We start from the raw sequence: 70,650 nt of genomic DNA, 5'->3' as shown, positions 1-70,650 counted from the left end.
TTAACCTCTGTTGTACCTACAACATGGACTGAGCATGTAGTCTAACATTATTGAGTGGGACAGATTATTCATTATGTTGGCGAGGCATAAATGTCTGAAAGTTTTCCCAGTGTTGAAGTCAGTATATTTTCCTCCCTCCTCCTCTCCCTCTGCTGAGGACAGCTGCCCCTGAGCCAGCACATGATTACTGCAGCCTTGCGCTGGAATACAACGCTCTCCCATGACGCCGGGCCTGTAACAGGCCTTACCGTTGTGTCTCTCAATTCCATGTCTTTCTGAGGAAAGGGGTCTGCACCATGTTTGCAAGCAAAAGCCCTGAGACTCTCTGTGCAGATCAAGGGGCTGATGAAGCAGACCTCCCATGCTCTGGAGAATGGCAACAGGTTGGTGCCAGGACCCTCACAAAGTGCTTCCAATCCGCTGAGTCTATTTGGGCAGAGATGTGTCTGCAAACGAGATACTCCGTCTAGCTCGTTATACCGAGGGTGTGGACTATGTGGGGAAATGGACACATCTGGCGTGAGGAGTGGGAACAGATTTCAGAGTTTACATCTTACTAAGACATGCTACACATTAACTTAGCTGGCTGGCTGGCAGCAAGATGAAATGTGGGATTTCCAGCACACATTTGAGATGACAGGGGTGGAAAATACCATTTGTTTTCAAGGCTTCCCCAACCAATATCTTAACTTGATTAAAACAGATGGGTTATGGTCTTTTCTTCACCATCTATTGCTTGGTTTTGTGGTAAGACAATCTGCTGTATACTGAAGGGCATCTTCAAAAGAAATGATACTGTTAATTTACTACTTTGATTGTTAGATGTGTCTCACTGAGAATAAACTAATTAAAGAGTTGAGTGTAAAGTTTTACTGCACATTGTAAAGTGCTCTTCTTCATGCAGACCTCAGCTCTGTGAGAGACAATAAATCAGTCTGCTAGTTACATTAGTCCTGATAGACATCACCAAGATTCATTACAGGCATGGATATCAAGTCCACCTATTTTCACCGTCTTTCTTCCAAGGTGACATGGAAGCACTCAAAGTGCCCTAATTCCTGTCCCTCTCATTGAACCGCTGCTAAAGTCCCACCGTTAACTTGGATTTCTCCGACTCAGCAGGTGTAAGGGAACGAGTCCCAGCTATAATCAGCCACAGCCATCCAGTGTTTGATGCAGCCTGCTAGGAAACTGACTAAACAAACTGTATTAATAGCTCGCGCTGCAGCCATGACTCTGGAATCTGAGGCTTGAATTGCCAGAGGGTAGGGGAGACCCCACAAACAGAAAAAAAGAAGTAAAGGAGGAGGCGGGAGAGAATGAAATGGTGAAATAGCAAAAGAAAGAAAGGATAACACGGTCAGCAATTGGTCAATTGAGGGATCATGGCTATTTGCTGGATCATAGGTGAGGCCCTGTAAATGTGAGTTCTTGGCTGTAGCTGGGTGTGTGCAAGAGCCAATACGTATTTATGTAAGCAAAGTCAACCCGAGATTCGGTAAATGGAACAAATGAAATCCTATATCCATGTCTGCATAACTAACAAGGCCTAAAAGCTAAATCCATGCAGAGCTAGCAGACAATGCGGGACAATACAGGATAGACCCAGGGCAGTTTTCTAAAATTAAATCAGAAACACTGTGGCGATTTCATTCGTGGTTGGCAACTTTTACAAGCACTTGCTGTGAGGTTTCCTTTCTGTTCTCAAAAGTAGAGCTGATAATAACCTTCTAAAGCATTAATGCTTAATGCTCTATGGCATTAAATATAGAATTAACACACCAATAATAAAATGGACAGCCTTCAAATCACTGACATCTAAGCCAAAGAGACAAATACGACCCTGATTCCAGAAAAAGTTGTGTAAAATGCTGTGCAAAACATAGTCAACAAACAAAGTCATTCACAAGAAGGATAATTTGCAAATCCTTTTTGGCATATACTCAGTTGTAAGCAGTACAAAGATAGTATATTTAATGTTTAACCTTATCAACAGGTTCATTGGTAACAGGTGATAATATCATGATTGAGTATGAAAGAGGCATCCTCAAAAGGCTCAGTCATTCACAAGAAGGATGGAGTGAGGTTCACCACTTTGTGAGACACTGGACTGTATACAGGAAATTACTATATGGGCTCAGGAACACTTTATAAAACCATTGTTGGTAAACACAGCTTGTTTGCAAATGATTGCATTTTGTTATATTTATAATAAATGCCTTTTACACAGCATTCCAACTTTTTTTGAATCAGGGTTGTAAAATCATACTTGCTTAACACATATTTTTCAAACGTTGTATTAAAAATTCTAATTTATTTAATTACTCAGAGTGGGTCAAGATGTTTGATTGGACAAAACAAGCTGCAGTTTTCTCTGGTGTAACTCTATGTGATGGAATGAGGCACAACTCTGCCAAAAACATGACCTACATTCCTAATGAAGGTGTTGACATGCATGGGGATGCGAATCCTGGGGCGTTCAACAGCTCAAATTGCAATACTATGGATATCATTATTACTTGAGACTTGAAGTTCTTTAGAGGATCTTCGTGCAGACCCAGATTATCATTGCAGCATATTCTACCGCCAAAAAACATTCAGGCAAATACTTTTCGTGGGCTTTCAGGCATGTAAAAGAGATCGATGTCAAACTAAAATCTCCTCTTGCACACTTTAGTTCCTTCTTCCAGACACCGATGACTGGCTTGAAAAAAAAGTTTGTCTTTTTCAGCCTTCATTACGGTCTGGCGACGTTCGGGCATACTTAGCCCTGCCTTTTCCCGTAACAAGACCGCCTATTCTTTTCAGCAATTGGCTATAAGCACGTCAGTCAACAGCATCTGATACATGCGAAGCTTTGGACCCTGTCAATAACATCGGCTAGCTGAATCTTATTGGTTTAAAACCCGAAATTAACTTTTTGTATCCACGAAAAACTAATGGCTAGCTGGTGTGGCTAGCGTTAACAACAGGCCGAACGCACATTTAAACTGTGTTATAACAGCGCTACTACCAGCTTCAGCGATGACAACAAACACACATCAACACTAATTTAGTTATATCCGGCGTGAACGGGCATGTTTTAGATGCATTACGAACAGTCTAAATCACAAAAGCAGAAAAGAGTTAGCAGTCAGTTGGTTAGCGGACTGACACTTGAGTGCAAAGCGAGACAGTTGGTCCGAATGAAACGTTGTAGCTGCCACAACAGTTCTGACAATTTGATAGACGTGTCGTTTTAACAAAAAGAAACACTGGAAACTGGCGCAACGAGCGCTACTTTGTCATAGTTTCGTGTAGTCGACATATCTATGGTGAATTTAAAGGGTAATAAAGTGTTTACAAACTCACCCTTGCGCCCCTCTCTCTGGCTCCCCTCTCCTCTCCTCTCTCTTGGAATTTGACACTCCCCTTGACGTCGAGGCATCGCGAGATTTCACAGCAGTTATCGTAGCCAAACGTTAGGAGCCCAGATGTGTCCATACATCATGCAAGGTCTTTTGGTTTCAGGTATAAAAAACATTCTAGACTGTTCTGAACTAAATATTATACGAAAAAAAATTAAATATTGTCATTTTTAACAATCAGAATTTGACAGCAGATGAAATTTACATAATTAACTTGAATAATATCATAGCAAAATACTACATCCATAAAATAATACGGCTTTAAAAATTACCCTTCTTTCATATTTTTAAAGATACCGATTTTAAAACGTATTTAACAACTATTGAAATAGTAATGTTAAAAAATTGTAAATTGGCAAAAAGTTTGTTGGAAAATTGAACTTACTTTTGTTTACAACATGTATACCTTATACTGAATGAATTGAACTGAATCTTTCTCAATAATATTATATTAAAAGGAGACACTCCTGATTTTAATGAGTTACTTTTATCCCCTAACATTCCTAACAATGCAGAGGTTGGGTCTATGGGTACACACAGGAAGACATTACTTCTATCAACCTTCACATTGGATAAAAATACGCTGGTTGTGGCCTGAGTGTGTCAAAATGACTCCTTGCTCTTTCACTATCAAAAATTGTACCCCTATCTCAACACTACGGAGGTACAATATTTGGTAACAGCCATCAAATATAGTATGAGATACAGTACCATGAGAATGATAAATGAATCGTTACAGTCTACATCATGTAGGCAATGCAAAAAACTTCAGTACTAAGAAACAGAGCTTTCTAGCAGAATGCCCTTTCACACTTTTTGGTAAAAACGTTTCTTCTTTTTAAGACTGTGATTAAAGGTTATTATTTGTACATTTGGTGTTATGATATTAGAATTCCCCTTAAAAGGGTTAATTGTTCAAGATAATGGCTTTTACTGTTCATTAAAGACAACAGCGATGGCATTGTCTTTACTGACTGGATGGGTGGGTGATAGTTTAGACTGTGACCAAGCAAACGTGTCTCTAATAGGGAATCGTGGGCATCTGACACATTTCTGTTATATCATAGCATCTAACAAGCCATTAAAGATCAGTATCCGTTCCTCAATTTCCATTTGTTTCCATAATTCTATAATATCTGTAACTTTGTCATATTGAGTTTCCTCCGCTATAGCGTTTTTAAAGTTTCTCATATTTTCTTCCTTTTAAAAAAAGTTGTGAGGAGTTTCCCCTTATTCAAATCAACGGTCTACAGATAAGACTATGTTGTATGCTGTTGTATGCTTTGCCACATACACGGAGGAAGAATAAGATTAGTTAATTGTGCTGCTGACTTGGTTTAAATTGTACTTATCTACATGTTACATAAAGTCCCTGTTTGATTTACTGGTTCATGATGTGTCACAATACACATGATAAAAATAAAATTGTTGAAACTATTGTATGAGCATACAAACATTGAAAATGAGGGGGGTCTTTTCCCCTCTAGCTTTGGTTTCCTTCCTGATATTCTCACCCTATTCTCTCTCCTTGGACGTGGACGTCCTGACTGTGGCAGAACAAGGCATCATGATGTACAAACCTAAAACAACAGGCCAAAATATTAGAATATTAGAAATAAGCTACATTGGCTTAACTTGAGACTCTGTTAAGTATTACAGATGAGGCAGATGGTGTAATCCACAGCAATTATTACGTAACATCACAATTTCCCTCCCGTACACAAATTCACACGAATCATCTCATTCAGAGGCTGTTTTAAATGTGGATTCAGAGACAAGGCTATAGAGACCCCTTGTGGATAATTTGAGAACTGAATGTGCTAAAATTCACTTGAGAAAGTAAAAATACAGCTATTTCTTGACCGTCTCAATGTTTTGTCAAAGTTCTCTCCTGGAAGATGAAGTTCAATCCTGTTTTTACAAAATAAATATTTTTTGAGTGTCAAAATACATCTAAAAATCCGGTTATTATTCACTTTAACAGAATCTTTGCCCAAGTGTTTGAAATTGGTTAGAAACAGCTCAAAGTCGCACCCCATGACTCCAAATATATGATGTGGTTTCTCATTTTTGAGCTCCTCCAGCCCTCTCACTGTCAAGATGCGATTTGGCCTAATGAGTGACCAAATCGCATCTTAAGGCATTAAGTGATCACAGCTGTGTTCAATCTTAATCACTCACAAAGACGCAATCTTACACAGTTCAATGGGTAATCCATCTATTTCTTCACTCAGTTCATATTAATGCTGTTGTTTATATTTATGTCTCAGCGGAAAATTTTGAATATTACTGTAGATTTTAAATTTGATATGTTTTCAGCGACGAAGCAGCACATGCTCCTGTCATGTCGCTGACATGACGTTCCTTCCAGGCGTATGTAAACTTGAAATGTCAAAAGCATTGAACCTTGATAATTGATTTGGTTTGGCAAAGGTGTAAATAATACAATGAACAAGGGCTGAATTCCATTTTGCTGCTATGTATTCAGGTTCTTGGTATTGTATATGCTGGCTCAATGTGACTTACTGGGACACCTGAATGGAACAGAGCCATTGTTTATGTTATTAGTGGCACATGTGCTTTTCCTACTGTGACAAGTCAAAATGTCTGCTGTGGAAAAGACTGACGCTAATAAATCATCAATCTGAAGCAGGCCAATCATTTGACTGCGACTCAGCCGAGTGTTTCAGTGGGTGTCATAGCCAACTACAGCGGCGCTTTTGAAGTAACAGTGCTTAAATGTATTTTAGCAGTCAGTTTAAACTTAATGAACAATGGAGAGAAAAAAAATGAATGGAATATAAAGGCATTTACTTCCATGTTGACAAAGAAAAAAAAGCACTTTTGCAGGCGTACACATGACATGATCTAAGGGGTTAATTTTTATACAACAGCAGAACAAGCAAACAATATCAAACACTGGTCAGATTTTACTTCAGACAGATGCCATAACAAACATAAATACATTTCGCAAGCTTATGTAGTGAGTCTTTCAAGGACAAAAACTTAGTAATCATGCCATTTCTTGCTTCTAATATTTTAACATTTAATTCAAAGTAAATGGAAACAAATGGTGCAAAATTCTGGATGAGGGAGCACCACTGAAAATCAACTTTTTCAAGTTAAGACTGAAAACATCCATTGTAAAAAAAGGAAAAAAAAAAAGGAAAGAACATTTTACTCCTCCTTGGCAACTGCACCCTTTATCCTTTATTCAAATAAAACCCAAGAAACAGTAAATGACAGCAGGCATGTTCACTTTTATCAGCGTTGAACATTTTCAGAGGACTAGAAGGAGGCAAGATTAGTGCTTTTGCCGAAGTTTGTGAATCAATCTGTCAAACCAATGATAACATTCTGCAAACTTTTGTTGCTTCTACAATACAAATAAAACTTCCCAACAAGTGCAATTTTATTGTACTATTTGTTTTTCCCTTGGTTTTTCAAAATCGACCGGATTGCAAGTTCACTGGGATGTCACTGGGAGAGAGAGGGCCACTCCAACTATTAAAGTAACTACATAACATTCATTCCTGAGCTCTACTTCAGGAACTGCATCCTCTGACAGAACTACTGGACAGCCTGCACCATTAGACATTAGCCCTCATTCATAAACCTAACTTACATTTAAATATTATTTTTACACTGCGCAAATACCAATTTTACTACCAAACTCAACAAATAAGATTTTTCTCATGCTCCGTGACAACTTATAATAGCATTTTTTTATACTTAAGTTTAAAATGTAATACTCAATACAAAAATGTCAATTTTTCATACAAAAAAAATAATAATAAGCCTAATTAAATTTTAAAAGATGCACTGGCTCTTTGTAAAAGATCAATTTGAAGATTCTCAGTCATGGTTATCCGAGGAGGGCTCAATTAAAGGCAACTGGACTTGTAGAACTTGAAAATGTGTCCATTTTGTTGGCCTTATGTGACAACCTTAACAGGTGTCATTCACACAGCCAGCCACACCCAAGTGGTTTCTACGACCATGATAATTACCCCACAGAGGTTAGATATCTGGGACTGCCAACCAGGCAGTTAAAACCGTAGAAGCCCCTTGAACGAGATGCGAAACTTTTTCGTTTCTACAACTAAGTCCTGCTGCCTCTGATCCAACCCTCCCTGGAGGACACAACTTGCTTCATGTAGATCAATTCTTATGATGCAGCTCAAAAAGTGCATAATTTTCAGATGTTCATTTGACACAATGTGAACATGAACTTGGTGCAGCTTTTGTCCCACAACTGAAATTGATCAAACTTACCAATCTGCGCTGCTCATTTAGATGTTGTGCAACCACTAGATAATTAAAAAAAAGAAAGGTCTGTGTCTCCCACTACACAAATCTGTATTCATTTGCAAGGTTTGATTAATGAGGGCCACTGTCAGAAAATATTCTCAAACTCAATGGAGAAACTTCCTTGCCAGTAAAAGCTGCTTAATGAGCAAATCAGCAAATGAGGTCTGAGAGCCCCTCAAATGGCTTCATATCCTCAGTCTCTCAGCAGTAGATAGTCTTTGATAGTCTCTGGTAAAGGAAGCTCTTTTACAGCAGTGGGGAGGAACTGGACTCCCAGACTCTGCCGGACAGCACAGCGTGCCAGAGAGCGAAGTGAGGGAGCCTGAGCCACCATGTTGGTCAGCCTCGCCAGCAGCTGAGGATCCTTACTCAGCTCCCTGGGAGGGGTGCCGTCAGCCCGTCGGATCTCAAAGCGCCCTGCTGCCCGGCACAGCAGCTCCAGGCACTCCTCCTCCTGTTCAGTGCCCAGGCCCCGGGCCAACAGCGCCACCAGTCGTGAGATAGGGGTCTGGCCCTTCAGGTTGGTCACATGGACCTGGGCTCCGTAGTCTAATAGCACTTTAACACTCTCCAGGTTGCCCTTCATTGCTGCCCAACTCAAAGGCGTGTCATTGTTGTAGTCCCGAGCATTGGGACAGGCCCCGCTCTCCAGCAGGGCCCTCACACACTCCGGGTTATCTTTGAAGGCAGCCCAATGAAGTGGGGTGTCCCTGTTGCCGTCCAGGGCGTTAGGCTGGGCCCCATACTCCAACAGCAGCTCCACGCAGCTCTCATCCTTCTCTGCTGCATAGTGCAGTGCTGTGCGGTTATATCCATCCAAAGCATTCACCTGATAAGGAAATGTAATGTCTTGAGCAATATTAAGAAGCTAAAAACAGTTAGGGCCATATTTTAATCATGAAAGTGCAATGACCAGCACAAGGTGGTAGGTCTTGGGCACGTGGACTGTGCACCTGTTGTTTTGATTCATGTGTGAGAAGCTGAACCAAGTGCTTTTTCTGGGCTTGCAGAATTGGAATGTAGATTGGAGGATGTAGTAATTGGGAACCAAAATACCACACAGCAAAGCGAGTTTCAAGATCAGGAAAATACCAAATGTTGTAGCGCTGCTTACACCACCAAAAAACATAGAGGCCTACAGTTAAAGGCCTGGCTCAACCAAATTATGAAAAACATTTTCAGTAGGAGTATTTTCTACCAAATCAATAGTCGCAGCAAAATTTACTCAGGTGGAGGCAGAAATAGCAAATTATGGACATCTCTATACCTGGACAAATGTAACCCAATCTGTAAGGCTAGTTATCTCCAGCGGTAAATGAGAACATCATCTATCATCAAATACAATTGGTATTACTGGATTAACAAATGCAATTTCCTTCCTTTCAGGCAGCCACTGGTTCCAATTCATGCTAGCATAGTATGACACTCGAAACTCCAAAAAAACGATTTTGTTTGTGTGCTTAACTAATAGAAAATTCACTGCCAAATGGAAACCTTTATATAGTATATATAATAATTTCATCTTCATGTTTGTTTGCTGCATGTCTTCCATGTTTGAGTTGTGAGTCAATGTTTTTGTCAACCCACTATTTTTTCCCCTTTAGTGAACATACTGACTGGGAAGAGTTTGACAAACTCGTCCTGCTCACATCTGCATCACCCCACAAAGATCTCGACAAAAACAAACCCATGTACCATGTTCACTGATGGATTACCACAAACACACTTCAACTCTCACTCACAGTTCACTTTCATATCATACAGTGGCTGTCTGGTAGGGAGTCAATTAACATAAAATCCTGTGGTATGCTATGGGAAATAGTTCAGTGTGTAGAAGTGATGTATGACATACCTCTGCACCTTTCTCCAGCAGCAGCTCCACACAGTCAGCATCAGCGACCATGCAGGCACAGTGCAGGGGCTTAAGTGTGCCATGCATCCGGTTCACATCAGCTCCCTGAGGCAAACAGGAGATAATGACGTCAATATAACAGATGACACTAAGACATTGTATTTATTTAAAGCCGGAGTGGAAGATGAGCAGGCCTACCTTACGAATGAGATCCTCCACATTGTCGTGTGGGAATGAGCGGATGGCTGCGATGGTGCGGATGAGCCGCTCAGACAAGGAGTATTTACTTTGAATGCTTTGCATGATGTACCACATAGTAGAGCTCATGTGTAACTGAGGACCATGGCACCCGGGCACGGGTGACACAACGGCACACTGAAATACATTTTTCAAAAGGTTGGGAGTTTAACACTGTAAGACGCAACAATAGAGATCCCTGAGCCTTAAAGAAAGTAGAACAAATAGGTCCAACAAGTCCCCCAGGGGCTTCTAGTTGATTTGGGTGATTAGACCTCTTATAGATAGTGGCTAATGTGATTATTTCATTATAACATGTTTTAATATAGAAATGCACTCATTCCACCACCACCATTTTATCAGCATGGCAGTTTGCATAATGTGGTGCTGCAAAGTTAGTGCTGCCTACGGAGATACCTGTAGCAGAGTTTCGCTTCATTGAGCCAAACAAAGTTGCACATACTGTATATACCTGCTTAATTTCATGCATAATAACAGTGGCAGTACGTAATCGCGTGTGCTAAGACGAGTTCTCAGCAATATCTCCTTTTACTTGGGAATTTATTAATGCAGCCTATTTAAATTGCCGAAATGAAACCTTGATTTCGAGATTAAAGTTTAACTTAATTAACTGAATTTTCAATTGAATGAACAAAATTAACATTTAACAAATTAACATTTCCCCCTTTCTTTGATCGCAATAATTTTAGCATGATGACATCTACACAGTTCAGCCTTGTACAGCTGGCAATTACGCTAACTACACGTAAACACTGACAGCTAACGTTAGCTCACTTGGCAATGACATGCCACAACAAAAGAAAGCAAAAGACACTCTGTAACAGTGATGCACATTCGACACCAAGTGACAACTTATAAAAACAACACATTCATATATAAATTACAACAGCTACTGCTAGAAGACAGAAGCTAACGGGCTAGTATACAGGAAAAAAAGGCTAACTAGCGAGCTAAGCTAGCGTCGAGATGTGATGGAAAATCGACAGTCCTAAGAAAAAAAAACAAAAACAAATGACACGTATTCCAAATGCGTGTGAACGCGCTTTGAACGCATCGATAAAATAGCAATGCAATGAGACGACGTACCGTTTCTGGTCCACGGTTTGAAGATCTGAGAGGATACCGTACTGACTGTTTACTGCTAGCTAGGAATATAAACAGAACGTCACGGCTCGGCCACGCCCTCTCGAGCAGACGTTTCCCGTATATAAACCCAACCGGCGATGGTCGGGTCACTCCTGTGATGACTTCTAATCACTTGCTGTTTCCTTTGCACATCGGCTTTTACGATGTCAGACTGGACGCCACGACTTTGCAAAGTGCACTTACTTTCCCAATATAGACATGTATGGCGTCCGCCCGCATGCTCTGAATGCCTTCAGCTCATGACCATGTTAAGGTACAGCTGGCAAGCAGACAGTGACACTGAACAAGTGGCTTCGCAAGTCACTGAAGACTGACAGCTGAGGCGGTCCCTGGTGGACAGCCATGCCAACAGGCCACAAAGGAACATGAACACTGATGTTGTCACTTCTTCATAGTCCATATATCCTCCAGGACTGTGGACACTTCACTCCCCGTTTCAGACAGTAAAATACCCACAAGGAAAAGAGGCCGCAGTCGAGTGAGTTTTACATTATTACATTACATTACTATTATTTTACAAATAATGATTATTTTCATGATCAACTATTATTTCATTATTTTTAACAGATGAATAAATTCATCGTCCAGTCTGCAAGAGACCAAAGTTCACCAACAGTCCAAAACCCAAAGATATTCAATTAACATAGACATACATACATACATACAAAGAAAAGCAGCAAATCGTCACATTTGAGAAGCAACAGATGGAATATGTGCATGTTTTTTCTTTGATTAAATATTACTCGATTATGTTTAGTATACATTTTCTGTCAGCTGGCTGATTCATTCAGTCCACATCTAGACCATTGTTATCAATCTGCATCATGATTACTCTTCTTTACAATCATTATTACTCCCAATAAGCCCTCAAACCACCTTTGTATAGCAACTGCACAGGCCTAAAACTGAGACCCAAGCCAAGCTTGTATCCACGTCTTTTATGCCCGACTGAATCAAACTTTCAGTGCCAAATTTTACATGCAAAACTACATTTTTGTTTATTTCCGCCAATACAGACCTTATGACCTTTACTTTATTCTGCAGATGTCCTGCAGGTCTTTTTACCTTGCAACACACATGGATACAGGCAAATGGTAAACAGAGATATTTCTCCATTACATTTGAAAAAGATCCTGCTATAATCCAGGGCCAGTGCTAAACCCCACCCGAAACCTGACACTGTGACGGGACCTGTCGGGGGTGGAGGCCTGGATCGGTTTATCGAACGCCTTCAAATAGTTAAAACAGACGTCACTGCTGATTGATTTGTATAAAACACTGGAACCCGGTCATCTGTCCATATGTGTGTAGCGTAGCAAAACACAAGAAAGCAGAAAGAAATGTGACACTGGAAAGCCAAATCAAAATAATTTATTTTTGGTGACATTTCATACAGTTCTAGGATTGTGTCTCAAACACTTGGTTGATCCATTACTATATTTCCTTTTGCCACCCCAACCCAAATTAACAGAAAATAACCCAAACATATGGAGGGGGGAGGGGCAATTCCTGTAGGTATTTGCAAGCCTGTCAACATCAACCATATGCTTCTAAAATGATTTCACATTACTCATGAGTAAGATTCTTTTTAAAAACAAGTTAGTGCATTTATTTAATCATACTAAACCACTAGCTGCTCATACTCATTAATGAAAAAGAAATAACAGCCCCAGTGATTGGTTACTCGTTTACTGCATTACTAAACCCAAAGTCAATGCATCAAGTATCTTCGCTCAGCTGACATCTGGAACAGTATATAAATGTCATATGCGTGATTTTATTTTGCCAATGCGATTTCACACAACTTTGGGGAAACCAGCCTACCAAGATTGGGAGAAAAGCGTTGTGCATCAGAATTAAAATAAATAAATTTTAAAAAGCAATACATACAGTGAGTCAAACTTCAAATTCTAAGTCAACCTGTTTGTTTTTCAAAAAATTAAAAAAAGGAGAGAAAAGAAAAAAAAAAACAAAGGAAAAAAACAACAACAAAAAAACCCGGCAAACTCACCCTAAAAGCACAAAACAATCTGGTGATACCTGCTGTCAAAAGCCTCCCTCTGTAAATTCAGTACTACAACAATTACATTCTCCCACACACATTTCTAGTGAAGGGTTATTACAATATAGCATAGGCAACTACACCTCTACAGCTTCTTCAAAATCCAGTTTCACTGGGCCAAAAGATTCCCCCGACACTACATTATTTACCGGACCTCGTGAGTAAAAATCAAAACTTTATCCGAGCACACTATGATCGTAGGCAGCTGGCACATAGCACGTGAAAATGCTCCGATTCTCTTTGTACCCACGACTTGGCTGCCCAATATTATGTAGCTATCACCCTTAGCTAACAGCACTCCTCAAGTCTATTTTTGACACTATGCCATTGTTGAGAACAATTCACAGATATAAGCTTAACCTGGATATCCTGTGATGATGTAGAAAAGCCAAACCTCACCTAAACCATCAGGCGCACCGAACAGTCAAATCTTACCATGAACCTATTCTGCTTTTTTTTCTTTCTTGGAAAACATCAACCCACTACCCAAACAAACATGTAAACAGAGAACCTGACTGATTATCAACATGACAATGTTCTGAATCCATCAGAGTGGGCACGCCCCAGAATTGGTTCAGATAGACAGAGATAAAACTTAACATGAAAAACTTTGGACCAGGCTAGCAGGTTCACCATGGCCAAGGGGCCAGCGGGCGCCCCGAAGTGGATTTCGGCTTCAAACAAAACCACACATCTGACTGCGGCGTACATCGACAGCTTCTGATATCTGACTGATTACGATTTAAGCCAATTATGAACCAGGATCAAAATACCACCATAGAACATCTTTCATTAATATACATTAGAAGACTGCATTGTCCAGTTTCAGGGCAATGATTCTGAATCTCTGATGTAAAAATCGAAAAAAAAAAAAAAAAACTCATCCATTTCATTACATCAGTGCAACAGCACACTGTAGCACTTCAATCATTTTGCTTAACAATCAATGCATACACAGACATCAGTCAACCCTTCAGTCACACTTGCAAACCTAAGCACACAAGGAAAACAAACAAACAAACTGATGTCTCATTGCGTGTTAGTGATATTTTTGTACATGTACATGACATATATGCATGTTCTTTTCTTCTTAGTGCATATTGTTCTTGCAGACATCTATTCGTTAAAATAAAACAAGAAGGTAGAGGGCCATTTACGAGGCCCGTCCTCCCACCTTTCCCTAGCAGAGCATAAATGAGATGTCCTCCAGATAAATCGCACTTAAAATTCTTTTAAGCATAATGCCGGAGGCCAAAACAAGCTTTTTGTTTCCTTTTGAAAAACACTCATCCAAGTTCTTCAGGTGTCATTTTGCCCATTAGTCCTGGATGTCCCGGTCTTATTGTCATTTTAAAAGCTTTTCTTTGGACAAGTTCCAGGGGGGAAGGTGGCTACCATAATGTTGCTTTTATGTTATTCATTTTTATATAATTATATATATCCATGTATATATTCATACATCTTTTTTCTATTCATATCAAGTTTTTACTTTGGCGATACTGGTGGGATATTCTGCTCTTTGCCAGTGTGCCTGTAGCCTCCCTGGGGGGAGCCGCGTCGGGCCGGAGGCGGGCGCCTCTGGTCCCGAAATTTGAGGCCCCCGGTGCCTCTGGGGCCATTGCTGCGGTAGTAGCCTTGAGAGTCACGTTCACGTGGTGGCCGGCTCTCCTTGCATTCCCATCCACCCTCCCTGTCGTGGCCTTTCTCTTGCTTGTCTCCGGGACCGCTGCTGGAGCCCGGCTCCTCTGCCTTGTTCACACGCAGCTCGCGCAACGGCTGGCCCGATGCGGTGCCCGAGGAAGCTGGGGCAGGGGCCGCAGGGGGAGGGTCCTTGGGCGGCCGTTGGCACACCTCGGCGTAGCTGAGCTTACGGGGCTCCTGAACCAAGGCAGGGAAAAAAGCACAATTTTAAAACATGCAAGACAGAATAAGATTTATACGTTCAGTCTCGTGGTTCCTCTTGTCAATCCCTCAGATCTCATAATCTCAACGCTCATTGGGGTAGGAGTGAACTTTCTGAACTTTTGGTGGGAAAAGGCAGAGAGAGTTAAAAGACAGAAATTCTGAAGGAGAGAGGAAGATAGAGGAGGTGGGAGGGAACCAAAGCCAGTCGGTCCACTACCTCACTTCCCTCTATGCGCAAAAGATCTCATCATCGGGAGGACAGCTGTGCTCCAGTGGGGGCTGTTACGACAGATTCTCACCTGTGCAGGGCTGGGAATAGTGGCTGTAGCAGGGGCCGGCGTGCTGGGTGTCGCTGGCGTGGAGGCAGCAGAGGGCTGAGGCCTGGAGCTAGGCACGGGCTGCGTGGAGGAGGGCGGGTTTACGGTAGTTAGAGCCGGTGTGCGTGGAGTCACTTTTGGAGCTGGAGCTGGGGGCTCTGCCCGGTCAACCCTCTTCTCCTGACGAGCAATACTGTCAGAACAAGGAGTACCCAACATTAGTTACGACATGAAGTTTAATGCAGGCCTTTGTGTTTAAATTTTGATGTTTGATGTCTTACCCAGGGGCTGAGGGTCCGAGTGGTTGTGTAGCAGATTTTGCTGCTGCCAGGGCAGGACTTGAGACAGCCACAGCCTCCTCTGCGACTTGGGCTGGGGCTGGGGCTTGGCCTGAACCTGGACTCACAGTGGCTTCTTTATTGGCTTGTTCGGTCTATAAACAGCAAGGTGGCACGCACGTTACACCTCAAAAGCTCCCTCTCTCAACAATCATCTCACTGCAGTTTAATCCAAGTTAGCCAGGTTTAATTTCTTCTTACCTTGTCCCGGTACAAGCCGCGTACAACATCTGACATTCGGTTTTCTAGCACTGGCTCTCCCTGTGTACTGACCACGCAGCCAGGAAGAGGTGGGAAATTGGTAGCCGCCAAGTCAAACTTGGGTGGAGAAACCTTTACCTCTGCGAGCGGTACCGGCCTCTGAGAAAGGAAATTGAAATGGAGCCAATAAACGGAAAGATCACGAGATGCTTCATGCTTTTAAAATGACAAACGCCTGAAGGCAACATGAAAACTGCCATTTACCGCAATCCGTTCATCTTCTCGCCTCCTCCGTGTTCCTCTGTAGGTTGTGCCCCGTCTGAAATGCAAATAAATGATCAGTCACAGGCCACCAGCAGCAGGCCAAGCACAAATCAGACATGAACAGACGGGTAGAACAGGTTTACCTTCCACGTCCGGCCATGCCGCTGTCATCGCTGGGGTCCAAAGATGAGGAAGAGGAGGAGAGATGTGAGAACGCTGAGCTCAGGTCAGAGGCTGTCTGGACTGGGTTAGTGGTGGTGGCCCCTGCGGCACTAGGAGCGGGGGGCTGCGGGCTGCACAGTCCAGTCAGACTCTCCAACGGGACAGGAGTTATAGACGCAGTGGTCACCTCGCTTGTCCTCGCCTGGGGCTTCACATGGTTTCTGTTGCGGAGGGGAAAAGGTGAAAATGAGCAGGGTCAATATTATCTTGAGAATACTCTTAAAACATACTAACCAGTGTTTCCTGTAGAGCTTTTTTACTTGTGGGGATAAGTTTGGACTTCAGTAGGTGTCACACTGACTATACTGCTGGTATTTACAGCAAATACAAAAAATTGTAAAGACAGAATTGATGAATGATTGATGATTGAATGAAATCCATCCCAGTGAACACAAAGTCATCTTTATGTTTTGTCAGTTATTATCAGGTGATGATACATTTGCAAGCAATTGTTTCAATGTCCAGCAGCTGTTACAGATACGCAAATCCGATTTAACAGGCTATCACCTGTCTGGTGAGTGGAGCTTGTATTTGGATATGAATGCAATTACATCCCCGATTCTAAGCAATTCGGGACGCTGTGTTAAATAGAATGATCATTTGCTAATACGTTTTGACAGTACAACGACTGAAAACAGTACAAAGACAATATATTTAATATTTTACCTCCTAAACTTCATTGATTTTGTAAATATATCCTTATTCTGAATTTGATGATTTGCTTGCAAATGACTGCGTGTTGTTTTTATTTATGTTTTACACAGCGTCATGATGGAGGCTGAAGCATCTAAATGAACTTCAAAGGAAACACTGGTGTCGTCAGTTTGCTGGAGGAGCAAGACGGCATGCTGTGTCCTCAGGATAAACGTGGAGACATGCAGGACTACATCTGTGCTCATGATTGGCTGAAGCAGGGACACCTTGATGTCAACATACTCCATGTTTGGCAATCTGCAACCAACTATAAACTCACTTAGAAGAGCTGACAACGCCCGTGTAAGACCCAGGCGGGCTGCTAATATTTTAATGCACCACAAATGGCACTTTGAGAGATACTGTTTGTCAAGCAGATGAATTCACATTGATTGATCTTCCCATGAGCCTTTGACCCTCAGATCTCATAATCTGAACGCTCATCGGGATGAGAGCGAAGCACCTAGCTTAGGAAGGGAAGAATAGAGAGAGAAAAGAAAAAGAAGTTAAAGATGAGGAGGCGAAAGAGAGAACCGAAGCTAGTTACTTCACTCCCTGGTTTCCCTCTATGCGCATCTTGATCTCATCACTGGGTCTGACTTTGGAAGAGTCCAGTTAGATAATTCTTTTGTGAAGTGGATTTTTCAGTGTATAAAAAAAACAAACTTGCAAAGTTGTCATCTCTTTGCAAAAGTTTTGAAGCGTACGGATTAAAGGTGGAAAGCCGGCTGACCAGGGCTCAACTCCACAGTGCCAGCATTTCTTTGTTATAGCATATAATAACACATGGACTATGGTAATACAATCACTGACGAAGAAAGCAGCAGTAAAACAAAGAAAAACAATGACCAAACACAATGGGTGGTTAGTTGTGATGGGGAGAAATTGTTATATGTAATAATGTTGAAGCAAAGAGGATATTTTGGAGCCAAGGTGGCTAGAACTGGAAAAAGCCAGCACAGAATCAGATAACAGCAGCTGCTGCAGCTGCTGCCATGTCGTAGGTAAGCCTACATTTATCAAACGACACAACAAAACCAGGATGTCCATTACCTGGCAACAAACATTTATCACACCGATGAAAAGGATTATGGCTATTCAAATCTGACTGGCAGAAGGCATGGGGCCCCGTTACGGATTAAGTCATTTGGCTGCTGCAGTATGGTAAGAGATGAGGGTAGCAATGAAGCTTATCATACAGTATAATAGTGGTACCTGAAGGCATTTATTACATTCTTTCTTGAATAGAGGGGGACACTGTGGGGACAGTAAGAAGACAGGGAGTGAAGAACAATTCCCTGCTGAGGTTACATCATCTTTAGACAAAATTTAACAGCAGATGATCTGAAGTGCATGGTTTAACATCAAGGAGTTAAACATTTAAATTAGATTATGCAAATACCACAATTAGATAGGTCAAAACTTTAAAAAAAAAGAAAAGAAAAACAAGAAAGACACATGAATTAACAATCAGCATGTGGAAGAAGAAGTCTTTACCGGTTTCTGTTGAATGGGCGCGTGATGTTCAGAGAATTGGAACCAGTTTTGTAGTGTCCGGCTGAGCCAAATCCATTCACAAAGCTACTGTTGGGAAACGGTGCCTGCACAAGGGAAAAAAAAAAAAAAAAAAGAAAGTGTTTACAAATCCTGTTTCTTGAAACAGTTTATTCAGTTATTTGCTTAGCAGCCACCACAAGGGCCTGGATTTAAATTTCCTATATTATTATACCTTTGTATTATTTTGTGTGTTCACTCAGAGTGTAGAATTGTTAAAAAAAAAATAAAATAAAATGAAAATTTTGGCTAACTTGTTTTGCAAAATAATGTGTGAACTAAATGAACTTCAAAGGAAACACTGGTGTCGTCAGTTTGCTGGAGGAGCAAGACGGCATGCTGTGTCCTCAGGATAAACGTGGAGACATGCAGGACTACATCTGTGCTCATGATTGGCTGAAGCAGGGACACCTTGATGTCAACATACTCCATGTTTGGCAATCTGCAACCAACTATAAACTCACTTAGAAGAGCTGACAACGCCCGTGTAAGACCCAGGTGGGCTGCTAATATTTTAATGCACCACAAATGGCACTTTGAGAGATACTGTTTGTCAAGCAGATGAATTCACATTGATTGATCTTCCCATGAGCCTTTGACCCTCAGATCTCATAATCTGAACGCTCATCGGGATGAGAGCGAAGCACCTAGCTTAGGAAGGGAAGAATAGAGAGAGAAAAGAAAAAGAAGTTAAAGATGAGGAGGCGAAAGAGAGAACCGAAGCTAGTTACTTCACTCCCTGGTTTCCCTCTATGCGCATCTTGATCTCATCACTGGGTCTGACTTTGGAAGAGTCCAGTTAGATATGTCTTTTGAAGTGGATTTTTCAGTGTATAAAAAAAACAAACTTGCAAAGTTGTCATCTCTTTGCAAAAGTTTTGAAGCGTACGGATTAAAGCTGGAAAGCCGGCTGACCCGGGCTTAACTTGCGTGCAAAATAATGTTTGTTTATGTCTACTGATAAGTCCAATTGCAAGAAGGGAGAAAGACTGATGTCAATTCACAATTCACTCTTCAGATGTCACAACAAACAAGGCGGCGATGACTAACAGGCAATCGTGCAGGCTTTTTGGACGCAGGGGGACAACAACTACTGCTGGTGCACAACTTGTGGCTTTCAAGCTTAATTGCTTGCATCATATTTTATGCATTGAATGCTGATGGCACACGGACACACAATCAGCAGCAACTGGAAGTGAATGTTTTCAACGAAGGTGCGTGAGGGACGGATTCCAGAGCAGGTCTGAGTTAGTGCGACTTGTCTCACAGCAGTGTAGGTGCAGTGCGTCTCACCAGAGGAGTTTCAAAATACGGTGTGGGCGAAGGCGTCCAGGTGGGAGGTACGATGCCGTAGACTGGGTACTGCTGCTGGGGGTAGACGTGCTGCATGTAGAGTGGAGAGCTGTACTGGGACTGGCTCTGGGACTGCTGAGCGTACAGGCTGCTGTCCATGCTACGGTAGCCATTCTTTGCAAAGAATGTGTTGATGGCCTTTATCCTGGCCTGTCAGCATGGGGGGAAAAAAAACAAATCAGGAAAAGAGCAAGGAGTTAAATGACTCAAAACAAATTCACAAATGGGCTTTTCAAAATGACAAGAGTTTATCGTGAACTCACCATAATGGGGTTTCCCTGAAATGTTTTTACTTCCTCTCTCAAGTACTTGTATGCCTGGAGGAGCAAAAGAAGGAATCGTAAAGCAAGTCGTGGTTCAGCATTTCAACTGAATGTTCAGAAAAGTGCCGTATGACTTGCATTACCTGCTGAGCGTCTGTGTCTGATTGGAATGTGATGTACCAGTTGTTGTTGTGCGCGAACTCGACACTTATCACCTTTGGACAGTTGTCATTTTTGAACAGTGACTCCACTTCCTGTGATTTAGATACAAAGAATGGTCTCACACATCAGGTGAACATTAACTGCAATCTCATGCTTCCACAGACGTGCAGTGTTCGTTAACGTAGGCACAAGGAAACGTTACCTCGACAGGTGTGGTTTCAGGGACCTCCCTCAGGATGATAATGCACCGCTTGTGATTTGGACGCACTTTCTCCCCTTTCTCGTCCACTTGTACCATCGGCGAGGCTGAGGGAAAATCAGGGAGTCTAAACACATCACACATGTATGCACATCATTTTAACTTACACCATATCTAAATCTTTGCACTTACATCTTAACACATCCAGGATGAGGTCCATGTCAGTGGTGAGGACCTTGATGCCCTCCATGCTGGCTATAGTCCAAATAGGGACAAACTGGTCACTGTCCATCTGGGACATGAGGTACAAATCCTTCGAGAGGTTTTCTCTGAATCACAGAAGGACAAGATTCTTGTAGATTAGCCTTCACTTGACTTGGGAAATAAGTCCGCTTTCCACATTCTGCAGTATAAAAGGTGGTTTGCGTGCTTGGCTCTTACCGAGAGAAATAAAACTCCAGCTCTTTCTTCAGAGACTCTCGTAGATTCTCAGAGGAGATCGGCTGTTCTTCAGTTTTGGAATCAGCTGAGAACCAAAAACAAAATGTCAGCGGTAAGGAAAGTGACAGTATAATCTATATCAAATTCATCTGCAACATTGACACCTTTCAGAGAGACTCTGCGATTGGGTGGGGGGCCAACCCACATTTGGTCTTGGTAACAGTATTTGTCATGTGACCTGTGTCATCAACCCCCTGCCATAAAGGGTGAACATACACTCAGTGGCCACTTTGTTAGCTACACCTGTAAAGTCTTAATGCAATCCATTACAACTCTGCTCGTCTAACTTTTATGAGCCCATAATGTTGAGTCTTTGTGGGCGCCGTCAGAGGACTTCATTCAGTTATATGTTTTAGCAGTAATAGGGTCATCCCCTAAATCAGGATTGTCAGAGGCACCTGCTTGTCATGCGCCTGTTGTGGTTTATTGTTTCATGCTCTTTGTGTTTGTTTTCACTGACACTCAACATGGAGCGCCTTGGTAGCCAAATGGTTACAGCACATGGCCGCATTTGTCACTGGTTTGATTCCGCCACCTGCGACCTTTGTTGCATGTCATACCTCCTCTCTCTCTCTCCCTCCCTCTCCCCGTGTCTGCCTCTGCACCCGTCACAATCAACAAAGGTACGAAATGCCACAAAAAAATCTCCATCCTCGTTATAACTGATGTCTTTTCTTGAATGAACCTTACAGACAATACAACCTTGATTCCAAAAAAGTTGAGACACAAAGTGCAATCATTTGCAAACAAATTGTGTTTACAGACAACCATTTTATGAAGTGTTCCAAACAAGTGTTTTATGTTATATACAGCATCCCAACCTTTTTGGAATCTGGCCTCCAAGAAAAATATATATTTCACTCCCCTGCCCGGTTACTGTCAGTTCAGCGCACCCCACACTAAACTCCTGTGATCAGCCTACATGCGTCTGAAGCTGTACCCATGAGACCCACACTTCAATGAATCATCTGTGATGTGAGAAGACCAGACTTCTGCACATTGGAGGTCATACTGGACAGCAGTGGAGGAGGCTGGACCAGCATCTGGTTAAAAAGGAGTTTGGGCGACTTCACTGGCACTCAGCACTGGAAGTGAGAGCATCGGAGCAGCCGACAGACACACGTTGCGCTGCCCTGGCCTTGGTTTGCAAAGCTTATAGCCAGCCATGCCTTTGCTCCTTTTAATGGACATCTCTAATCACTGAGGTCATCATTAGCAATGATGTTGTACTGGATTACATTATATTCAGAGGTGTCACTAATGATTTGTCCCCCTCAAAATGTTTTTTTTGGTCTAAATCTGACAAAAAGAGCAAAAACTCAACAGTATAAATTTTGTAAAGATAAATGTAATGGCAGGACTGTTGTATTGGGCTGAGGTGGATATTACAGGTGAACATAAAAGTGGCTACTAAGTTACTACAGTACTCATTGGAAAGGCTTCTCACACAATTATTAGGTTTAACTGACAGTAACATCAAGCCATCTCAATCAAAAATTGTGTTTCACTCAGTTTCAATAGGCACGCTGAGCATAACATATACATATATATATATATATCCTTTCAATAAGTACTAATATAAAACTCATGTGACTATTATTCAATAATGAGTACTTCTGAGCCTGTGAAAACAGATATGTAGTGTATTTTGTGGTTCCAGAAAGTTCAAGAAAATAAGCCTGATGTCATCACCAGGGGACAATAAAGTTGAGTAAAATCATGAGAGCCAGCAGTCTGAAGGTTTTCATTCCACTCAACCCAAGACTTTACTGTTTCAATCCTGTGCAAACTTTAGCATTTAGATAATAAAAAATGAACAAATGCGTGGTTGCTGTGTGCACACAAGGTGACGTAACTGACCTGAGGTCCCTGTGGTGGACTCAGCGGGAGTAAATCCCAGCTCTGGAGGGTCCATTCCATTTACTGCTATCTCAGCTGTTGCTGTGGAGCTGCTGTCATCCAGGGCCGTGAATCCCACAGTGTACTGCTTGCACCCAGCAGACGAAGGCTCAGAATAACCTGTGGACAAGGTAAAGAGTTTTATTGAGAAACAACAGCAGATCATTTTCAAAGTTGCGTCCCAGTGTTTGGCTAAATACTGCATGTGTACATTAATAAAAGCATAGATGTATGCAGGTGTCAAGAAAAATGGCTTTAAAAAAGCCTAAACAGTGAAACCTTAAGGCAAAATTTAGTTTAAACAAAGATATAAGTGTTATAGCTGGTGCTAACTAGGAAAAAGTAAATATATCAAAAGACATAAAAACCAATGACCACTTTTCCAATGACATGCTATTTTTTTTATCCACACTTTAAAGCTCTGTCAATTGTAATAAAATCAGTTCGGAGTTTTCTGATGGACATTTAATTGGGCTGATGTTCGTGTATCTCACCTTCACTGATGTCTGAGGGGGGCCAATGAGGACTGTTGGTAACAGCCTCGCTGGAGGCCACAGGCATCTCCTGCCACACCTTGGCATTTGGGTTCAAACCGGCGCCCTTAGAGGTGACCTTCAAAGCGGAAACAGCAGGATCAGCCGAGTTCAATTCATAGCAACATTAAAAGCGGAATGATGTTTGTTCCTAAACCAAGTCAAACATTTTACACAGGTTTAAAACAAAGTGGACAACAGTTTGCATGTAACTCCGCCAATTATTAAAATTAGGCCGCAATCTGACAGTTTACTTACGCTCACCCAGATCTGAATGTGACTGATGCGCTTTATCTGCAATTGTGACCGACACTACGCTATCATGCACTTAATATTCTTGCTGATTCACCTCAGACTTGCCATCTCATCTTTGCTTGGCATCATATTCATTCCGAGACTATTAAAGATTTTGAGAAATCTGAGCAACTGAAAAACAAATTTGTTGACCACTGAACAGATTTGAACACACAACAGACCAACGCTTGTGTTGTAACTATCCAGTCGACCCATTAACACTCAACAACACACACATAACACAGCGAGTTACTTTTTATATCGAACACTGAGCAGGGAGCAGCACCAGGCATCTTCAATGCATTAAACCAAATAGATCCAACAGCTGTATGAGTATCTATGACCATCAAGTAGAATCTTAGGGGAACATGATAACTTGATGTAATTATGGCAATGGACTTTGAAAATCTAAAAGTAACAAACACTAGTTGACTAACAGGCAACAAAACACTCCAGAAAAATAAAATCCATATAATTCAAACAATTCTGACTAACAAATCAATCATGTAACCATTTAGTTTTGCAGGCTGATGCAAATGTACCTCCTTCAGCTACTGAGTGTTAGTCGGAAATTAAAATAAATTTGTACCTTGTGTTGTTTGGGTAAACATTACATCTGTTTTGAGTGTGTGAACTCACATACCACCATCACAAAAGCATCAACACACAAAAACCAGGCAGTAACAACAAGCAACAAAAAATTGAAGACTGACAGACTGAACAAGGAATCAAACTGTGCTGTTGAGCAATGTCCCATGGAGGACTGATAACATGCAGGTAACCATCACTACACCTGCTGATTTTAATTACTTTGAGCTTATATTTGGGGGGCACAAACCAAAATCACCTGGTGCAATCTTAGGATGGCGGGAACACCTGCATACCATTGGGCCTCCATGGCATCTAATTGGAAACCAGAGAAGTACAATGAAATGTGCCACATTGAGGCCCATGATGACAAAAGAAGCCATTACCTTGTTAACTTGGGGAGGAGAATGATTATTAAAGCTTTGCACAACTACAATGTCTTTTTCACAATAAATGCTGACAAAACTGGGTAAAACAACACACTAACACAATACTAGGAGTACTTTGTGTAACTTTCACCTACATATTTTTGATGCACATGAATCAAGGACTGGATCTGACTCTCCATGTCAAAAGGGCTATGAACTGGCAGCAGAACGCCTTACCCTGCAAAGATCCATGGCCAAGAATAGACCACATACTGTACATATTAAGGCATACAGATACTGATGTGAACTTCATGTGAACCAACTGTGGATTGTGCTTTAATTCAAGCTGATGACAACTGTACATTAACTTCGAGGCGCGTGTATCTGGAACATTTACCAGCTTCTTCTTCTGACACTGTCACCTGCTAATAGGTGCACCCCCTGTTTGCAAAAGCGACCGGGCTGACAAGTACAGATGCCAGTGAACAATATGCCTCAAGGCACTTCTCTCCACCAATTAGACAAGCATGGATGTGGTGACGGTTAGGCCTGGGTGTCACTCAGAAGAAAGCCTAAACATTTATGTGGCGAGCAACATGACACATGGTTACAATGCATGCTTCTGTGTTACAGGCCGTTGCAAGCCAAGTAATGTCAGCTGACTGCGCTGCGCAGCACAGGCCAGGTATTTGCAACGCATGTCACTGCGCTAGCTGAGTTAGCTAGCAGCGCGATTAGCTAACAGACAACGTTACTGAAGGAGCGTTTATCCTTCGGCCAATAATCGAAGCATCGATCACTTACAGATAGAAAACAATTCAGTCAGCACTTCTGTGGTCCAAATAGCACTGACATTCTACAGCTGTGTCATAACTTAACTTAAAGGCTAATGATTACTCAGCAAACTACTTAATGAGCTTGCTTGTTACGGTGGCTAAGCTAGCGTTAGCTTGCTATCTGAAGGTGCTGCAGTGGAGATCTGGGTAACGATAAGTGTGTAAAATGACCTGCCTGTACTGGTTGCAAGTTGGTAGTCGTGCAAACACTGCCATATGTTCGGTGCCCGAGGCTGTTTTCGCTTTATAATTAATACCGCTTTGGCATTAAACAATATGAGTGGATAATTTACGCGAATGGCTACAAGCTCAAAGCCAAGCCTAAACTTAGTGGCTTATTAAATGTCTTGTTTGGGTTAATTTTAGCTGTTGCCTAATGAATATCGCCCATCACGCAGAGGGGGGCGTACTGTGCTAACAGGTCTCCAATGAGCAGCAGTCGCTTAGCCAGCCAGCTAGCTCGCCAGCTAAAGAAGGCCTCACTCACCATGCCGCCTGACCCTCCCTCGCTCCCCAGCGGAGCCTCGTCCTTCCCACCGGTCTTCGGTCCGGGATCAGTCTCCTCCTGCAGCAGCGGCAGCTCTCCGCTCTGATCTGAACTCATCAGCCGCTCCTGACTCACTTCCACCCCGTCGCGTTCTCCCGGCCCCCGCCTGCCACCACCTCCTCTTTCAGAAATAGCGGTTGGGTTCAGCAGTCAGTCTGGTTCTCTCCTGTTCGACTGGATTGGCCGGCAGCACACAGAAACTAGCTTACTAGCTAGCTAGCCGACTAGCAGGTGTGCTACAGACTGAGGCTAACGACCTAGCGTGCTATGAATCAACGAAGCGGGCTAACGCCAGCTAGCTCAATGAATCAAACTTGCACGCTACGATACTAATCGTATAAGCGATGCCAAACCATGACTCTTCTTAGACCACAGTCCCCGCTGGCGTTTCATCAAATAATACACTACACACCGGGTTCGTGAGGCGCATTCCTAACCGGGCGACCGGAGCGGACACTGGGGACACGCACCCTTCCTCAGCGCAGGCACACCGTCCGCCGACGTCCCAGCTGCCACCGCGAGTTCTCGATGACCTTTGCAGAAAGCATTTCCTTTTCCTTTTCCGGATCCATATTGTAGTTTTATGTAGTAGTTTTTTCAGTGCATTAAAGTCCTTTTATTCCAGTATTTACGTGCCGAGGAGTACCACGATCAGGCTCATGCAGACTTCTTGTTTGTTATCGTGTTTTCAGAATGATAAAAAGTCAATTCCATCTACTTTTATGCTAAAGGTGAATTGCACAAAGAGGGATTCAAACCAACCTGAAACGTTAAATGAATAAAAAACACTTAGTTTTTAGTTTAGAACTGTCTGAAATCTGACGCATTCAAGAAGGTAGTGAATTAAAAAAAAGTCTAATAATGCATGACTATTAATTTGAAATACATGTAATTACAAAGCAGCAACGAAAGACTGGGAAAGTTGTGGAATGCGAAATAAACACCTGTCTGGAGCTGTTTGGATTACCAAACCCAGAGGGTTAAATAATATCTGCTACTGGCCAGTCATGTTGTCCACCTGTATGGCTGCTCTGTGCTACAGTTACACATACTGTCCAACGTAGTAATACAAATATACTACGCAATAAAAGACATTTGTTTGTCTTCCTTAATGTTCAATTTGAAAACTGCCAACTTTACCAAACCAAAAATTAGCTGCTGCAGCTCCCTCTACCAACCAACCTCCTCCTTATGTATTGATGCTTTTGGCATTGTTGACTTTGCCAAGATCATATGTTTGTATATGTCTTGCTGCTCACATTGTTTGAGAGCTCCCTCAAATAGCAGAACTAAAGGTCAAAGGTTTCACCTGTTGATGGGGGTGCATGAAATACATTGCAAGCAGTCTCATTGAGTGTGAGAATGTATGTACGATGGCGTTGGCTCAAAGGTGCTATTAACACGGTTCTTACACCAAGTCGTGTTTTCTCTTTTCTCTCTTTTGTCAGCGAACACAGCAGGTTACACTGAATCAGCCTACTGTACTTTCAGTCAGAGCAGTGAGGCTGTGTGGACCCATTAAAAAGAAGTACTTCATCCACTTTTTGTTGCAGAATATAGGTTTTGCTAATGAAACACGACAGCTGGACCAAAACAGAGATTCCAAAAGCTTCGTCTGACTCACATATCTGCAAATTTTCATGAAGGTCTTTCAAATACCACAGAGCCAGATTGCCATGGGTATTATTGTTCATTGTAAACATCTTCATCAAGGGCAGTCAAAGGGTTTAAACTTGAAAAGATGTCAGGATTATCGTTGTTCCACTTCCACGTATGCGTATTGTATTTAGCCAATATTGCAATGAACTTCACCACATGTGAAATCATTGTTGCTAGGCCGTCCACATAAACTAAAACCTACCTACTAGATGCATCAAATGAAGGATTGTCAGTGACATCCTGCCAGAACTGCAGTGGAACTGAAGGAGAAAAATAAATGTTCAGTGGTTTCAGCTTCTTTTGTACAAAAAGCACAAGGATCGACTTCAAAATTAAATCTTTTCCCTAAATTCTCAGCAGCTGCATAAACATTGTTTGTAATTCTAAATTGATATGCATTATAAATATAATATAAATTGGCCATTTCAGATCACTATGATGTTTATTAATCAATACTCATCCAATTCTTATTATTTTTGACAGAGTTTCAAAATCAGCAAATGCATTTTTTATGAATTTGGTTTATTTTTCTTGATGTATAACATTTTTCCTCTGAATTTCTGTTTGCACTGTGTGCACCCTCCACAGTTGGTGAGGCGATTTTCTGTAAGTTGGTGCGTTTGCCGCATGGAGGAGAGAAGTTGGCTTACAGCGTGAACCGTGACTGAGCTCAACCTCAGCAGCTAGCTCATCCCCACGAATGAAACTGACCAGCAACATTTTTGTGTTCATGTTATTTTATTTTGAAATAAAGTCTGAATAAATTACAGTGGTCCCTGGCTGTTTTATTAGAAGAAGGCTGCAAGTCTGACATACAGCACCCGCATGCTCCATGTGAATAAAAAAATGAAAAGGACAATGAAAGAGGGCTTAGAGGGAAAAGCCAGTTTTGAGTTTTTGTCACTTCACTGCTCTTGTTGAAATGTGATCTTCTTGTTAAATGTAATAGTTCTAGTATTCCACAAGGTGGAGCCATGCGGTCTGAAATAATAGGTAAATCTCATTTTCCAGTAATACGTTATTGATGGAAATCTGACAGCTTGATAGGCAGTTTAGAAATCTCCAAATCATATTTCAGTAAACAATAATAATAATAATAATTGAACCAGGCTGAGCCACATCAACTTTTATCCAATTCAGCTGAAATCCTCTGATCATGCTTTTAAATTCAAGAGCTTTCAGGCCACCATTGCTGTAGTCTTTCATTACCTGAGATCTGTTTAGGTAATGATTTTTTTATTTTCCAGATAAAACTGAAAATGACAGAATTGACTTTCTTAATTATTTGAGGAGAAACATAAAGAGACTGACATGGATAAATGATTTTAGAAACAGAAAAATAGATCTCTTAAGAACCAATGATTAACAATAATTTACTAATTTTGTGTTCATAATCAATATGCAGATTCCCTTATTTGAGGATATACAATTAAGTAAGCGAGCACTTGGCTGCGTAATATAAATCATTTTGGCGTAATAGAAAGAGATACAGCTATAAATATCATGCCAAATGTTTGAATAACCTTGCAGAAACCTTCTCCAAAACCAAGAGTCCTTAGTGTTGTGAACACAAAATCATGTTGAACGATGTCAAATGCTTTGAATAGTCTTTGAATAACACATGGCTATCTAACTGAATGAATGATTGATAGTCAACCATGTCCAGAATCAATCAAACATGGTTATGAATATATGTTCCTTTTAATAAAGGCCGATTGATGTTCCTCTACTTGTTTTCCAAGAGCATGTTAAAGATGATTGGCAATTACTAAGGCGTGTAACTTGTAATGATCACATAGTAAAGCTTTGGTCTCCAACGGTCTAGCAACAACAAGTCTGTTGTGCTCGTTCAGCCCACTTTAAAGCCGTCCAAATGGAGACAGCCATGTGTGCACTGTAGAGGTTTGATGTCCCTTTGCATATTTAAAGTCATTGCTTAGGAACTGCAGAGCTAGTGTTGTCTGTTATTGGACTTTTGACAGAAGTCAAAGTGAAACCTGATAAAAACCAAGATTTTTGTTGACTTCAAAAAATCTTCACTAAATGTTTGTCATTAATTAAATTATTCAGGAAAAATTAATTACAGAACAAACATCAGATTTTTAATCCTCTGTATATGCAGAGCTGAAGCATCAGAGCTTTCTCCTGTGCTTCTCTCATATATCTTTTTTTTTTTTTACAAATCAGATCGTGAGAAGGGTTGGGACATTCAGAAGAGTGTTTATTATGTAATGAATGCAGTAATGAACACAGTCTCCACTGCAATCAATCAATAAGTTATATTTACAAAATTTAAAGAGCAGTTAAAATGACTACACAGTTAATAAGAAATGAGAAAAAAGAGAACAAATGAAAATCAGAAAAATGAATATATACAATAATCTGTCCTTCACAATGGGACGGAAGCAGCAACAAATGAAGGCTGCGACTTGACTGAAGAATCTTTGAATCCTCTTCCTGATGGCTGGAGGATCATCAATGGCAGCAGAGGGAACACTGACACGAGACCCTGCAGGGTCCTCTTGGTCAGGTCTGCAAGCTGCAGAGGAGTTCTCTTTCTGATCCCTGTCAATGGCCTCGGTTAAAGGCAGGCCGAGGCCAACTTCAGGAGCCCTGAGGGGGAGGACGAGAGCTAGAGATGAAAAATATTCACCTGTATCCAAGTGGCTGAAGCTCCATCCCAGGTTCGTCTTCGGAGGCTGGAATGGCAAGGCCAAAGTCAATCATTTTCTCCCTGAGGGGTCCTGACTGTTGACAAGCATGATGTTGACAGGTGTGACCCATATATTCAAAGTGCTCGAAGAGCTTGATGATGTTAGTTTGGTCTGGATTCAGGACACTCATGACCTCCAACGTGGCCACCTGGGGAGACAAGAGGAGACATGAAAACAGTTCATGGAGCAGGAAGGCAATGTACTACATGTCATAAGAAGATCAAGTTTATTAATCCCCACCTGGGGAAATTCATTGTTACAGCCGGCAAGAACCGGAAGGGCTCAAAAAAATCTACCTCTCTCTCTATGTCCTCGGTGAAATCTGTGTCCTTGAGGATCTTAACAGCCACTGTCTCGTTTGTTGCCAGATTTTGGCACTTGGCTACTTTGCCAAAGCAGCATTCACCAATAAACTTCACAACAGAGCTGCTGAACAACTTTGGCCGGCCTGAACCTCAGGTGCTGTCAGTGTGACTGTGAGGAGAGATGGTGATCATGGAGAGAAAACATGTGAAGTCCCTGTATTCAGTCTGTGAGGGTCAGCACCACATGAACAAACACACATCTGAACTGTCAATCATGTCCTTGTGTTTCAGTGTTTGCTTGATATTTTAAGACCACGTGAAGAAGAAAAGTTGATCAAATAATGATGATTTTCTGACCTTTTCAATTAATTTCTTTATTCAGGAGAACAGATTTGAAAAGAGATTTAAGACGGTGGGATAAAATAATTGCCCAAGCCAATGCTGTGTATTTCAAGTGGGTCAAATATATATCTTCTTGACACAGAGCTGCTCTGACCTGTGTTACATTTACTGACCAGTTTGAGGCCTGCTGCTTGGGAACAAGTTGGTGTCTCCAGTGAGTTTTCAAGGCACTTACATTCAGCATCATGTACAGTTTTGTGTGTTGAGTCTTCTTACCTGATGCACCAGAGGCATCTGAGCTTGGCCATGAAGAGATTTTTTAAACTCAGTTCTTCTCAGTTTAGTGTTTACAAGGTTGAGAATGAACCTTTGAAATCTTTCAAGATGGTAAGCGAACAGTTGTCTAATACAAATGACTCTTGTCTTAAATGTGTGTCTCTCACTCTCTGCTAATGCTGAAATGAACACAGTTCAACCTCCACAGGCTAACTTCTCCTCCTGTGACATCACTAGCATCATTCCATTTGGAACTCACTGCCATGTTGTGTTCTATTGCCAATGCAACTCACTCACACACAAATCAAAATACAGCAGTGACATGCTAATGCTTAAAACATATTTTAAATCTTTTTTGAAATGGAAATAGTGGGAAAAAAACTGTTGATTTTTTAAATCTTTGTGTACAGATTAAACAAATGAGCTGCTAGCAGTTTCCCCATGCTTTCAGTCTTCATGCTAAGCTAAGCTAACATGTCCTTTCTTAACACACATGATGTTGATATCCATCTTCTTCACTGTCAGAAAGAAAGCAAATAAGCTTATTTCCCCACATGCTGAATTCTCAAATTAAAAATGGGTCAGACCACAGTCATCTTCAAACTCGGCCTTCATCTTAATCTCAACTACACACCTGTAATGTTTCGTGACTGCATCTTGCACTGTTGTGACCATGCTGACTATCATGTTGATAAAAATCTGTCCACAGACGGACAGGCAGACAGACAGCCTAACAGACATACGCTCATGTTCTTTCCAAAAAACTGATCATTCATCAGTTGCCAACAATGACACATCCTACGTTCACAGCAAATCATGTTTAATGTTGTACCTTCCCTGTATCAAATGAGGGAATATTTCAGTAAAGCACATATATCCAGTATATGTCAAAGCTGACAGGTGAAAAGTTGACCATGGGAGGATGGTTAGACACACTGAATCAATCTGGCACTGTTTACATGTCTTGTCACACACACACACACACACACACACTCTCTCTCTTGCTTTGCGAAGATCCTATGTTTATACATGTCTTGCTGCTCACATTGTTTGAGAGCTCCCTCAAATAGCAGAACCTTGTCCACCAAATCTAACTGTTGAACTATTTCTTCTGAATTCCCTCTCAAATGTCTGACTGCTGTTAATATGGCCTTAACAGTGATATAGTTACATGGCAGTTAGAGCATCTTTCGTGTGTACTTGTTGGATTGTAATTTGATTATACTTATCAGCTCAAGAAATGCAACAGGTAAGCACAGAACTGTGTCTTTGAGTCTTAAAAGTATGTTGTTGACACATGGAGTCTCTGCAGGACACGGCGTTTCAGTCACAATACGGGGCCCACAAACTTGCATTTGTGTTACTGTGACCCAAGAGGTTACACATTACAGAAATATAATTGGACAGTATTGATTATTGAACTCTGACAGACGTGTCATGATACAAGTTAATTTTTTCTAACTCCACAGGGACCCAATTCAGTTTGTCAAAAGAGAACAGGTGGGATACAGAAGTTATAACGTAAAATGAGATTCCTGTACATACTTAAAAGATAAATTAAACTAAAGACCTTCCCTGAAATTCAAACTGTGGCACTTATGTTTTTGGGTAGAACAATATCTGTTTGAAATTATTTTGGAAAAATGCTCAAAATTCTGACTTCAATGTCAGTATTCTGATTTATATCTCAAAAATCAATATGAAAAGATTTTAATTCTGAGAAGTCACTCTATTAACAGTGTCCACAATATTTTGATTTTTTGCGCAGTATTCTGGCGTTACTGATACAAATTTGACCATCCCTTGAAATTATATCCATCTTAGAACTCACCTAAATCTAAAAACAAGGGTTTTATCCATCAAATCTGCGCTCGGTTATACTCAAACCGGAAACGGGGGATGCTAGCAGAACTAACCTGGCAACCCCCGCTGCCGGTCTGTTCAGTAGTTACTGAGAGGAAGATGGTGGACTTGGCGACTGCAGCGTGCTCAAAACTCCGTCCCAAACACTTTGGAAAATACTTACTGTCGCAACCCGGTTTTAGATATAAATTACCTGGGGACAACCATAGATAATACATTGTGAAAAACCTTGAGGAAAGTGACTTTTTCGTCACCGGACAACTGTTTATTCCAAGACTGAAGAAAGCGGGGAGTTTCGGAGCGTGGTGGTGGTGGTTGGTGCTCGTAAAGGACGCTAGCGAACGGTAGCCAAAGTGTCAACAAAAGTGTGAAGACGGTGCAATTGTGGGAGCTTTTTCCCCTGCTGTCGACATAAACCACGGAGTCCATCCAGCCCTCTGCTGCCGCCGCCTTCATACCAACTGTCAAATCTGTGAGGAGCAGACTTGACAGTTGGACTGAAAGCAGGCTAACTTTAGCTAGCTAACCTCAGCTAGCTTTGTTGTGAACTGTGGATCAAAGCGCTACTCAGAATGCCACGGAGTAAGAAGGGGAAACGTGGCTCCAGCAAGCCGGGTAAGTAACAGCAAGTTAGCGGCCATGCTAACTCACCGTCCAGCTTCTGGCAAGAAACCGTCAGGAATGTTATGACTGAATATGGCAGTTGCGATTTAAGTGTCAATAACATTTCCACGTTGTACAGCTTCATCACCACACCTTAAGCGTAAAGCTAGACTAGCGGTAACAGTTTGGGGACCTCCTCTGTATAACATGAATGGTAATACAGCATGTTGATCCTCCGACGTTAACTTACACTACTTGACTTATAAATTGTTTTGCTCTCTGCCATGAGACGTTACAGCCATGTGGCTTACCGTTAGTGCTGCAGCTTAGCAGCGCAGTCCGCAAGCGTCAGACAGTTTGCGTTGAAGCCACTGACTTTAATGCGCTTAGATACGCGGAGAAGGAAAGTGCGATCCGTTTAGTGGTTAACGGAAGACCTCTAAGAATCAGGACCCCGGCTTGCCAGAGCTGCACTTGTAGGGTTTAGGTTAACCGCATATTATTTTTAGCTGCGACGCCATGCCACTCAAAACACGTAGATAAAAACGGTGTTGAAGAGGAACTACCCATGCAACAAGTACAATAGGGTGTCTCAGTACATTCACAAGTGAATTGAGTTCATTTACGTGCAGATAAAAATTGCTGCTTCGGAGTCACTGCAACACGTTTTTCTCAGTGTACGGTAGTGGTGCTGACCATGCATGTGCCTGTGAGGGTGTCACAGCCCCCTCACGTTTTATGAAGTGACGTTGCCCGGGAAGCTCACACGTGTCAGCGCCTCAATGCACACATACGCATATCTGTGCGGTGTAGATTTCTGCTGAAGATTAGAAAGAGCATGAGGGACATGCCAGTAAAGAAATGGAGCAAATGGCGGTATAAGTCTGGTGTTTCCAATATGTCTTAATATTTGCCAGCTTTTTTAGGATTAATTCATTTAAAGCTTCTAAGATATGAAAATGTTATTGTGCATCACTGTGTTGCAATGCAGCATTTAATGAATGGGGAAGATGGAGCTCGCTTCTGATGTTTTCTTCTCCGTCATGGTCATTCCTGCATTTTACCTTCCCATTCATTCATGCATCTGTCCGCCATTCTTCCTCCAATCCACATACCCTTTTATTTCATCCACCCATTCATTCCTCCATCCATACATCATCTCCAGGCTCTCTTCGTCAAGAGGTTCTTCAGCTGCAGCTGTCGGCTAAAGCCTCGCTGAAAGGTAACTCCTCTGACCCTAGACCCCTGACCCCAGCTTCGTGTTCTGCTCAAGGCTTGTCCAGAAGCTCTTGAAACTTGCATGCAGTAAACTCAGCAACCACTTTTTTCTTTTTTTCTTATTTTTGTAGCCGCACTGAAAATTTTTAACTCTTCCCTCCCTCATACATTACCTACTCAGTGTAATGAGTACTTTATTGGCTGACTGGCTGACTTCACCACAGCCTCTTTCTTGTCTTAGTTTTCTCATGCATGTCATGGGTTAATGCCCCACCTTCTTGCTGAAATTCATGGCTGTTTAAAAGACAAACATCATAGGACCATAAAGGAAATCCACGTCTGACCTTAACATCCACTCAACCTGTTCACTTACAAGTGGCTACTAACATCTTGTTGTGCTTCAACACCGTCTACTTTACCCAAGTCAGAGGGTGTTCCCATCTTGCCATTAATTTGGTTGAAATCTCTCCGACCATCCAACCTCATTTTCTTACCTGTGCTGGCACCAGAAAAGTTGGACAAAGGCATTTACTGTTTCCTTGAGTGACTCTTATGCATACGTTTGTGTCACGTAAGTGAAACACGCTTGTTCACATCACCACACTGCTTGATCCACTGAGAAGTTGGTTTAATTTCTAATTGTGTCATCATTACTCTGTGACTTTCCCTTCCCACATTGCCTTGCTGCTGTCATGGGTTTTTATTTTAAACACATGTTATTTTTTTATTGATTTATAGTTCAAATCTATACTTAACACGGATCTGTAGATACAGCAACAAATTGGACAGAATCTGATGTTACATTTGTGAGGTTGTCGTTAGGCAACAGGCTTGTCTGCTGCTCGGTTAATTTAGTCTTGTATTTAAAGCTTGTACTACCAGGCCATGCCAGGGGGCTCAAACAAGCTCTCACCCTTTTGGCTCAGAGTTCTGATTTGTCTGTCAGCAGAGCCTCTTCCTCAGGGACCTGCTGACTACTGAGCAGTGTGAGTGATTGCTTTGTAAGCAGAAAGGAGCAAAGTGGAGATGACACGTGAGTTCTGGCAGGGAGCTCACACTTACCATCAGTGAGTTGTGTGTGGGCAGGCCTGCGTGGGAAGGTGTGCAGCTGTGTGTGTGTGTGTGTGTGTGTGTGTGTGTGTGTGTGTGAGTGTGTGAGTGTGTGTGTGGCTGCAAGGGAGTAGCCTATACAGTGACCGGGGGTTCAAGGATGATAACCGGGGAATTACTGACTGATATGCACTTGCAGGGCATTATCTCTGCTGTGAACAGTAGCTTTGTAAGCAAGAGAGCCTGTGGGCTGTTTTTTAAAGAAAACTGAATGTTACATAAGGAAAACAGGGTTGTCAGGGATGTGTTCAGGTTTAACTTGTTACGATGAAAAGCTGGATGTCGTATGACGTTCTCAATCTATTGAATGTGAATATGAATGTATTTAACCTCTGAAAGACTAGAGTCCCCAAATTTCATGTAAACATGTTAGCACAGCGGCATCTTATTAGTATCTCATAAGATGTATCTGATTTCAAAGAAATGTGCAGATGTTCCTGTGCTGAGATGATTGGATATTTTACTCTGACCAACAGTTTTTGATCTCCCAGATGTCAGCTGTTTCCCAAGAAACAGCAACTTTTCTGATCTTCATCCAAGTAGGACTAGAGGCTTTACTTTGTGTTGCTAGCTCAGCACTACAATCACTTACACACACCTAGTTTGTAGACTGTATAGAATACTGACACGTGTGAAAAGGTAGCTATTAATATGAACACAACATGCAACTATTGTGTCATCATTGTACAGTAAATATTTGGTATTAAGCAATTATCCAGCTGTTATCTGGTCACCTCAACTCTAAAAAATTCAACAAATAATTTTGCTACTGTCAGAAATTTGCCAGGCAAGAGCAATCAGAAGAGTAGAAAAGAGCCATTTAAAGGACAGTCTTGCACTTATGGGTACATCTGTCAACCACAGCAGAAATTCAGCAGCCTGTGATAAGATATTTCCCACCTTGAATGCTTCACTTCTGCAGTGTAAAGAAAAGGCAGAATAGCACATCAGGCTACAATGACTCTACAGTTGGGTCTGCTGAACTTTAGCCCAGTTTACTCAGTTTACACATCCTGAGCTCAAATATAGTCCTGGTTCCAATTACCCATTTGGCTCATTTGAATTTCTTCAATGTCTTTACTTATATACTTATAAGGTATAGGTGGAAACAGCTAAGTGATGTCAGAAAATGTGCTTCTAGAGTTGTCATGTCCAAAGCAGGCGTTGAGCCTGTACCTAAAGCAGATTGGAACAGACTGAACTTGGTACTGTTGCAGATCATCTGCAGGAAAGAGTTAAAACATGTTTTAACTCAGAAAGCATCTCACAACTACAACTTCCATGTTGCATTTCTGCAACAAACAGTGACCTCTGGGTTACCTCCAGTGTCCTGGTTGACCTGAACATGAACACACACGCATGCACACACATACACAAGAGTGTGACCATTCTGGATTGTACACACTGAATGAATGAATAAATGAATGGCGACTCTGGTCTCCAGTAATCCCACCAACAGTAGAAAGTCCTGAGCCAGCAGGAACCTGAGGGTTAGCTTAGCTTAGCTCGCATGGCTCTTATCCCCTGTTCTGTTCAGGGTCTGTGTAACAAACTGTCCCACTCCTTCATACACACACAGGGCAGAGCTGTGTTGAAACATAAATACACTAATTACTGCCTGGTACTACTAAGAATTTAAAAGATGATAGAGAGTTGGAAATTCATTCCATTTTCTGCTCTATCCTCTCATTACTGTGTGACATTGATAATACAACGTGACAGTGGTATATTGGAGGTCCCATGTGGGTCTGAGTGTGTTCCTGTGTGTATAAGAAGAACTCTGGTGTACAGTTACTGACAAAGACAGACAGCTGAGCAGAGTAAGCCTATAGTCACCTTCCCTAAACCTGCTATCAGTCACAGGGGAATGGCTTCCTGACAAATTCTGGTTAATTTTGGGACCTGTCTTGTTAAGTATTTCTATTTCACATTCAAAGTTAACCAGCCATCATCTTGATGCTCTTGACCATTTTATAGAGATCCTAACTGGCTGTTGAAAAAACACTCAAAGTTACCATAAAATTTAAGTCTATATCACCAAAAACTGGCCATTGTAAACTCTGAAAAAGTATTCACTGCGGGGTTCTTGCGTATTAAGGTGTTTCTATTTTGCCCACCCCCTTGTATTGCAGCCTGCTGTGGAAAAAACGATACACAACCAGGCAATGCTTTGGACAATACAGGGAGGAAATGACTATTGTTGCTCAACGACATTGTGGCTTCTGTTTGGAAACTTTTCAATTTATTTTTGACCTAGTGTTGCTCATTATTTCCGAAAAGCTTTTTTTGCAGTCTGTCACTGCCCTGATATCTGCAGGTAGTGGGCTTGTCAGTCCACCCTCACCATACCTGTCATGATCGAGATGCATTGTCTAGATCTGTTGATTTTTTAGTCCTCTTACACTCTGCAGCAGGACATGGCTGCCACTGAAAACAGCCTTCAGGCTTCTGCTTGTTAACTTGCATCACAATTCAGAGATTATTCATTCACATTCGCTCCCTTGACATAACCCAAAACAATCAGAATTTATGTCTGAATTAAGACTCCAAGTGGTAGCTTTCAGTTTAATGTAAATGTATCACTCAACACACGCGCTCTCCCTTTTTTTTTCCACCACCATCTTCATATCCTTCCTTTCTCCTTCATTCTTCCTTCATTTAATCATCGTCATCTGTCTTTTTTCTTTCTCTAGGTATTAAAAATGGGGTGAAGGGAGAGTCGGGTGCCAGTGATGATGAGCTGACGTCTGATGTCCTCAGCCACTACAGCAGTGCCAGCGAAAGCACCTCAGTGCTGGAAGAGGGCACAGGTTTGTACATAAATGCAGATAATGCATATGTTTCTTAGATACCTGTTTATTTCTGATCACAATAAGCAAAGCACTGCTTATATACACTAAAGTAAATAAATGCAGGCAATGTTTTATAATTCTAATTATATTTTACTTGATTTTTTTCCTCCTAAACTGAAGCATTAAACTTTTATATCGTTAAAATCATTTGTGTGTTGTCTGGCCACGTGCAGGAGGGGAGCAGGTGGATGAGCAGACTGCCCAGGAGGAAACAGAAGACAAACTCAAGCAGTGTATAGACAACCTGATGGATAAGAGGTGAGGTCACTGTCAATGATAAAGATAGGACATGTCAGGAATAAACAGGAAGACAAATGCTGGTGGAAGTGATGGTGCAACAACAGACTGTTGTGCTTTAGATATTGCAGGAAGTGATGTTACTAACAATCTCAACCTTATGGTCCTCTTTCCCTCTCCTTGTCTCTCTCAGCACAAAGACGCGTCTAGCAGGTCTCGAGTCATTGCGACAGGCCTTCTCTGCCAGGCTGCTGTACGACTTCCTGACAGAAAGACGCCTCACCGTCAGCGACTGTCTGGAAAGGAGCCTTAAGAAAGGTAAGATGGACCAGATATTCAACTATGTTAGTTAAATAGAGTGCATTTCTTCAGGGCTTTCTGCAGAATTATTGAAAACACATGTGGTGATTTTGTATGAATTTACACACAAAGCAAAGGTTCATCTTCCCTCAAGTGCTAGTGAAGAAAACATGTAATTCTGTTTCTCAAGGTGGGACAGAAACACAATCAACAACAGCTGCGGTTATTGATAAATAAAGAGTAACTTTCTGGAAAGGAGCCTTAAGAGCTTAACAGTTGGGGTTGTTGATAAATAAAGGGTAACTCTCTGTTGCCTCCAGGCAGCGGGGAGGAGCAGTCAGCAGCAGCCACAGTCTTTGCCCTGCTCTGTATCCAGCTGGGGGGTGGAGATGAGGCAGAGGAGGGCTTCAAGATGCTTCGTCCTATCCTCACCTCCATCCTGATTGACAGCAGTGCCAGCATAGCAGCCCGCCAGAGTGTAAGTGATCACATAAACCTTCTCTGATATTGTGCAAAACGTTGGGTACAGCATTAGCTTTCTGTCACAGCAACCTCTGAAAATGAAACATGGAATGCACATCTGCTCGGACATACACGTGTGAATGCTGGATCAAAAATTAGTCTTGTGGACTAAAACTCAGTCAGCAATGTGACAAGGAAAGTTGGGGAACAACAACAGCAAATCCAAAAACATCTGGTTTAGCAAAGAAGTCGTTGAGTGCAAAGTCTGCGGTGCATTTCTCCCGCCCAGCTGACTTCACTTTCAACCTTTATTGTTTTCTTATAGTCAAATGAGTCATAGCTTAGACATTCAATTAACAACATTAAAGGAAAACTCCACTTTAAAAATATGATATTTTCTCTACAAATTCAGTTTTAAGGTGGACTGTCCACAGAAGGAGAATTTCCCAGTCTGTCAGGGTTTCAGCTTTGATGTTTTTGTTCATGTGTCAACTGCTAATTTCAACCCACTGTGTCAGTTTTGGAAACAAACAGAAGACATAAAAACACAACAGTAGACAGTGTTTAGGGGACTCTTAAGGACCACTCCCACTGCGTGACATTAACAGCAGTCATGTTTTGTCCAGTAGTTCCCCATCTTAAAACCAGGTATTTACCATTTAGGAAAAAAAACAGCACACGATAACAATTTGGTAGGTTATTTAAAAAAGGAATCAGATTAGGATCATGGTTCCTGCCCTTGTGCAGTGGTCATAGGTCTTTAACTAAACTTCTGGTCGTTTGACTGTTCTTCATCTGTCTCCATCAGTGTGCCAGAGCTTTGGGGATGTGCTGTTACGTCTCTGCTGCTGAAGACGGGGAGGTGAGAATGACTTGTTCTCAATGGCTGAATCCATCATGACACATGAAGTGTTGGCACCACAGAAAAAAAAATTGTCATCCCTCACAAAGTTTTTTTTCTTTTTCCCCCTTAACATCACCACTGAACCCTCCCAGGACTTGATCAAGTCGTTGACCCTTCTGGAGAGTGTGTTCATGTCTTCCTACCCCAACAGAGAGGGAACACTGCCCACACCCAAACCCGGCAGTCCAGGCCTCCACTGCGCGGCCCTGCAGGCCTGGTCACTACTAGTCACCCTCTGTCCTGCGTCAAGACTGACTGTGCTGCTTAACCAGTGAGTGAAACAAACTCAGTGTTCAAAATGGAAAAAAAAAAAATCTGCCTCAGTGTGGACTCATTTTGATAAATCATATTTCAGAATTAAAGTCTTTAACAGTGACGAGTAGTGGAACCAACAGTCATTCTCCCCCTCTGTTGCCATCCCTGTAGTCACCTCCCCAAACTGCAGGCGTGTCTGCAGAGCAGTGACGTCAACTACAGGATAGCAGTGGGAGAGACCATCGCTCTGCTGGTGGAGCTGGGACGAGATATAGAAGAGGTAAAGGCACACACATATAGACAGTTGTGTACCTTTGTGAGCAGGCACACATGCACTGCTGAAATGAATGATGTGTACTTCTTGTACCAATATACCCATATCTCCGGTTTAAGGAGTTTTCTCGTTTTAAAATCATTTTTCTTTCTACAATAATGTCACTGTAGGAGTTCGAGGTGGAGGACAGTGAAAGTCTGTGTCACTCTCTGAAGAGTTTAGCCACTGACGGCAACAAGCACCGAGCCAAGAACGACAGGCGGAAACAGCGCTCCATCTTCAGAGAGGTGCTACATTACATCGAGGTGTGTTTTATTGCTGTAGCCATAATATTTACAGCAATAACGATTTGTCTTTCGTGTCAATAAATCAGCCACAGACCAATTTCACCATCATTTCAATTTGTGCACATCTGCCCTGAGTTTTGCTTGAAATGTTTGGTTTCCTATCCCTTTTTTGGCTCTGACTTTGTGATGTCCCGTTTCTTCTTCTGCAGAACGAGGACTTCACAGAGGAGAAGATCAGGTTTGGCGTGGAGAGTGTTTACATCGACAGCTGGATGAGAAGAAGAATCTATGATGCCTTCAAAGAGATCATGGAATCCGGAGTCAGACACCACCTACAGGTCAGGAAAATGCACTGAAACCAGTCGTGTACTTTCAGAAGAAAGAGTTTCTGTTCTCACAGGGGTGTTTGTGCCCCAGTAATACTGCATATAGCTCTGATACAGCCTTGTTCATGGCTGGCTAATCTTCTGTCACTTCCACCTGGCCAGCAGTGCTGTGGGATTGCTTTTTTGCATAGCTTCCACAGAGTGATACTAGTTTCAGGTTTTTACACCAAAAGCTGAGTAGGAATACTGGTATGTGTCTGCAGAGACAATTTCAGTGGCAGGCTGTGAGCCTGGCAAATGATACGCACACAATGAACACACCTACACATGCCTCACATACTGCATGTGTGGGCGAATCCCACTCCCTCGCTGTTAGTTATTGTGTATGAATAAGCTGAGCAGTAATGCACACTCTAATACGACACAGCCTGCATTATAGCAAAGTGGCACTTTTACTGCAAAATGTAACCAATAATGCCTCATTAGACTGGAAATGTTAATAGAGGTCTTTGGTAGGTGAGTTTACACCTCAGTTAATTCATTAAATTCTCCATATTTGTTTAGTTTGACATTTATGTGTTGTTCATTTTGGTGTGTTTTTGCTTTGGTGCAGTTCAACCCACTACTGAGAGACATCTTTGGCCTTGGCCCGCCCCTCATCCTGGACGCTACTGTCAAAGGCAACAAGATCTCTCGATTTGAGAAGGTAACAGCTTCACTTCTGTGCTTGAATCTCAATCTGCGCACCGGAGCAATCCAACCTTGGATCATGTGAAGGCATTTTTCAGGATTTTTCTCCTCATCTTGCATTTATGTTACATCCTTGAAATGCTGCTGCAGTGGAGGTTCAGCTAAAAGTGCCACAAAATCAAAATAAAAGGAAGTTATGATTGTGTGATTACAGCCTGAGAAGTACAATAATCATTGCACTCATCTCTTTACCCTTTTTTTTGACAGCATCTTTTCAACTCAGCTGCTTTCAAGGCGAGGACAAAACAGAGGAGCAAAGTCAGGGACAAACGGGCCGACGTCATGTGAGAGAAGGACGAGGATGGGATGAATGGATGACTAAACGAGGAACTCCTTGGGCTGTACTGAGATGGGTACAGAATGATGCCTTCAGCTGCAAAGACTCAACAAACTCTAAACAGGGCTTTTTCACTTGTGCTCTTCACCTGCAAATTAATTCTCAAGATGGCCAACATTTATTAGCAACTCCCACAGGCAAAGGCAGTCTCGCTGAGGAACAGTGTTACTGCTCCTCTGAGCAGCCATGTGCTAAAGTGATGCTAAACCTCTTTTATGTGGGATTGAATCGGCTTCATTACACAGGAGATTTTCTGTGCTCACGAGATGTGATCTTCAGATATGAAAAAGGTGTTTTAGTCATTTTATCAATACAAATACAGAGAAAGTAAAGTATGAAGTGTCATTGTGAGAGTCAAACATTTTTAAAGCTTTATGGTACATTTGAGAATGTGTGGAAGCCTTCCATGTTACACTCACTGAAACCCTCTTTGGTGCTCTTGGGTATTGTTTTTGATACTCATCTTGATGTGCTGCCCAGCGGCTTGACAGTCAAGTCTTTTAAATCCAGTTTCCACATAAAGCCACTTTTCCATAACAAGTCCAGGTTAATCTCTGAAACTAGATATTTGATCATCCACTTCTAAAACAAAAAGCAAAATAAATGAAGAGCATCAGATATAACCTGGAAAAACTCTCCTCTACTCTGGGCTGATGATTCCTCCTTCTCCCCCTCTATCCTCCTGTTTCTACACCTCGAGTGGCTGCTCCAGCTGCTAAGCCAGAAACCGACTATACAAACAATGCAACCTACAAGAAAATGTGTGTGGTGTTTTGCTTAAGTGTGTTTTATTTAAATTATATTTAACATGAAATAAAACACAACCATATAAACAAGAACATGCCTAATTAAAATATGAAATTGAAGAGTTAATATTGTCATGTTTGTATTGATTTTTTTTGAGAGGAAAAATACATTTTAACCATTTTGGGTGGAAAGTTGTATTTTACTTTCTAATTTATTAAAATAGCAGTACTGTGTGATTTTTAAGAAATTAAAGAATGCTAAGAATTGTTTACAGACACAATTATGGGATGACGAGGAATTTCTATTTTTTTTCCCATGTATGTTTTTAATGCGGGTTGGCGGGTCATACAGTCTATCTATATGTATGTATTGCAGATAGAATGTATAGAGGGATTTATGGTAAGGTGTGCACTTGAATCATGAGATGCATTTGAATGACTTCCCCTCTGATGAACTGTAAATACGTACAGGCCACTAACCTGAGCTGCTGATCAGAAGAGTTGGCCTTTGTAACGGTCATCAGGTTAACATGTAAAATTCAGTGCTCCTGACTGTGGCCGCAGCATTTTCAGTGTGTCTGATTGTATTGAATTTTCAAAGCACACTTAACAGCTGCCTGGATATTTCAGTACTTTGGTGAAAACTTTTCATCAGCTTTCACGGTTTCCTGTGGCCTCCCATATTACAGCCTCACCATACTGTCTTATTATTGGTTCTGGTGTTTCAGAACGTGGACAGAAGATGCATCACATGAAATAAACATTATTTGAGCACTTTCTTTGTCTCTCTTACAATTCCCAAAAGTTGGCTCGTAGAAAGTAATCAGATTTTACCACTGTGATAATTTTAAGGAAAAAGTCAATGTTAGCCTGGGTAACTGATATGACACACTTTGGTACAGACTGTTTTTCCTTTTGATATATATGATGATTATATAATAATGAAAAGCAGCTATGGTTTGAAAGATAAGATATAAGAATGACAAAGTATTGAACCCCTGGTAAAAATACAGTTCATGGTGTTTACACATTTCAGGCAGACTTAATGGATATTAATGTAAATGTCAAGTTACGGAAGAAAAAACTTGGAAAAATTAGCATAAGAAACGTATATTAAATCGCTGGTAATGAAATGTTCAAAAAGTAAGCTTCAGTGACATTAGAATTAACTTTGGTATTGATAATATTGACTTTTCCATCTGTAGCAATCATTTGTTGTGGTCATCTGCTGCCCCCTTGCGGTCGGCGACTTCCCTACAGTACACCCCTCCAAACTAAACCACGGTGGTATCGTCCATGCAAGAATTCAATATGGAGGCGCTGGTGCAGTGAAAATCATAGTTGTGAAATGTTGAATGAAGTCCAAAGGATGCGATAAGAGGTGATAAAATCAGTGAAAGACTAATACTGATAAATTCATGAACGGAGCTGCTGTAAAACCGAGCCTGACGACTTTCTGTAACCCTCCGAGCGGCTTTTAACGGGTTTAGCGTCTGTGTGTGATTCGCGAGCCTGCACCTGTGTCTCAGCTTCCGCCGTTGACCGTTCAGCTGTGACAGCTTGGTGCTTTAAATGAGAGCTCTGCGTGGGCTCGGCAGCACACACCGATGGACCCCGGACAAATCACCGGGGTGTACGGAGAGGTCAGCGGCCTCCCGACGCCTGTTTCCGCTCATGTGAGTGAGGAGCAGCTCCCAGAGATCCGGATCTACACCGTGGCTGCAGGTGAGCTGGGGACGTGCACGCACGACCACGCACACGCACGCAATTTTATGTCATAGGGACGTGTGCTTCGGCCTATAAGGAAGGCAAGTCCCGATAATGTGACTGTATACACTAATTTATGTCCCCACAACATGAGTATTACATATCCACACACACTCATCTCAACCAAACCATTTTACAAACAGTTTTGACATTTTTGTGTCTTCCTCATCACCACATGACAATGATGGGAGATCAGTGGGGTGGAATAAGCAAGTTTCCACACACCATACACCACACATGATGAGAGTACTTAAGTGAACAAACAACACAATACTCTTCTTTTAGCTGTCCCAGTAATGTCCTGAGGGTGGCACTTAAGAACAGGCCATGGAGGCATTGATGTCAGGTCAGATGCCAGTTTGCCCAACAGATGTCCTGTGTGCAAAGCTGACATTTTGGACTGATGACGGCACAAGAGGAAAACTCACTATGTCTGAAATGGAAATAACTCATCTTCTGGGGGATATGAGTGTCCACAGTAAACTTCCTGCACATATCTCCATTTGTTCATGAATGTGTGAATTTGTTAATATGTCCATTCAAATGGCCACGTGAAGACTTGATCTGTAAGTGATGAAGAGTCATTGGATATCATCCTTTGGGAATGATGACCATCCAGATCAGATTTAATGACAGTCCAGCCTGTATCTAACCTGAATCAACAGGTAAATAATGCAGGAAATTTAAGAGATCCTCATGTGCTTTCAGCTGGTCAGCGTTGGGGAAAAAGAAAACAACTAAATCCCTCTGGGAATGACTTTCAGTGTTTCGTTGGATTTCGTGACAGCCTGCTGGTCAAAGGCGCTCTGGGACTGACACCAGTGATCTTGTCTTAAGGGTTTAAAAAGGTTTACAGAGTAAACCCATCTGTTTGTCTGGAGGAATACTATTCAGCCTGACTGCACTTCACTGGATATTGCACTGTACGTTTGATTGTGGTTTGAGGAGAGGACACTCGTATGATTCAAGTGGCTTTGACATTAAATGAATAGCATAAAGCGTTATATGTTATTGTGACATAAGTGTTTTTGCAAGCATCATCAAGTTATTAAAGAGTTCCAAAGTTGAACAATGAGCATAATAAAAGGTGACAGTGAGAGCAAATACTGGAAGTTTAATTATGCATAATAATAGCTTTTAGTGCACTGCAGTTTCTTGTTGCATATCTGCCAAAATTCACACCAACACAAACATACTGAATATGTGATCAACTAATGATCCTTTAAACCAGGAAGCGCAGATGGAAAATAAGTGAGCATCGCTTTATTTAACCCAGCTTTGTAAAACTTCTCACTGTGTCCACATCCAGAGTGGAGTCAGAGGGACCTGGTCCGAGGCTCCAGACTTCACTACTCACAGCAGTGGACTCTGATCACAGACAGCAACGACAACAAGACAATCAGGACTGTCCTCCCACCAGGACCCTGTGCACCTCTGTCTGGAGAGTGAGTGGACACACACACACACACACAAAATACTATAAGAAGACCCCTCACCTTCAACAGATAAAAAAAATCATCAGAAATTTTACTCAGATCTTTTTATTGGCATTCATTGACTAGAAAGGCAGATTTATTACAGCTTTGAATGTAAATGAATGTCTTTATCTCTCCTCTGCAGGTTGCTGAGTGGACTCTCTCCCATCCGAGGCCTGAGGGCCGTTGTCAGGGAAACAGGTGGCCACCAGCTCCTCGAGGTGGGAAAAACAGAGCGCAGTATCCTCTGTAAGATCCACATTTGAGCATTTTGACAGACTGTTGTTTATGGTTGCTGTTGTTCAGATATGGGACCGCCACGGCCTCAGGAAATGCATCAACCTGACCGCTCTCAACAAACACGGCAGAGTGTACGACGACAGTAAGACGCACGTTTCACGTTTTAGCTTGTTTCAGCAAGATCATCATCACTGATGGAGTCACATCAATCTACTGCACACAGTGTTCTACTCGTCTGAGACATACATTTGTACTGTGTTTATATAAAGTTTGGTGTGTGTGTGTGTGTGTGTGTGCGTGTGTGTGTGTGTGTGTTTCCAGCCCAGTTTGGCTGTCTGTCATGGTCGGAGTGTGAGAATAAACTGTTGTATGTAGCTGAGAGGAGCAAGAAGACATCACCAGAAACACATGATGGGGAATTTGCATGTGGGAAGGTATCACACACATCACACATGCACACACGAAGCAGATTATGTATTATTGAAGTACACAGAAGTGTTTTTCCTTTTGCTTGTCTCTTATTTTACTGGTGTGTGTGATATGTGCTCAAACAGGACAGGAGTGTGTACTGTGAAGACTGGGGCGAGGCTCTGACCAATAAGAGCTTTCCGGTGATTTGTGTGGTGAACCTGCACCGCGGCTCTGTTAGCGTGCTGCAGGGCGTCCCACCTGACGTCTCACCTGGACAGGTGAGGGCAGCAAGGCTTTCGGCTACTTCACCTGACAATGCCGGATTTAGATGTTTTTGGACTGTTATTGTGGGTGAAGTGTGAATTTTGAGTCCCCCAAATAGTAATGATAGACTAACAATAGCATGTCCTGTGTGTGTGTGTGTGTGTGTGTGTGTGTGCGTGTGTGTGTGTGTGTGTGTGTGCGCGTGTGGCGTCCTCCAGGCTCTGTGGGCTCCTCGCAGTCAGTCGGTGGTTTTCGTCGGTTGGTACCACGAACCCTTCAGACTTGGACTGAAGTTCTGCTCCAACCGCAGGTTTGATAGCTGCTTTGTTTTCAGCCTGAGTCAGCATGAAAAACAAAAAAACAAATGTCGGATGCAATTTATTTATGTAGCTGACAATCACAAGTTTTGATTTGTGCAAGTAGTAAAAAGGAAAATGTCAGGAAAAAAGTCAGAAATGGTGCTGGCAAAACCCATGAATCCCTGTTGGTCTGTTGCAAAAACAAACTTCTTTTTAACACATGCTGGATTTAAAAGCAGTGCAAACGATCATATGTATTTAGTATCAGTCAGGCGTTGTTATTATTGCAGTATGTTGGTAGCACAGGAGGTAATTTTCTTGTGCTAAATTGGAACTGAAAGAGCATGAAAAGCAGAAACAAGGTTCAACCTTGTTCTGTTTCCAAGCATCAAGAAGAAAACATTTACGTCTCGTACGATTCCGTTTCAGATCAGCGTTATTCAAGGTCGACCTGAATGGAAACTGTGGTGAGCGCATCGTCTTTGTCTCTTTGTTATTGAGCCAAACCCGCACACTCTCTGACCCCTGTACGTCCTCCTCCCTCCAAACCAGAGTGTCTGTCTGGGGACAACCTGTCGGTGTCCTGTCCCAGGCTGAGCCCAGACGGGTCCACGCTGATCTACCTGCAGGGTCGAGTCTTTGGTCCTCACAACCAGTGCCTCAGTCTGCAGCAGGTACTCTGTGTTTGTGCGTCTGTGTGTGTGTGTGTCTATGTGTTCCCTTCTGTGAACAGTGGCTGTTGATCCTCCACAGTTGGACCTGAAGAGCAGGAAAACGTCCACACTGTTGGATGTTGTCAACAGACCACAGACTGGTAGGTGACATACTGTAATGCTGCAGGGACTTTAGTGTCTGTAGCTTTTTGAACACACATTCATGATCCAACGCCAGTGAATTCTCCCCATGCCTGTCTGTTTCAGGTGAGTTTGCAGGTGTGTACGAAGCTCTGCCATCCTGTTGCTGGTCTGCAGACAGTCAGAGAGTCGTGTTCAGCAGCGCCCGCAGGAACTGGAAGGTAACAACCACATGCTAAGCTACGCTAATCAACTCCTGGCTCTAACTACATAATTTACACACACGAGGGAGGTAGCAATCTGACTACAAACCGGAGATAAAAAATACCTACGAAACATCGTTTTTCTAACATTTTGTAAATCATTTTGATTTTGTGTTCATCACTTTGCTCTCTCCTCTCTCACTCAGGATCTCTTTATGGTCGACAGAAGATCAAACAAAGTTACCTCCCTGTCTGATAGTAAGAGTCCGTCCTCTCCTCCACCTCCTCCTCCTCCACCACCTCTCTCTCTTCTGTCCTCATCTCCATCTCTTAATTTCCCTCCTCCTCCTCCTTCTCCTCTCTTTCATCCTCCCCTCTCCCCACTGCTTCCGCCTCCTCCTTCCCCCTGTTGGCCTCCCTATCCTCTCCCTTCTCCTGCTTTTTTTCCTTCTCATTTTCCTCCCCCTCCTCCTGCTGTTCCTTTGTCATCTCCTCTTACTCCCACTCCCCTCTCCCCTCTTCTCCCACCTCCCCCTTTCCCCCCACCTCCAGGTCAACCCCTTCCTTCTTACTCTCATGTCCCTCCTCCTCCTTCTCCTGTTCTTCCTCCTCCTTCTCCTGTTCTTCCTCCTCCTTCTCCGCTTCTTCCTCCTCCTTCTCCGCTTCTTCCTCCTCCTCCTCCTCCTCATACAGATCCCCTTCCTGATCCACCTCCCCCACCTCCTCCTCCTTCGCATCTTCATCATCAGGAGCACAAGAGAGAACAGGAAGGTACGACAAGACCGACAGGCTTAATGTTGCCTCCAACATCCTATCGGAGAATTTCAAAATAAAAGTCCAAAGTTGCAGAAACACCACAAGACCATGCAGTGAGCGCCAAAGACAACAGCAACAAAACCCCATCAGATGCAGCATTTCATCACAGTAGAAATGATAATTGCTTTTGTTGATATTTATGTTTTAAGACTTGGTCAGATGAAGGTCTTATTGGCACTCCACTTGCCTTGGAGTGAAAATAATTTAACTATTCAAAGTGAAATGATTCGATTTGAAATGGATCTTCACGTGACACCTCTTTCTCTCTCTTTGCTCCTGTTCGTGTTGTTTCTCTGTGTTGCCTCCTCTCCTCTGCAGGTCTCTCTGATCTTCCCAAACTTTATGGCAGCTGGAAGCTGCTGACAGTCCAGAGGGACCTGATGGTTGTCTGCTGCTCCAGCCCCAACACACCTCCCACTCTGGTCAGACAACACACACACACACAGGAGACACAACACCAAACTCCATGCTAAAATACTGGTTTCTGCAAAGTTAAACAATTATTATTATTTTGTGTGTGTGTGTGTGTGCGTGTGCGTGTGCGTGTGTGTGTGCAGAGGGTGGGTTTCCTCCCTTTGGCAGGTGAGACTGTAACCTGGCGAACCCTGCAGCAGCCGGTCATGACCTTTGACTTCCACTGGACAGTTCTAGATGTTACACCTCCAGCAGAGGAGGACAACCCGCACTATTGTTAGCAGGAGACACACACACACACAAAATAAAAAAAATAAATGTTGATCAGTCACTCCATCAATATAAACTTTGCTGTGATGTTAAACTATGTTGTCTCTCTATCCCCCCTCTTCTCTCTCTCTCTCTCTCTCTCTCTCTCTCTCTCTCCCTCCCTATGTCACTAATCAGCTGGTTTAGGTTTCGGGGCTGTCCTGGTGAAACCGTCTCGTCCCCTCCTTGAAGCCAGCATACCTCTGGTCGTCTTCATCCACGGTCTGTGTTAACGTCACTTCCTTGTGTGGTCACAGTATTTCTGCTTGCAGGATGGAAACATGTTGAAACATTTTGCTTGATTATTATTATTATTATTATTATTATTATATGAATTGTTATGTTTGTTTGCTCCCCCAGGTGGTCCCCACTCCCAGTTCCCAGCAGAGTGGAACTGCACCACAGCTGGACTGGTGAAACTCGGTTTTGCTGTGCTCATGGGTGAGGCTCGGTTTGTGTCAGACACACACACACACGTAACATACACAAACACTGGGACATCATTAGCTTGACATTTTGGGAAGTGTACTTCTTCACCTTTTTACCACTCTTACGTTAGTGTGCTAAATATGAAGCTACAACCAGCAGCTGGTTAGCTTAGCTTTAGCTTAGCGGCTAGCTTCATATTTAGTGATCGATCTTCTTCTGTCTAACAGGGTTCATGCAGCATTTGCCAAAATGTCAACCTGTTGCTTTAATCGCATTATATGTGCATATGCTTTTTGCAGAGCTAGGACTCATCACTTTTGTGTAAAACTCTGTATCAGTCTTTTTTTATCTTAACATCCTATAAAAAACAGATTTTAAAGATATTATTTTCATCATCTTACCTTTACTGACTTTACTTTTATGATTGCTCTTAGATCACAAGAGGATGTAGTTTACTGTAAAAGTGGTCTGTTTGTGTGAAGGTTTATTAAATGTGTGAAAATCAGTTAATCTGCTTTAAAAGACAATTTTGGTTTTATGGTGAAAACCAGTAAAAAACAAACTTTGTGTCTCTACCTAGTGAACTACCGCGGATCAACAGGGTTCGGCCAGGACAGCATTTTGTCCCTCATCGGTCAGATCGGAAGCCAGGATGTTAAAGATGTGCAGGTACTGGCTGACAGAGTCCTGGACAGAGTGAGGCTGGCAACAAATCCTGAGAGTAAAGAAAAAAAGCGTGAAATATTTGAGAACCAGTTGCGATGATTAGGAGGGATTAAGGGAAGCAGAAGGCGTTCACGCTTCTTTGAGCTCAGTGTGCAACTGAAAATGGTTTGACCTCAGTGTCTTTACCCAGAGGGCCGTGCTGAGTGCGCTACGGACGGACACCACCCTCGACCCCAAGCGCTTAGCCGTGATAGGCGGTTCTCACGGGGGCTTCCTAGCCTGTCACCTGGTTGGTCAGTACCCAGAGTTCTACAGAGCGTGTGCGGCCAGGAACCCCGTCATTAACGCTGCCACTCTGTTGGGCACCAGCGACATAGTGGACTGGTGAGACACGTGCACGTACGCAGCAACCCGTCCGCACAGCGCAGCACATCCAAACCGCTTCAGAGTTTGAATCTGTCGTCCTCTCTCTGCGTCTCCAGGCGTTACACCAGTGTGGGCTTTCAGTACTCGTATGAGCAGATACCCACCGCTGAGGCCATGGCTGCATTGTTGGAGAAGTCCCCCATCACACATGCTGCTCAGGTCAGACACAGGCACTTTAATCACAATGTACAAGTAACCAACATATTCTTCGACCAGGAGTTTCAAATCCAGGCTGAAAATGCATCTTTTTTCTCTTCACTTTGGTCCTGACTTCACTGGCTGGGAACCCAAATGGCTGACTATTCTTCATCACTGACGAGCAGGTTAGCTACCCCAATCCTGCTACTGCTATGATCCCTGTTTTCGGTATTACTTACCTCAACCTTGTTGTGTGAATTACCTGTGAGTTTTTGTGTGTACGTTTCATGTAATATCATGTGTTTTCTGCCTTTTTTGTGTACAGAGACTCTCCGGGTGAATTGCACTTTAAATATGTTGAAACTCAATTTGTAAAGCTGCTTTCATAGCAAGGCTGCAAATCTAAAGCTTTACTTGCAGCTTCTAGAGCCTGCAGTGCTCATTAGTGATGAAGGCCTTGTCATGTGCCCAGCTGTTATGAGGAGTTTTGACCTGTTTGACCCTTCTGAAGTCAATGTACCCTTGTACATTGACTTCAGAATGTACCCTTGTATTTGTGTTCAGGCAACAAGAGCCTGCAGACAGTTCAGTCCAGTCAGCATCTCACGAAAGTGTGTGTTGGTACAGTGTGTTTATCTGTGTGTTTGTTCATAGATCAAAGCTCCAGTGCTGCTGATGCTGGGGGGCAGAGACAGGCGGGTGTCTCCTCACCAGGGTCTGGAGCTCTATAAGGCACTGAAGAGCAGAGCTTTACCTGTCAGGTACAACAGAGGACACTGAGGTGTCTGTCATCAACACTAATGACTGTGAGCATTAGGACACATTTTCAGCTCTGCCCCTCTTTCTGTTTGTCCCTCCAGATTGTTGTGGTTTCCAGAAGACGGACATTCCCTCTCCAGAGTGGACACACAGGCCGACTGCTTCCTCAACACAGTGCTGTGGCTGCAGCAGCATCTCTAAACGCACATGCACACAAAGACTGTGATGAAGCATTGCTGAAGGCGCTTTGCTGCTGCTGCTACTGAACAGCCTCACAACAGAGGGTAAATGAGGTTATTATCACAGCAGCTGACAATCTTGAACACACCACTGCCTTTTTCACACCAACAAAAACTCATTGTGTACATTGCAATGTACCTAATTTTGTAATAACATTTCCAAATGTAGCATGTAATAAAGAAAATCTCACAAACTTGTATAGATTTTGACATGTTTGGTTCCTCTGTGCTACAAAAAAGTGTCAAACTATTACTGTCACATTTATTTATTGACAATAAAAAACTGATCGTACACAGTAAATGTAATCTGCAGAATATCCAGCAGATGGCAGTCTCTGTCCGTCTTAAGTCGAAACCTCATCTGGAGTCTTAAATTGAGGTTCTTGACCACCTTCCTCACAACAAATATTCTGCTGTAACCCTTCAGCCATGTTGAGACTGACAGACAAATCAAAGTAACCTCCTCCTTTGTTCTGGATTTCTTGTCATCAAGATCAAATCTCTCTTGCTTACTAGATCTAACGTCTCACAGGACACTTGTTTTACCCTTCATGCAAACTTCAGCTTGTATCTCATAGCTTTGTTCTCACAAACGGACCCTGTCCTACTTGGTAAAAGATGAAGGGCAAACTGCAAAGACATCTGAGACATGGGACAAGAAGACAGGGTCCAGCTGCTGAAGAAAACACAACCTCTGAGACGTGATAGTGGCCTTGAACAGTCACTTTCACTTCCCAGACAACACAAGTGGGCATTTCCTTCAGCTGATACTGGCAGCAAATGAAATTCACAGACATGTTTTGAACGTTAAGTGCCCGAGATGACACACTGAGGTGTTTGACGTCTTCCAGAACCTTCCCCTGTGCAGTCTCACCCTGGAGTCCCAGACACGGCGGCGGTGTTAATCGTCCCCTCCACTGACACAAGGCTCTGCGGCCTTGACTGCAGCAGCTGCCGGGTGAAGTCACCGTGACGTGGGTGTTGGGTGATGTCACCAGTTCGAGAGAGATGGAGGGAGAAGACTGTGCTGATGAGGAAGCGACAGATAAAGAGAAGAGGAATGAGACAGAGGCGACCGGGTGCCACATAGAGGGAGAAGTTCAAGGCGCCCCGTTGTGGCATTCTGGTGTGTGGGCTGGCGCACAGAGATGGAGCATTGTTAGGAGCTGGAGACAGGGGAAAGACTCATGCTCATGCTGGGCGTATGTAGGAGGCAGACAGACAAAGGGGACAGAGCAAGTGTGCATTGTGACGCTGGGGGACAAAGAGTCTTTTGGAATTGGTTTGTTCTGGTGCTTCCCCTCCGCAAAGAGACAGAGAAAAGCAGAACACGGCCGAACTGAGGCTGATGGAGAAGAGCTGAGTGGAATAAACAGGAGAGGCAGGACAGGTTAAACTGTCCCACTTTCCCAGGCGAGCATGAATTCACTCAGTAAATTGTGGTAAACCTTCCTTTTGGAAGAGACTTTGGCCTGAGGATGGTGCTAGAGGGGAGCTCATGTAGCGCCACCTACAGTCTGCTGTAGTTTTTTCAAGATTTTCTGAGTTGAAATTGTTTTACGATTTTAGTTGTAATTTTCGATTTATGCAGATTTTCTCATCAGAAATAAGAAAATATTTGAGGTTGACTGAATATCAATGCAACATTACACTATTTCTTATCAAATGGATCCTCTGCAGGACAGCCTCCATCTTCATCAAACTCCACATCACAGGGCCCCACCTGTGGACCGAGCTAATGCAGAGAGTTCAATCTTTTATCAGTATGAGTGTGCTCGGGACATTTTCTGGCAATCTGCAAATTAAATTTTCATTTTATTTTGTCATACAATCAGGAGGATTCACCATCTAGCCCATACTACTACGCAGTCCTATGTTTACTGTATATCATTTGTTGTCGGTCTGGCAGGTGCTTTAAATCAAATTGCCAAAAATTAGATAAGAGGATTAATACCAGTTTCACATCCGTGTGAGGCTGCCACCAGCAGCTGGTTAGCTTAGCTTAGCATGAACACTGAAAACTAGGAAACAGCTTGCAGACAAAATCAGACTAGCAGCCCCTCTCAAGCTTGTTTATTTAATCTACAAATGATGATTATATTATTATAATGATGGTTATGTTTTTACACTGGGTTATGTGACATGACAGTTTCCTGTCATGTGCAGTAACTTCCCGTTGTGTCCGTTTTCCTGGAAACCTCGTGGTGATGACAAAGCTGTAGAGGTGCTGGCAGGCACGGGCTGGCTGTTCTCCACTGTTTCCAGCCTTTGCGCTAAGCTAAGCTAAAGTACAGAGACATGACATTAGCTTTTCATCTTCCTGCTGTTTAGACGGAACAGACAGGAGATAGAAAAATGCTGCAACTGCACACATTATTAATACGTATCTCAGAAAAATTGGAATTGTTGAGCAGCTTGTGAGCGGCTGATCCTGAGTAAGAAGTGAATGTGTCCCGTCGGCGGTCTAAACGTAAACACTCCTGTTAGTACTCGAGGGCTCACACCCACAGTCGAGCCCTGGCCTGGCTGTAATCCTTGACTGATCTTTACTCCTCTGAGTGCTGTCTCGCTAGAGGAAATGGGCCTTAAAGACCTCATCATGTTATGAGGCTGAGAACGTGATGTACTGTACTGCTGCAGTCAGGTGTCTTTAAAGACTAAAGAATGAAGAAAAAACTGCGTGCTGCGTTTGACTGGAATGGGCTGAAATTGGATTTGGATGACCTTTGAGGGTGTATGACTTATTTTCAAGCTGCAAAGGGCTGTTCGAGCTTCCATTTCCCAGTTAGCAAATGTACAAATTGTTTTTACAAGGTAAATAAATCAAATTCTCAACCATAAAGTTCCAACATCTGCGTCCCTCCACACTTCATAATTGCGGATTCCTTTCCAAACCCTTGAGTCCTGACCTTCACCTGTGGACACTGGGTGCGGGCCAACATATTATGTCTTCATCTGAGTGTGTGTGTCAAGGTTATTCTTTTACAGTCTCACTTCACACGATTCATTGGAACATGGCCCTTAGCTCCTCGCTCCTCGTTCCATTATCCCCTTGGCCCCCTCCTCTGAGCTCTCTTCCTGCCCTCCATCCTCGTTATTTTCTTTCTCTCCCTGTTTTTACCGTGAAATGGCATTTGTGTGTGTACTCACCGTTCATTCACAAGCTTGTGAACACAGGCCTTAATGGGGGGAAGCAGCATTTTTACCATCTCCCTTTTGATTCACCCTTTGACTGTTAAAAGTTGTTTGAACAGCGTGGGCCCCGTTCAGGAGAGGACGGGACGTTCCTTTGTGGCGGCGCTATGGGTGCTGTGACCTTTCACTCTTTTTCTTTTCATTCTTTCTCTCTGATCCGTTCCTTCTTTGTCCGTCTGCCTCTATCTCTAACTTCACTTTTTTTCGTGGTAAATCTGCCACTTTTATTGTTAAATGCAGATGAATCACAACAGACCGGTGGGATTCAGATGGTTTTATGGCGCAGCTGGCTGGGACTATGATGGCTTTGGTTTGTCAGCTATAACAGGTGGAGTTTGTCTATGTAGTGAAGGAGGTGGAGCGTGTTGGAGGTTATGAGGACCCTGTGAAGGCTTTAGGGTCTGGTTTGTGTTTGCTTTCAGGTTCTGGAGAGGTGTGTGTTAGCCATGTGCTGATCTGTGCATGTTAGGCAAAAATATCTTTTGTGCACTGAAGTCATTCCTACCTATTTCCAGAGTAAATCAGCTTTTCAGAAATTTGCAATAATGAAGTGTAATTTTCCTTCAGTCTAGCTGTGTGATCTGTCTTTCTTCAAGGCCAGAATTATTCCCTTGTTTTTTTAAAAATGAGGTGTTTAGGACTCAATACACATTTTCTGTGCATAGAAAAAAACCCAAGTTTTTATGCCTGGCTGGGGTGAAAAAGTTAGTGTATTGTGAAAAGAAAAGTCTGACAAAGTGTAATAGAAGCAGATTCAGGGAATAAATTGTGATGAACGTGAAGCATAAAGCTAAGAGCGAACAGCGAAACATATTTAGATATGTGCAGGGCAACAAGGAGACTGAGACTGTAGTGTTCCTCAAATTAATACATAAAAACATAAAAAAACCCATAAACTCCATATTTCCATCACGTTTTCGACATAGTTTTCCACCGTTTGAGTTTTGATTGGTGCTCTTTAAATATTGCTGCACCATCTTCTCCTCTACCAGTTTAATGGCACCTAAACTGGAGAATTATCCCCACAAACTGTTAACCTCCATAAACAAACTTCCTCTGCTGGTTTTCATGATATTAAGTTGAAATATGCACTCAATTTGGATGAAAATCTTGCTTATAATAGACAAAATAACTTAAAATCGAGACTTTCTGCATGGGTGAGTCATTAAAGGTAACCTAACATGTTCTTGAACCATATACTAATCATGGGTGTTTTTCATTGAATGTGCAGTAAATAAAGCATCATAATTAGCATGTTTGACATATTAACAGCTGCGGTGCACTTTCTACTGTATTGTCTAAGTCTCATGGGAAAGATTCCCTCTTTAGCTGTGGGAGCCATCTGAACTCCTTCATACACACACACACACACACACACACACACACACACACACACACACACACACACACACACCTCTTTCATCTCTCCTCCTCCATCCATTTGGCTCATCTCCATCTTCCTTTTGTCACATTTATCTATCTCCCTATTCCCATGCTACGTCCTAAGCTACTTTTGTACCAGTGCCATGCAGGATGATATGGTGGGTGTGGGTGGGTGGAGGGGCACATTTCTTGGCTCCCGTTAACAGTTTAGGCTTTTAGCATGACGCTCTTATCCGGAGAACAACTTACACCAAAGGAAGGACAAGACAGCTGCAGACCCGTCACTGTGGTGGTACAGTGATATCTCTTGACCTCATTGTTGTTGCTGTTGTTTGTTGCTGTGGTTACTAGAGGATGCGAGTGTAAATGACCTGTTGGTGAGAGAATCTGCGATAATTGAAGGTGGAGCCGTGTTTGTTTATGTGCAACATTCCTTCACCTGAATCTACTGATAAGGGCTGAGTTCATGAGGGCCTTTATCTGGTGTCAATGAAGAGACAGATGGATGGTGGAAGAGGCACAAAACAATATCTCCATCTCTGCTGCACCTTTGCTTTCAAGATATTTTGGTAATTTTCTTTCTCAAATAATTGGTTAAGAATTAGGACCAGGAAATGTATTGGTAAAGGAAGCAAAACAGAAATCAGAAGCAATAACACCTAAATGTTGATATATTTAATATTTGGTTTGGTGGTCAGGCAATATGAGACCCAAATTCAGCAGATCGTTCTTAAATGTAATAAATGGACCTGTTAAACACTCTGCAGCTGTTCGTTTACTGACATTTGTTTGTCCGTAGTGCTGCAGTTTGTCTGTGCAGATGTCAGCTCCTCTGAAAACAAATATATCTTGTGACTGCTGCCATCATTCTGCTGTCAGGCAATAACTTTCACATCTCCGAAATGTCAATGTTGGGACTCAGGAATGACAAGAATTCACAATAACAGCCATAAGTGTTTTTCGTGGCTCCTGGAGTTATTGAGACTCCCTCGACAGTGAAAGATATACACCAACTTGAAAAAATACAAAAGAAAATTGGAAATTGCAATAACTTCATTTGCAAAAGTGCCTGTTGTCACCATAGCCCATCAGCAGATAAAACTTTATGTATGACTGCCTTCATTTGCACTGCAGGACTCGTCTCAGCTCAGCAAAATGTGTACAGTGCCGCCAACTAACCAATAACCAAGAAAATTCTTGACATCTCTGAATCACGTATGAACTTGTGTTTTCTGGTAATTGTTTTTCACTTGTAACCTTTATAATAAAGCTGTCACCTCGTCACCGTCAGTCAAACATGCGTGTGCTCTTTTAAGTTCGGCTCACTCCAAACGTGGAACGCGACCCTGCCACCTTTGACCGTAGAAAAATAAGACTGAGTTCAGAGAGTGTTTTTGTGTCTGAGCGACGGGAAGCTGCAAAGGTCTTCGCTTCATGTACAGAACTTATTCATTCTTTCTTAAACTCAGCCCACATTGACCATCTGCTAAAGCTACTGAAAGGTAATGAACACGTCCCCAAACACTCCTAAGAATACTTCACTGCAGATGAAGCTGCGCCTTTATTGTAAACTGTCTTACATGATGCTTTTTGCTGACTGCTTTCACACTTCATGCTGTTTTTCTTTTCATCTGTCAGATGAAACCAGATGACGCTTGAAGGGATTTTCTAAAAAGTATTGACTGATGGCAGTAAAAAGTACATCTTCACCTGAGGAGGTCCTGTAGATGGAGTATCATCCATTAGCCTGACTTTATCTGCCTGTGCTCTGCACATTAAAATATCTGCGGCGTGTTGCACGTATATGTAAAAGATTTGCCCCCTCGCAATTTTTAATTACCTGAGCTACTGTATATTGTAGGCTATAGTAAAAAAACCGGAAGCAAATATTAAAACAAAAGAGTTGCCTGATCACAAAAATGCCTGAATCCGCAGCAGAAAAGAAGAATAAAAGCATTAGATCATATGACGAGGAAGCCTGCAATGGATTCGGGATTGACATTAAAAGAAAAGCAAAAAAACAACAGTAATAACTGATGATGGAGAATGTCGTATTTAGTTGCTCCCAAGGCTCAGAAATTAGATAAAATCCAACTCCTCCTGTATGCCGTGGCATGTGATTGGCGTGCTTGGACGCACGAAATAAACTTCCCATTAAAATACATTAGTTTGAAATCCGTTATGGGTAGCACGAAAAAAGTGAGGATATCGTGTCGGCACGCACGATACAATAGATTAATTAACGTGACAGTTTCACGACTTTCTGTGAGACTGGGTTGGCGGAGCAGAGTGAAACTGCATTAACTGACGTTAGCTTAGCTCAGATAGTTAGCTGCCTTTTTTAGTGGCACCGTATGTTGCTGCTGTTTTGTGGTCGTGTCCAAGGTATCGGTGGGTTTGTAGACAAATTTAGTTCATGACTGGGCTGCTTTTTTTTTTTTTTTTTTTAACTGAAATGTAAGATGCTGCAGCAGATTTATCAATCAGCAACACATGAGTTTATGGTTCTGCAGATTCAAACAGGTTGTTGGATAGGAAAAACATAATTGGTCCATCTTTGACATGATTTAGCAGTGCAGGGTGTTATGATTTTAAAGGATTTCAGGACTCTAAGCACCACACTCAGAGTAGACAGGAGTGAAGTGTAACAATTTAAATGTACCTGAAATACGAGTCCAGAAAGTTACGGGTCAGAGTTTCACAGGGAGAGCAGACTGGCAGGGCGCAGACGAGAGCAGGTAATGACACATAGACACAGCACAGAGTCTGGGAAGCTGGTCACAACCCAAACAGACCGACAGGAATACAAAGCACTGTCTGAGGTCTGTGTCGCTACCACACTGGCAGGCTAACAATTTGACGAGTGCTGGTTACATCCTGGTGCTTATATACTGTGTCGGCAGGAGATTGATTGCTTCATTGAACACACCTGTGCTCAACAGACGGGGACAGACGGGGAGAGACAGACAGGAGGAGGGGAACAGGAGGGGAAGCTGCAGACCTCCACACAGGGAGAAAAATAAAAAGGATGACATGAGATTAAAACTATTTTATTATGTGATTCTGATTTCAAGTAAAACTGCTACACCTGAACCACACCTGTGGAAAAAAAAGACTTGTTACTTGACCTATACTTAAAGCCTGTAATGGCCTGAACTGCACACGTCCCAACAGTTTGAATGAAACTAAACTGAGCTCACACTTTGTCCGTGTTCAAAGCGAGACAGCTGCCTACTGTGAAATATGACCAAGTGCTTAAAAACTGGTCTCTTTTCACATTCATCATCGCAGGTATTCTCTCTCTGTTCTGCTTTAACTCTTCTTGTGTCAGCAGGTAAAGGCCTCAACAGCTCATCCGTGCTACTAACCTGGCCGAGTGGGTGCAGAATACTCACACTTCCAGCAAGCGGCAATATTATTTAATATATCAAAACCTTCATCAGGCTCATTTTTGGGCTTTTTTTGTCATTTGTGCATGCTTTTATTTGCATTAGCTTTTTGTTCATCTCAGCATTTTGTGTCAGCAAGCGTGCATGTGTGTCCATACATGCATGCAGAGTGTGTGTGCTTGCATTAATAATCTATGCACTGGAGCGTTTTGGATTATGTGTGATGCATAATTCATTGATAAGAGATGGGATGCTCTTTCATTAGTCAAACCAATCGGGATGCCGTCCTGGACACACCTATCATTACACTGCTCAGTGATTTCATGCTGTGTGTGTGTGTTTTCATCAGTGTGTGCCATTGTGAGTACATGATGTATGCAATTTTGTCTCTAACTTTGCAATGGCTATTAGAGGTAAAGTATAAATACATTTTAGTGCTGTTTGTTGCTGTGTTTAGGATCACACAGTAGATACTTACAGTGGTTTTATGGCTTTTATCTTATGTCCTGGATTGTGATGCCAGCAAGAAGGCTGTAAAAATCCATGTTTTATAACAGATCAGTGTTTTTTTAGAGAGTGTCTGGGAACAATAATTGAAAATCCAGACACACAGCAGAACATAGTGAACATGCTGATGATTTAGCTCCAAACTGATAAAAAGCACACTGATCACAGAGATTTACAGTAAAATTGAAAACATGTACTAATTGTGGAGGTAAATCTAAATGTGACATCCTATTGACTTACTTGTCTGGAGACTGATGGATCTCAGTGTTGAACTGAATTTTTACAAACAAAACGATCTTTACCTTCAAACTTTAATCTTCAATTTTATGTTCTGACAACACTGTGGTTATGGGCTGGTCAGGTTTAGGCAGGTAGGTTCAGGTATGGTATGTGTATGATACACACAGTTCCAGAGCAGCCAGCTAACCAGATCATTCTAAGCATAGAGCTGGTCTGGGGCCTCATTTATAAAACTATACGTAGAATTCATGTCAAAAGTTTGCTCATGGACGAAACATAGAAGTGCAAATGACCAAAAATATTCTGATTTGTAACACAACACACACACTTCCCCTAATAAATGCCAATCAACTTCAATTCCAACAGATATATGTATATGTTATGCAGTTTGTTTGACCCTCTCGAATGATTAGTTTTTTAGTTAGTTTTTGCTACTGTCCCTCTCTCTGTGTCCCTCTCTTTTTCTTCATTTTTTCTTCTCTCTCTCTTTTTCTCCTTTCTGCTGTAATTCATCTATTGTTTGTTCTGACTGGAGATTAACCTGCTATTGGCTGCTGCAGTCCATAACACTTTATCCATCAGTCGAGTGTTTGCCAAAGGCTTTTGCTCCTTATGGTGGGGAGCAGAGAGAGAGAGACGAAGTAATGAATGTGTGTTTGCTTTCTCGTGCACTTTCATGTGTGCATGTGCCTTTATGTGTGTGTGTGTTGGCTCATTCGGGGTGGGTTTCAGACAGTGAGGGTGTGTGAGGACACTGTGTTTGTGTGTCTTTCATAAATGCAGGATTACCCTGTCGCCCCTTTCTGCACAAAGACAAACAGGCAGGAGCTGAGTTCCACATAATGAAACACACACACACACACACACACACACACACACACACCACTATTATAAGTATACAGTATATGTGTGCCACGTTTATGGTCTTATTTTGTTCACCCTTTTATTACAAAATTGGGCATAAAAGTGCACTGACTGTGACTGTGAATATATCCTAAATGAATGTACGGTGACCCTGCACTGTTTATGTGGGTGTGTGAGTGAGTGTGTGTGTGTGTGTGTGTGTCTGTGTCTGTGTCTGTGTGTTCAGCCCTCTGCACCTACGTTAAGATTCAGCAGGCAGCATGCGTGCAGCAGCAGTGGTGTTTACGTGCTGTCCGCCGTTCATAGAGGGATGTGTGCATGTGTGCGTTGCATTAATGTCCCTCCTCATGTTTATTCATCAGCTGTTCAAACTTCACGGCGGTGTTCGTCTAACTCTCCGCACTTTGATCTCTGGATTACTCAAACAGCTGAGTCAGCCGAAAAGCTAAGGACAGGCACACACACACACACACACACACACACACACACACACACACACGCAAACACACTGCTGAATGCAGACACAGAGCATGAACACACTGCACACGCAGCTACTGTAGACACGTTTAAAATTCACAAACGGCCATGTTAACAAGGCACTGTATCGACAAAGATCGATGTAATACAGTTCATACAAAAGTTACACACACGTGCTACAGCATACACACAAATACTGTGTTATTATTAATTCACGCACACACACACACACAACTAAACAGAGTGCTAGAACTGCTGACTTGTGATAAAACCAAACGCCTCCTAAATAAATATTAAACCTACAGTATCCTGATCTTAAAGTACCCCGATCGAGAAAGTTGGAAATGTTAAAATGTGTTTAATCTTTTGTCTTTTTCTCTTGTTATTCTTAGACTGAACTCTCTACATGCTTTGCTTCTTGCTTGGTGATTCTGGTGGTGTTTTGATAGGTGGGTATACTGTAACTTCCATTTAAGGCAAGCACATAGCTGTCATTAACGTCGCTGCTGTCAGCACTTTATGATTCATGCAGCACAGATGCTACTGAATGATCATACCAAGTATTACAGGAATACAACAGGCAGCAGTGTCTCTCTACGATCCTCTCACTCTTCTCGACACTATACTACTTGAGGCTACACTATTTTATAGAATTGAGTATTTATTGGGCAGTACTTTGTTATTTTGGCACACTCCCCATACCTTTGGTTGATGGTTTTAATAATTTAAATTCTTCCTGTTATTGTTACTGAAAACTTCACATAAAAAGTACCTAATTAAATTAATTAAACATTGTCCATCACTTCCTGGTCATTTATATATATTTTTCTTTCTTCTGAGAATCCCTGTTGTTGGTGTTCGGTTATTATGTGTGTGAATTAATTATTTATCATGATTACATGTTTCTATGTTTGCAAACCAGCTTGCCTCAAATTGCCCAGAATAAAGAACTAATGCAAGTAATATTTCCTTGAAAGCAAAAGTGCAATCAGAGGGCGGTCTGTCAGTGTAACTGAACGTATATAAGAGTCAACAATGATTACTTCACTGTCAAATTCTATTTAAGTCTGAGTATTTAATTTAATAATAATTTTACACAAGAGCTTTAAGTCACAACATGTTTAAAGGTAGTTAAACTGAACATTATTAAGCTCTACAAGTTTTTTAGATGACATTGCCCAGTCATGTGAATTTCTAATATGAGTCCACCTTAACCTTTTACTGATCTAAGTGGAGCATTCTTCTCAATAATGTTTAGCATTAAAGTAAAACCCATGCATGCATATAATACACATTCTGAATAAACAATGAATTTTCAGTGTTGGCTGTCAGATATTTAAGAGAGTTTTGTGAATGTCAGATTTCTCTTGGTTTTTGTTTTGCTAAAACTTTGTAGTAACTGATACTCCGACTGAAATAGCAATACTCATTATCTGATTAAATGAGTCACTTCCTTCATACACATTTTGCGAGTTTCAGTTCTTGCTTGCTTTTGAGTGTGTGTGTGTGTGTGTGTGTGGTGTTTCTGCTCCTGCTGGATTTATTTTCAGTAAAAGGTTGCATGCTCGTCCAGTCAGCAGGGTGGTCCAAACTAATGGCCTTGACCCGGGAGCAAGGAAAGCACTCGCTGATGCTGACAACACCGATGTGCGCTTTTGTGTAGGTGTCTGTGTTTATTCATGTATATTCGGTGTGTGTGACAAAGACCAGACTGGTGAGGTGATGGATGTCGCAGTTTGGGGTTTTAGTGAGACAGACCTCTGAGTTAATTGGTTTTACTGATTGAGGTCTTGATTGAATGGAAGAGGCAGGGCACTGGGGATAGAAAGTGTGTGTGTGTGTGTGAGTGAGTGATAAAATGGGGTTGACACAAACAGAGAGAGAGAGACTGGCTCTGCTATTGGACTACAAGTTCCATGGATATGAAGAAAGTTTCATCTTATCATGTGGTATCTCATGTCTTTGCATGCATTTCATGGATGCACAAACTTTTATTTGAGTGTTGGTTTCTGTTAGCCATTGGTGCATGTGAGCGTGTGTGTCAGGAGAAACCATAGAGATGAACAGACCCTGGGCTTGTGACATGTTTTTTTCTCAATGGGTAGAGGTTGAGATGGGCCCCTGCCAGCTGGCGTGAGAGACCCTGTGTCATCAGCATTTTGGTGCGTGGGTTTCATCTGTCTGGGGATTCGGTGAAGGTGCCCGTCATGCTTGGCAAACACACATTTGCAACATAAAATACACTCACCTGCTTTTTCCAGTCCACATGCACACTCCTATGCACACATACAGTAGTTGCTATATTGATTTTAATATTTGTGCCATGTACTGTAACTGCTTTATTTGGGCAGGGGTCGCGTAGGTCATGGAATTTACATAATATCTTGGAGTTTTACAGTCCAGAAAGTCAGAGGGTTTAATAAATATCTAAGCAAGACAATGAATGTCGCATTTTTAAGCTTTTCTGACAGGAATAGTGTGATTTTCCAGTAGAAAACAGCAGCTGTGGCATGTGAGTGTGAGTTGTTGAGTGAACGCGATGCACGTATATAGAGCTAAATGGACAATAAAAAAAAAAATCCCTCCAGAGAACATATGGTTGTATTTGATGCTCATTTGTGTCACAGATGGATGGATGGTCTCTCATTTCTCCTGCGTGATGCTCACTGGATGCACCTGGCAGCAGCGCTCAGGGTGTCTGTAATGAGAAACTAATATTTATACAACACAATTAATGAAGTGTTGCACTATTAGGAAGTTTAGTGCAGAATTATCAACCTGCTCAAGTTCTTCGCCGCTTTCAATGTGCTGTTTGTCCCCTTTCAATCACTATTTCACCCACAATAGCACATCCCTCAATAAAAAAAAAGCCCCAATAACAGAGCTTTTTGCTTGGATTAACCTGGTCTGGGCATTTTATTATTCGCATTTCTCAGATGGTGGTACTTTATGTACTATTGCAAGTAGCCAACAGTAAGAAGAACAAGAGTAAAAACAGCAGGGCTCATTGAAGACGAAGTAAAAATATGCATGCAAACATGTGATATTACAGTAAAATTTGAGCATTACAGTAAAAAGATGTGCCTCTGTTCCTGGAATATCCTTTTAAGAAAGACATGACGGAAACAAAACCCAAAAGAATATTTTCTCCTAAAACAGTCAAGAGTTATAAAGTTGAACAAACAAGTCTGGGGTACTCAGGGGCATTTAAGGATGATGATGTTTTTACAGACGTGACTTTTTTTTTTCTATTGCTGGCACATTCTTCTCGAGCACTGGCCCATGTTTTTGAACATTCGTCAGGCCTAGAGCGAAACCTGTCCTCCGCTGCTCCACGGCCTCTCGGTCCTGGAAGTGAGATTCTCCTGTTGTCTGTGTTTATTAATGTATCAGCGTGTGCTTGTGCGTGTTTCGAAAAGAGAAAGAGAGACAAAAAAGTACATATAAATAGAGATAATAGCCCCTGAAGCGGCCTCTCCTGCAGCTGGTTTAAAGTGATTTCTGCAGACAGATGCCTGTTTCACATGAAATAACAGGAGTTGTGCCAGAAGTTGAATTTGTATCCGTCATGCAGTCTATGATTTATCCCCCGAAGTCATTTTTGCATCAGAGTCCAATGAAGAAACTGTTTTTTATCTGCTGTTCATCATCGCCTGTTTTAGATGGCGGTGGCTTATTTGTGAAAAGCAGCAGAATGATAGCCTCATGCTTTACTCATACTTTTCAAAACACAACATATTTCCAGGAACTGTTCAAGGTGTGGCCAGTGTTTTTCAGAGGCTCCTGCCAACCAAATGCTTTCAAAGTCTGACACTGCGGGCTCCTCGAGTCTCAGAGACGCAGTGGGACTTCATGTGTATCATACCTGCGGGTTCACATTCGAAGTTTTTGTATGCAAATTGTGGCGATTGGGTGCAAATAGTTTTAAAGCTATTATTTACTGGCTCGCTTACATCTGCTTCTGCACATGCCTGCGCCTGCATGCACCTGCCCCCTCTACCTCACACAGTGTCTCTGCCTCCCATCTTTCCCTGCGTGCTCCTCCCTAACTATTCCGTGCCTCTTGCAGGTTTGCGGATTTTAAAGTTGTTTGGGACAAATGTGGACCAATGATAGCCTCCAGACTCAAACATTAAACATGCCATGTGTCATATGATATGACCTGCGTTTTTTTGTGACAAGTTTTACACAAGTTGGACGTTTACAAATTGGCTATTCCGCCTTCCCGCCATAAACAAAATGCCTTGCATCGCTTTTTGCCCTCGAGTCAGCTCTTTCTTTCCCCAACTGGCATCTGTGGAACAAATGACCTTCTTTTCTCCCATTCCTCCCTCCATCCATCACACCTTTCCTTCCTCTGTCACTTCGGAGAGCTGCGAAAGGATTTACTGCTTACAAACACGAACAGTGTTTACAGCACATCCACGTCCACGTCCATCCATGTCCTGGAAGGCTTTTCTGCATGAAGAATGAGGAACACAACTCTAACGTTTCATGTGCCTTGACAGAAGCAATTCATTGCTTCTGTCAAGGCACATAGTTGTTTTCTTTAACGTAGGCTACAGTAGAAAACACATCACATATACAGTTAAGAAGCTGAAGTGGAAGAGGCAGAGTTTGGCCACAGAAGCATTCATTTGAGTATTGTTATTGCTAGCTTTGGCTGTGTAGTAAGCAACAACCAAACAATTAATTTGTACTATCATGGCAATATTGCAGTAAATAGCAAGAAAAAATGTGGCGTTAATTCTGTGGGTGGTATAATTGCATTGTAGGTCAGTGGGGAGACACAAGTGGACACAAATTCACCCTTAAGCGATGAAAACTTACTGGGCCTGAAGCACTTCCATTATGTTGTGCAGCGTTCTTCTCTTGCAGGTTTGCATGTTTTAGACTCTGCATCATTTCTGTATTTGCAGCGCGGTTGCTGCTTACCTTTGTTGCGTTTATGCTGAGTTTTTGTACGTGTTTTTGAAGTGGCAGCATCGTCTCTGAAGCAGCAGCACGTTTCTCCCAAATTAGTGTTCATTTTGTTTTGTTTTGTTTTTGTATTTAGTTCTGTGTCAAATGTTCTATTTTTTTTAAATCATATTTAGGCCTCCTCATCCTGCCTTTCAGTCAGGGTTTAGTTCACTAAAAGTCTGGACATGTCAGTTTTGCAATCTCGTACAGGCAAAACGATAAGATTTTATCTTATCGTTGTCTGAGGTTGAATGATTTGCAGAAAGTGTCCAGAGATCCAGAGATCTAATCATTTCAAGGAATACATCTGGATTCATTTAGATTCCAAATCAAATCAAATTAATTTTGATGGAGATATGAGGGACAAATAAATGCATCTTTTTTATGTCATCCCAGAATACATCAGTTAGTGAGCTGCTGCTCAGGGGTTAGGTGCATACAAGGCTCTTCTTTATGATTGCAGGGTGTATGACTTGTAGCTCGTTAGCTTGCTCCTTGCTCCTACCGCTGCTTTAAATAAACTTGCAATCTAGCCGAAACATCAGCGTTTCCCATGCAGTACATACTTTCCCGTATATCACTGACACTTGTGACACCGACCGTCATGCACACATGCACCCAGGTCATGTAAGCAGTTTGTATAATTAGCTCTGTGCTTTGTATTCCAAATTTATGAGCTAGAGGCTCATGAGGCAGAAAATATGACCGTTACTGTAGAAGTTTTGATTTATGATTTGCCAGGTGTGTGGAAACCGCCCACCGACTGATGTAATGTGTGACAGCAGGATTTACAGGCCTAGAGGAAAAATACAGAGGAAGAAAAATGATATTTCAACAGACAAAAAGAAGAACTCTCTCTCTCTCTCTCTAGAACAGAAGGTTAATTCCTTTACAAAAACGTCATGACGCTGCATGTAGCAGGTTATTTATCCACTCACAGCCCGAGCAGAAGTGACAGTTATTACACAGAAGTGCACAACAGCTCTGTGAGGTCTGCAGGATGAGCTTTCTGAAAAACACAGCTGTGTGAGTGTTTTTCCGTGTTCCTGTGTGCGCGCTCTTGTATACCTGCATACATTTTCGTGAGTCACCGAGCACATGGACCTCATATACCTGCCAGTTCATGTGTGTGTGTGGGTGGGTGGGTGGATGGATGGAGACATGTTTGGATGTGTGAGGACAGAGTATTTAGTGAAGGGGAGGCTGTTTGATTTAAAGCAACATGAGGTTCCGTCTGGTGACTAATGATTGGAAATCCCAGCTTTTAGGGTGAGAGCGTCTTATTTTGTTAAAGGTGGAAGTTAATATTGTACAGTGGCTTGTCACATGTGACTATTGGGATACTTAACTTGCAAAAACCATTTGATTAGGTTTCATTTAGTTGGCACACTTTATGGAGAATGTTTTTGGAGATGTGTCACTTCAGTTGCTTTATTCACATCTGCACACAGTCTCGCTGACCACCAGATACTCACATGCAGAGGTGGAGTCGTGTGTATACACAGGTGTGTGGTGTGAACACACTCGCTGGTAAAAAGGGTTTATCAAATACATCAAAATAGCTACAGAGCACAATGGTGACACCAGTGACAGTATGTCGACCTACCAAGACACTAAATGTCTGAAACGTCACAGAGGGGTGGAATGCAACTAAGTACATTTACTCAATCACTGTACTTTAGTACAATGTTGAGGTACTTCTACTTTACTTGAGTATTTTCATTTCGTACAACTTTATATTTCCACTCCACTACATCTTGGAGGGAAATGTACTTTTGCTATTGCATTTGTACTCCACTGCATTTATTTGGCAGCTTTAGTTACTACTTACTTTTCAGATTACACTTTCGCTCTTGGATTAGCTGGAAAAAGCAGAATGAAAGCAGAGAGCTGAGAACGGGCTGTTTGTCTTAGCTCATAAACAGTGGACTTTTCGGAGATACGTGGTTCTCACAGGACTGTGACACTACAAACATATGATGATCTTATAGAATATGATGCATCACTGTAGATTCATTTACACAACATTATATAAAGCAGTTAAAATGAGCTCAGCCTTAAACATTGACAGCAGTAAAATACAACGTACAC

General features: G+C 42.2%; 5 protein-coding genes across 7 annotated transcripts in view; 2 read left to right on the top strand and 3 right to left on the bottom strand.

The window, feature by feature from the left end:
* atf7a (activating transcription factor 7a) overlaps positions 1-3,397 on the bottom strand; it is a 16,898-nt gene extending 13,501 nt beyond the window's left edge. The window contains exon 1 of the mRNA XM_041946415.1: positions 3,352-3,397. The gene's annotated coding sequence lies outside the window, so the exon portion shown is untranslated. The remainder of the gene's footprint in view (positions 1-3,351) is intronic.
* A 2,804-nt stretch (positions 3,398-6,201) lies between these two features.
* asb8 (ankyrin repeat and SOCS box containing 8) lies at positions 6,202-11,024 on the bottom strand. The gene is made up of 4 exons (XM_041945944.1): positions 10,915-11,024; positions 9,769-9,945; positions 9,571-9,675; positions 6,202-8,547 (listed from the first exon to the last, which is right to left on the bottom strand). Exons 2-4 carry the CDS (start codon positions 9,895-9,897, stop codon positions 7,912-7,914), a joined length of 870 nt encoding a protein of 289 aa, XP_041801878.1. The 5' UTR covers positions 9,898-9,945; positions 10,915-11,024; the 3' UTR covers positions 6,202-7,911.
* A 1,306-nt stretch (positions 11,025-12,330) lies between these two features.
* LOC121612879 (la-related protein 4) lies at positions 12,331-26,558 on the bottom strand. Of its 2 annotated transcripts, XM_041946037.1 has the most exons (17): positions 26,014-26,558; positions 23,402-23,519; positions 22,869-23,027; positions 20,949-21,033; positions 20,700-20,836; positions 20,511-20,614; positions 20,290-20,400; positions 20,147-20,200; positions 19,824-20,033; positions 18,474-18,577; positions 18,192-18,233; positions 16,205-16,444; positions 16,062-16,116; positions 15,798-15,956; positions 15,540-15,691; positions 15,241-15,451; positions 12,331-14,914 (listed from the first exon to the last, which is right to left on the bottom strand). In XM_041946037.1, the coding sequence occupies exons 1-17, from the start codon at positions 26,128-26,130 to the stop codon at positions 14,522-14,524; spliced, it is 2,451 nt and encodes an 816-aa protein (XP_041801971.1). In that variant the 5' UTR covers positions 26,131-26,558; the 3' UTR covers positions 12,331-14,521. The 2 variants fall into 2 exon arrangements, with proteins under 2 accessions (XP_041801971.1, XP_041801972.1); XM_041946038.1 differs by lacking the exon at positions 18,192-18,233.
* A 6,774-nt stretch (positions 26,559-33,332) lies between these two features.
* Positions 33,333-44,659, top strand: ifrd2 (interferon-related developmental regulator 2). Of its 2 annotated transcripts, XM_041945674.1 has the most exons (13): positions 33,333-33,847; positions 35,001-35,057; positions 38,857-38,973; positions 39,189-39,273; positions 39,446-39,570; positions 39,873-40,030; positions 40,823-40,876; positions 41,011-41,189; positions 41,345-41,453; positions 41,618-41,752; positions 41,944-42,072; positions 42,674-42,766; positions 43,018-44,659. In XM_041945674.1, exons 1-13 carry the CDS (start codon positions 33,805-33,807, stop codon positions 43,096-43,098), a joined length of 1,365 nt encoding a protein of 454 aa, XP_041801608.1. In that variant the 5' UTR covers positions 33,333-33,804; the 3' UTR covers positions 43,099-44,659. The 2 variants fall into 2 exon arrangements, with proteins under 2 accessions (XP_041801608.1, XP_041801609.1); XM_041945675.1 differs by lacking the exon at positions 35,001-35,057.
* A 540-nt stretch (positions 44,660-45,199) lies between these two features.
* Positions 45,200-53,739, top strand: zgc:136971 (S9 family peptidase). Its single transcript, XM_041945347.1, has 21 exons — positions 45,200-45,618; positions 46,970-47,105; positions 47,281-47,356; positions 47,442-47,517; positions 47,697-47,809; positions 47,930-48,064; positions 48,269-48,360; positions 48,779-48,816; positions 48,902-49,023; positions 49,103-49,163; positions 49,270-49,364; positions 49,553-49,604; positions 50,481-50,584; positions 50,720-50,852; positions 51,024-51,107; positions 51,246-51,326; positions 51,895-51,983; positions 52,171-52,364; positions 52,463-52,565; positions 53,199-53,305; positions 53,405-53,739. Exons 1-21 carry the CDS (start codon positions 45,501-45,503, stop codon positions 53,502-53,504), a joined length of 2,109 nt encoding a protein of 702 aa, XP_041801281.1. The 5' UTR covers positions 45,200-45,500; the 3' UTR covers positions 53,505-53,739.
* Positions 53,740-70,650: the final 16,911 nt, after the last annotated feature.

Source organism: Chelmon rostratus, chromosome 10 (assembly GCF_017976325.1).
Source record: "Chelmon rostratus isolate fCheRos1 chromosome 10, fCheRos1.pri, whole genome shotgun sequence".
NCBI lineage: Eukaryota > Metazoa > Chordata > Actinopteri > Chaetodontiformes > Chaetodontidae > Chelmon > Chelmon rostratus.
Note: the sequence above shows the minus strand (reverse complement) of the source record. Positions and strands in the feature narration are given on the sequence as shown.

Coding starts and splice junctions, on each gene's coding strand:
- asb8 (XM_041945944.1), bottom strand. CDS start 9,897: ATGAGCTCTACTATGTGGTACATCATGCAAAGCATTCAAAGTAAATAC. Junction 9,676..9,768: donor TGGAGGATCTCATTCGTAAG/GTAGGCCTGCTC, acceptor TGTTTGCCTCAG/GGAGCTGATGTGAACCGGAT. Junction 8,548..9,570: donor TGCTGGAGAAAGGTGCAGAG/GTATGTCATACA, acceptor TTTCCTTATCAG/GTGAATGCTTTGGATGGATA.
- LOC121612879 (XM_041946037.1), bottom strand. CDS start 26,130: ATGAGTTCAGATCAGAGCGGAGAGCTGCCGCTGCTGCAGGAGGAGACT. Junction 20,201..20,289: donor CAGACACAGACGCTCAGCAG/GTAATGCAAGTC, acceptor TTGCTCCTCCAG/GCATACAAGTACTTGAGAGA. Junction 18,578..19,823: donor CGTATTTTGAAACTCCTCTG/GTGAGACGCACT, acceptor TCCCTTGTGCAG/GCACCGTTTCCCAACAGTAG.
- zgc:136971 (XM_041945347.1), top strand. CDS start 45,501: ATGGACCCCGGACAAATCACCGGGGTGTACGGAGAGGTCAGCGGCCTC. Junction 45,619..46,969: donor GATCTACACCGTGGCTGCAG/GTGAGCTGGGGA, acceptor GTCCACATCCAG/AGTGGAGTCAGAGGGACCTG. Junction 49,164..49,269: donor TGTCAACAGACCACAGACTG/GTAGGTGACATA, acceptor TGTCTGTTTCAG/GTGAGTTTGCAGGTGTGTAC.
- ifrd2 (XM_041945674.1), top strand. CDS start 33,805: ATGCCACGGAGTAAGAAGGGGAAACGTGGCTCCAGCAAGCCGG. Junction 38,974..39,188: donor AGTGCTGGAAGAGGGCACAG/GTTTGTACATAA, acceptor GGCCACGTGCAG/GAGGGGAGCAGGTGGATGAG. Junction 39,274..39,445: donor GACAACCTGATGGATAAGAG/GTGAGGTCACTG, acceptor TGTCTCTCTCAG/CACAAAGACGCGTCTAGCAG.